Source organism: Lathamus discolor, chromosome 2 (genome assembly GCF_037157495.1).
Source record: "Lathamus discolor isolate bLatDis1 chromosome 2, bLatDis1.hap1, whole genome shotgun sequence".
NCBI lineage: Eukaryota > Metazoa > Chordata > Aves > Psittaciformes > Psittacidae > Lathamus > Lathamus discolor.
This window is the reverse complement of record NC_088885.1, coordinates 126,886,848-126,958,936: the sequence shown is the minus strand read 5'-3', so window position 1 is coordinate 126,958,936 and position 72,089 is coordinate 126,886,848. Positions and strand designations below refer to the sequence as shown.

Sequence of the window (72,089 nt, the reverse complement as noted above, 5' to 3'; positions counted from 1 at the left end):
GGAAATTTCCTTTCTTTTTTGTCTGTTAGAGAAAAGCACAACCTTCCCACATTAAAAAAGACAGACTTATTAATTCCTTAACATTTGAAGTCAATCCAAACGGTAAAGTGAAAAGAGATAAAACCCAGAAACTCCATATTTTATATTCATTCCTACTAATCTAGAAAATATATGGCTTTCCAAGGAAGGCAGTGAAAATGTCCTGGGAATACTAAACAGACAAACTGTGTAGTTTCAGAACAAATCCTTCCAAAAAGGGACTCTACCACAGCATCTTGAGGCCATCATGCAAAAGACCAACTTTTTAGGGTCATTCTGAAACTTGGGGTTGTTAACTGAATTTCACCTGCCGTATCTGTACTTCAGTATACAGTATATTTCTTACATGATACAGTATACTATATACATGGCAATTATGGTAAGAGAAAGGAGAGCAGTTTAAATCTAAAAAGTGCATGGCTCCTGTGGGATGAAATCTGTGAAAGGGATTGCAATCATTGATCCTTACATGTAGATCACCATCTGTTATTGCATACCCTTTTAACAGCAATCTTCCTAACAATCTGCATAAATTAAGCAGTCTGAAATGCCTAACCCTTCTGCATATGTAGAACAATTAGGAATTAACCGCTAGTTAAAAGGTAGTAGATAGAAATCAACGTATTTTTCTTAAAGGTGATTATACAGTCCAATAGAAAATTGCTCAATGGATGTGCTGAACAAACCATATTATTCAGGAGAGGACAAAGATGATGCAGATGTCTATATAAACTTGTGTAAGCCCAGGTAAGATAACCACTATAGGTGATATGAACTTTCTTGCCCCAGAGACCATTGATCAAACACTACCAAAGTTTGCAGAGCTCACAAAGCAAATATTGGGAACTGTGCTTAGTTGTGTTGATAGGTGTAGTACTGGCAAAAGTCAGAAATGGAAGCAGAAGGTAAACTCTGGAAGTGAATTTTAGAAATCAGCATGCAAACCATAAGCTTGGCTTTGGAAAAAGATGTGAACTTGCTAATACCGTCTTTCTCAAGGACAACATTATGCCAGGTCAAGAGAAATACTGTGCTAAGAATGGTGTAAAAATGTGGTTATGGGATGTTACATAGCAGCTGTATATGTGGGTGTAGCTCTGACGTGACATTGGAGCAATGAAGGCAGGGGCTGGTGGTGGTTTCACAGAATCACAGAATCACAGAATCCCAAGGGTTGGAAGGGACCTCAAAAGATCATCTAGTCCAACCCCCCCACAAGAGCAGGGTAACCTACAGTACATCACACAGGAACTTGTCCAGGCGGGCCTTGAATATCTCCAGTGTAGGAGACTCCACAACCCCCCTGGGCAACCTGTTCCAGTGCTCTGTCACTCTTACAGTAAAGAAGTTCTTCCTGATGTTAACGTGGAACTTCCTATGCTCCAGTTTACACCCATTGCCCCTTGTCCTATCACTGGATATCACTGAAAAAAGCCTAGCTCCATCATCCTGACACCCACCCTTTACATATTTGTAAACATTGATGAGGTCACCCCTCAGTCTCCTCTCCTCCAAGCTAAAGAGACCCAGCTCCCTCAGCCTCTCCTCATAAGGGAGATGTTCCACTCCCTTAATCATCTTTGTGGCTCTGCGCTGGACTCCTTCAAGCAATTCCCTGTCCTTCTTGAACAGAGGGGCCCAGAACTGGACGCAATATTCCAGATGCGGCCTCACCAAGGCTGAGTAGAGGGGGAGGAGAACCTCTCTTGACCTACTAACCACTCCCTTTCTAATGCACCCTAAGATGCCATTTGCCTTCTTGGCCACAAGAGCACATTGCTGGCTCATGGTCATCCTCCTATCCACCAGGACCCCCAGGTCCCTTTCCCCTTCACTACTTTCCAGCAGGTCAACCCCCAACCTGTACTGGTACATGGGGTTGTTCTTCCCCAGATGCAAGACTCTACACTTGCCCTTGTTAAATTTCATCAAGTTTCTCCCCGCCCAACTCTCCAGCCTGTCCAGGTCTCGCTGAATGGCAGCACAGTCCTCTGGTGTGTCAGCCACTCCTCCCAGTTTTGTGTCATCAGCAAACTTGCTGAGGGTGCACTCAGTTCCCTCATCCAGGTCATTGATGAAAATATTAAACAGCACCGGTCCCAGCACCGACCCCTGAGGAACTCCACTAGTCACAGACCTCCAGCTAGATTCTGCGCCATTGACCACAACTCTCTGCCTTCTTCCTTTCAACCAGTTCTCGATCCACCTCACTACTTGATCGTCAAGCCCACACTTCCTTAGCTTATCTATGAGGATGCTGTGGGAGACAGTATCAAATGCCTTACTGAAATCAAGAAAAACTACATCTACCGCTCTACCATCATCCCTCCACCTAGTCACTTCCTCATAGAAGGCTATAAGGTTGGTCATACATGACTTCCCCCTCATAAAACCATGTTGGCTGTTCTTAATGACCCCCTCATCCTTGATATGCCTAGTGATGGGTTTGGAAAAGAACAAACATCCCCTTTCTTTCTGTTAAAAACTGTAAACCAGGATTTTGTGCTCCTATATCCATAGAGGATTTTTTTTTTAATAGATTTATTTTTTGCAGTAAATATTTTTTTTTTGTGTTTCAAAAACCAGCTTTGTCGCTGTTTGGGGTACTTTAAGTATCTTCCCTGCTTCTGCTTTTTTCTTCTTGGCTATTTCGGCCAGTGGATTTGAGACACCCAAAGTATGGAGAAGAAGAGGGAGAGGCAAGGCAGACCTGGCTATTCTGCCAGACACCCCAGCAGGAGTGGCTGTCTTTGCCAGAAATAGAGAAGCTGCACAGTCTGGAGGGGTGAGTATTAACCAGGGTACCTCCAATACCTGTCTGGTGAGAAGGAAGGGTACTGCTGCTCCATCCATGAAGTGAATTCAGAGCACAAAGAATTTCTGTATCGTCAGAGAAACAAAATGGCCCTCAGCAGGGATCCAGGAAAGTAAATTGCATAAATGTTTTGTGTAAAAGTGAGGGTTTTCTAAAGGATTGCTGACACAAAACAACATTATCCCTAGCAGTTTGGGGTGTCCATCATTTCAACTATTAGTGGTTTAGAGAGAAAATGTACAAGTTATCTGAATAGTAATTAAAAGTTTTTATCATTCAAATCTGATATGAGCTGAATTTCTCCTCTTTCTCCACTGACAGTGTTTAGGGTTACTAAAGTTCCAGTAAATATGTCTCAATTAAAGTCTAATGGAACAAATTCAAGCCCCCATGTCATTTGATGTAGCCCACCCAGTAGTGGTTTTTTTCTATAGTACAAAATATTTTATACTAAAGTAACCAGCTTTTATTTGCATAATTTTATGTTCCATTAAAATTGCACCAAGTATGGGGAAATATGATTGATTACAGGCAAATAATCCTTAGTTTCAGCTACTGGTTCTTCACAGCACCTCTGTGTTTAACAGAGACGCACAATATAACAACTCATTTTAAAGGGACCTAAACAGAGATTTTTTGAGCTGTGTCTGTAGGTTGTATTCCTAGCTACAGGGAGTCTGAGCTATGCTCCTACATCTCTCATTTAAAGACAGAGCTGTTTGCTTGGTTAGAATCCCAAGTCTCTTAGTAACCTGTTAATACAGTTCAATGCAGTACTACAAACCTTTGATGATTTTGCATCTCAGGAAGAGGTATGTGCATTGAGGCACCCTGAAGTCAAAAATGGAGATTTTTCCAAATGTGTAAAAGATCTGCATAAGGGACAGAATGCTTTATTTTCCCTATAGCTCATCCATTTACTCACGATGTGATAGTTAAGAAACTGAACATCCAAAACACCCAGCTCTACTGTAAGCAAATACTGTCACTTTGGAAATAAAATTGACAAAAAAATTTCGGTGAAACAAGATTTATCAGGAAAAATCAATTCATTCACAAGGAAACACTTAAAGAAAATGTGCTATTACAGAATCACAGAATCACAGAATCCCAAGGGTTGGAAGGGACCTCAAAAGATCATCTAGTCCAACCCCCCCACAAGAGCAGGGTAACCTACAGTACATCACACAGGAACTTGTCCAGGCGGGCCTTGAATATCTCCAGTGTAGGAGACTCCACAACCCCCCTGGGCAACCTGTTCCAGTGCTCTGTCACTCTTACAGTAAAGAAGTTCTTCCTGATGTTAACGTGGAACTTCCTATGCTCCAGTTTACACCCATTGCCCCTTGTCCTATCACTGGATATCACTGAAAAAAGCCTAGCTCCATCATCCTGACACCCACCCTTTACATATTTGTAAACATTGATGAGGTCACCCCTCAGTCTCCTCTCCTCCAAGCTAAAGAGACCCAGCTCCCTCAGCCTCTCCTCATAAGGGAGATGTTCCACTCCCTTAATCATCTTTGTGGCTCTGCGCTGGACTCCTTCAAGCAATTCCCTGTCCTTCTTGAACAGAGGGGCCCAGAACTGGACGCAATATTCCAGATGCGGCCTCACCAAGGCTGAGTAGAGGGGGAGGAGAACCTCTCTTGACCTACTAACCACTCCCTTTCTAATGCACCCTAAGATGCCATTTGCCTTCTTGGCCACAAGAGCACATTGCTGGCTCATGGTCATCCTCCTATCCACCAGGACCCCCAGGTCCCTTTCCCCTTTGCTACTTTCCAGCAGGTCACCCCCCAACCTGTACTGGTACATGGGGTTGTTCTTCCCCAGATGCAAGACTCTACACTTGCCCTTGTTAAATTTCATCAAGTTTCTCCCCGCCCAACTCTCCAGCTTTCTTGAAAACTTCTTAACTGCTGGTTCCGGGCAGCCTTGCCTTGAAAACAGTATTGGTGGGAGGGACTTTGGTGCTGCCATTTGTCATTCTGCCCCATGGGCTGTTTACATGGGCTGGCCCACAGGCTCAGGGGGCAGTGTGTGTGATGCCCCTGGTACCTCGAGCTGGTGAGGACCCTTAAAACCCAGGAAGTGGGGCTTCTAAACTCAATTTTATTTTAAAAATATTCATAGAATCATAGAACCACAGAATACCAGGTAAGAGACCTCAAGGTTCATCTGGTCCAACCTTTTTAGGTAAAGCATGACCTAGACCAGGTGTCCCAGCACCCTGTCCAGCCATATCTTAGAAGTGTTCAGCATTGGGGAATCCATCATTTCCTGGGGAGATTATTCCAATGGCTGATTGCTCTCACTGTGAAAATCTTCATCTTGTGTCCAGCTGGAATCTCCCCAGGAGTAACTCATGTCCATTACCCCTTGTTTTTTCCATGTGACTCCTTGTAAAAAGGGAGTCTCCATCTTTGCAGCCACCCTTAAAGTACTGGAACACCATGGTAAGGTCTCCCCTGAGCCTTCTTGTAAAGTAATAATTTAAAACAATTTCTTTCTGCAGAAAATATCAACATTCTCTATCTCAGCTCATCACAGCTTCTTCTTTCCCTTTCATTTCCGAAACACTCCTTGCAGCTGAAAGCATTCAGCATCCATTCACCCATGTGGGCCACTGTGTCCCTCCCACACTGTCCCTCTAGCCTTCTTAGCTCCCATCCCACATTCCCTCCTATCCACCCTTCCAGCTCTTTCCCCATTCACCGGGATTGGCCAGACTCCTCTGTAGCAACACTCAGGCTGGATGGAAGGTATCAGGAAGTGCTGATACCAAGCTACATGGTACAGAACTATAAAGACAACTGAGAGAACTCTTGTTGTTTTGACAGAAGGAAAAGTAACTCTTACAATAATTATTTGAGTCAGTGTGCTGCTCCACTACTAAGGAGAAAAGAGGTACAACTGCGTTGCTGTATGAATATCTTGTTTGCAGTATTTTCTTACTTTTTATGGTTAACTAGGGTTCGAGGGAAATAAATAATGTAATACAGATGATTACAAGAATGATACATCTGCAGCAATCTACTCAAACTGCCGAACAGCATTACACATCTTCCCTGATATACTACTAGTTCTCATTTTTTAGTAAAGCCTGTATGCCCCTAATTAAAATTGTGGTTTTCTTTACAGGGAGAAAGAGGATCATTTCTTGGTGATTAACTGCTGCTTACTGAAACAGGATATTTCATATAAACTGTGGCTGACAGTTTTGAGCAACTGGCAATTCCAGGAATCAAACTCTGATCACAAGGAAAACATTCAGAAAAACATTCTCTCCTTTGGATTTGTTGCAGTATTGTGCATTCACAGGGAAGTTGTAAAGTTATTGTTCCACAGACAGAAATAAATCATCCTGGATGGTGTTTCATTGATGTTATAAATTTTAAAGTAGTCTTTAGGAAGTTTGAGTTCTGCCAAAGTGCAAGGATAAAATTGTTTCAAGTACTGATGCTGGAAAGGATGGCTTGTAAGGGGAGCACTTGAGCTTGTGAAAGAAGGAAAGCTAGAGGGAGATGGAAAAAGAGCAAGGATGCTTAAGGCATCCATGAGGAAGGGGAATTCTTACTTAGACTCCAGTTCAGTAGTACCCAGCAGTGCTTTCTGTTACTCCAAGAAGGTGCAGCAGAAGCAAGCTGCCTCTGAGAGCCTTCCTAAATATTGTCCTGTCTGTCTGAACCCACTTTGCTAGGCCTTATGAAAAAATAAGCTCAATGCATATTTTTATTTAATTAAAGTGTGCTTCCAATGCAGAGGAGTGGTTTGACTGTTCAGTGTACTGAATTGATGGGCAAAATTCATTTGAACACAGTGAGTGCATATTTTAGTGAACTTAATTAAAGCCTTTCTATGAAGGCAAAGTGATTTTATATCCCTTCTCTTTATAGTTCACTTAAAATATTCCAGCAAAGAAAAATCTGACTTTATGTGTCTGTATGTTTTTGTCTTGTCTTGCTAGACCCCCATAGCATCTCACTCCCTCAGCTCACTCCCAATGGACTAAAATTAATTTAGAAGTTAATGTACTGCTTTGAACAAAAGGAGCCTTGAAAGTACTTAAACCTGTATAGATTTATTTCTGATCCTATATAGAGTATGTGGGTATATTGATGAGTTTGCATGCTTGACTCTAAATCCCACAGCTGGAAAATGATACCCTTCAAATGGCACTTGCATATTTCGGCAGAAAGATGTATTGGTTAAACAACTAGATATCTGTTCTGAGGACTAGGAGTGAAACATAAAGAGACAGATTTCTTACATAAAATACTATTTGAACTGGTAGAGTTGTGTTGGTTCTTACCGGTAGTTAAGTAGGGCTTAACTGTCAGCCCTTGCTATGATACTAATTATTTGCAGAATAAGTATGTTTTGCCACTGAGAAAAGCAAGGATTATACCTACGAAGTTTTGTGGGGTTTTTTTGTTGTGTATGCCACATACTTCTTACACAGTGGAGGAAAAAAAACCACATTACACTCATAACTGTCCTTTAAATTCATATTTTTTGCCATAAGGATATTGCTGTTGCTTTTGGTAAGAATTACATTTCTAAGTGGTCAATAGTGTTTCTTCTTGTTGAGTAGCAGATTAGACATTTTTTATAAGCTTCATTTTAAAGCATTTTGAAATTGAAGCAAAGCTCTGTAGTACAGCAAGTAGTCTGCTTTATAAGGAGTTCACTGGCAATAAAAGCTTTAAGAGAGGCATTTCAACGTTGCACACTAAAAGCAACTAATTCCAGTATTGCCTTAGAGAACTGAGGTTTTGTTTAATAGCCTAGGTTGACGGTTCCAGCCACAATTGGAAGTGTTTTCCTGACTTTCATAACAATTGTAAAGTACTTCAGGAAATGGTTCATTTTTGAGTGGGTGATCAAAAATGTTTATAAAGAAATGTATTGCAGAGTCCACAAAATATTGTCTGTTGGCAAAATAGAAGGCGGTCAGTAAACCAAAGGATTTAGGCACTTTAGTGAATCCCGCGTCCAAGAGAAAGAGCCTCAAAATGTCTATCTCATGGGTTGGCACCTGGCAAGACTTATATACATGCCCGAAACAGCTGTCCCACGTCATGCTCTGAGGCACTTAAGCTTGTCTCTAACACAATTTTTCTTGGAAAATGCGATTTAAACATCTGTCTGCCTATCTGCTCTGTTGAGGAGCAGTTCAGGAGGTGAGCTTGGGCTATTCCCAATGATTGCTACCTTGGGTTAAACCACCACAGTTCCTTACAAAATCTTGCTGTCACATCCAATTTTATTTGAAGCAGTATCTCTGTAGCTTGTACTGTATTATACCACTTCTTAATTAGTAGCTTTCTTCATTAGTTCACCCACGCAGAAGTGCGGTCTCTCTTAGTGCAGAAGATGTCCAAAACCTTGTTCCACACTTCATGAAAGTGTCAACCTGTTAAACCAAAAGGCAGTTAGGATCCAAGTATTCTCTGGACAATTTGTTAAGCCCTTCCAGAGGAGAAAGCAAATTCTCCTAGCTATGCAGCTGAAGCACTTTAAAGACATTTTAAAAGGATAGAAGTTTTATATATATATATATATTTTATGTTTCTTCCATATTCAATTTCACTCTGAAGTTTTAAGTCCAAAGTGTGTCAATCTGTTAAAGGTCTAAATAATAAAATGTTAGTTTCAGCACCTCAGCCCAAAAAGTATATATTAAAACCCTTCTGTCTGATTCCGGAAAAGCCTGTGGCCTATAGTCAAGAATTATAGTAAAGAGGTCAGATGCTACTGAAGACTCTTTAAGCTAAACTTTATCCACCCAGCTTTTGCTACCTAGGCTTAATCTGGTATGTGTCCTTAGAGCATATTTACTACTGCCAGTCCTGCACAAAAAGTTGGTAGCTGCAGTTCCTGTGCCCTTTTTTCCATGACTCACTTTTAGGGCTTTTACCAGAATATGAGAGTTCTAAACCTGCAGTATTCTTGAGCACATCTGAACCAGTTCCTTCTCATTCTCTAAACGGAACTCACTTCATAGGTTGCAGGATATACTGGAAATAATCCAATTTCAAATGGTACTTGAACCATTAGTAGCAAATTTTCACAACAGCTTTGCCTTCTCTAGAAGCTGGTCTCTTCAGAAATTCTGATATACTTTTAGTGAACTTTTATAAGGGTCCTACTGCATTCTAATGAAGTGACAGCAGGCAGTTCATCCTGCAAAGTCTGACACTCTTGAGACCAAAAAAACTCAAAGTGTAAGGCACTTTCTCAACCTCTAAAATAACAAGCATGAAAAAATGAGCTGATACTGGAGTCACTCAGGTCAAAAGAAACTGGAAATTGGGAGGAAGTAACTGTTCTTCCCAGTTCCAAAGACGCATAAAGAAGTCTTTCTACTAGAAAATGTATCAGCACTGGGGAACTTTACTTCATCTACTGGTCTTCAGTTTTGGCATCTCCTTATCTTTGTGTATTTGGTACATTCTAAACTTTACTGTGATTAAATCCTACTGTGGGTAATCCATTGACATCAAATTACAGGAAATCATTCTGCTTAATTATTTTGAAAGTCAGGCATGTTTAATAAGGCAGACACTATGAAAACTGGAACATTAGAGACATAGAAGAGCTTTAGGTTGGAGATAATATCTGGTTTTTATTTAGATGTAACTGTAGACTAGCTCTGGTCCAAAATCTATTTTCTTCCTCAGCACATTTCATAAAATCAGACTGTCAGCCAATAAAACTGTACTGCAGTTTTGCAGAGCCTATGGAGGCAAGAGGAGGTTTGAAACAAATAAAAAAACCTGAGGTTTAATCTGCATTTCTGAGAAAGATTCTTCAGGGTGGAAGAAGAAAGTAGTTAATTGCACCAGCTTAGGGCTGATTTGCAGTGAGGATCAGCTACTGAAGTATGCACCTAGATCCACACAAGCATGTTGGCCTTCTGGTGGGATTTACTACCTGGGGCAATACATGCAACTCATGCAGGTTCATGGGGAGGTGATGACTTGCCTCTGGCTACCTCTGTGTGGGTTGAGCATGCACCTTAATAATAAAAAAGTATTAATAAATAATAAATTGTGCATAATTAATATTATGTATAAATAATCAGGTGGTCAGTCTTCCTCTCTACAATAAGTAGGAGGCGGGAAAGCAAAGTATGAACCACAGGGGACGTATTTCTGCTTTTCTGTTTTCACAGACAACAGTATAACTTGTGTCGAAAAGTTTGACAGATCTTATATGGATGTCCCATGTGGATGGAAATGTTCCATACTCTCATTTTACTGCCTGTGCACTTAATGTGGGTAAGAGTTTTGCTGCGTTGGAATGCATACATATGTTCGCAAAAATATGAGAGGGTTCAGAGGGTAGGCCTATGGAAGTAAAAACATGGAAGGAGATTTAACAACTAAATAGACAGCTAGATTAAAGGGTGGCATCTTTTCACTATGTTCCTACCTCTACTAATGCAAGCTCTGCCTCACTTCCACTGAAACGTGTATGCAGCAGTAGGTCAGTCTCCAGCAAATGGGCTGTGTCAACATATACTAAAAGGAAAACAGGAACATTTAGTGCCCTATTCCACCATTACTCATTAGTGCATCACACCTGGCACTAGTGTGAATATTATAGTCTCACAGTATTTAAACAGACATTTTGAAGTATAAATATGAGAAAACAGGCAACCAGATGTGTAGAGCAATGACTTATTCCCTTCATTTAGAGGCTGACTCTCAAACAACAGATGTTTTCTCTTGTTTTGTTTTTTTATAGATATGTAAAAAAAAAAAGTAAATTAAGTTGATAAAAGAATAGTTTGGTTGTCTGAGCGGTGGACTGAAATGCAATACTAAGGTGAAATACTCTTTTTCCTTCTATGGCTTTATGTAAGCTTTTTGACCTCTCTGCCCTCTGACAGTCAATCTGTGATGAAAATAACACCTCTTTAATTCACTGATATTTTAAATACTTGATGTTTGCAGATTATTTTGAATGTCAAACATGAATACGACTCCCCATGAGCAGCAAAAGATAGTAGCCTCCTGCTGCTGTAATTTCTGGGGTGAATCTGGGTCCTGCTTCAACCCATGCTTACAACAGAGACATCATTTTCTCTTTTCATTTGGTCACTCCTGGTCTCTTTGGTTTGGAAACAGTGACATTTCCTAAATTCTTTTGTGTCTCATCTACATCTGAATGATGAATTTGACTTTAGATGTGTTTTTCCAGTACAATAAGTATTTAGGTAAATTTCTCTTTTTATTTCAAATGTAGGAAAACAGTAATAACTGTTTTTGCAAACATGTAATTCAAACCCAATTTTAATCTTACAAGAGGTATTTTTTCCAATTTTGCCTTCTACATTCTTTGGGGTTTTGTTGTGTTTTTTTTTTTTTTTTTTAATAATAAATTCAGAAAGCTTGGTCTATAATCATAAAACTGTGGGGTTGGGGAGGGATAGATAAACCCAGGATATTTTCCATTTTGAAGTAGGAGTGATCTTTACACTCAGTTTGATTATTTCCCAGAGTTCACCCTGACAGGGTGGAGGTTCATGAAACTGAAGTATCTGAAGCATGTTTTACTTGCTCAATGAAAACCACAGGACCAAAGCATTCTTCCTTAACCTTATTGCTTTTTGGGTTTCCCAATGCAAATTTTCTCTGTGAGTGCTAACTTTTGAATACATGAATTCACATGATCATAGAACAAGTGGTTGTGCCAGACTGAGGCTTATCTTCAGAAGGCAGCTGTTAGAAAACCAGTGACTGTAAGTCATCTGTGGGGAACTCAAGCACCTGTAACTCCAATAATATAGTATCTTTCCCACAGTGGAGATGAAGGTTGGGTTGTGATGGTTTAGAGCTCCTTATACCTATGGAATTCACAGCCAGTTGATTATCTGCATGGTAGGGTTTTTGAACTACTAACAGTTGCAGAGGTAGCAAAATACAGGAGAAAGTCTGGCCTGTGGAATGCATCAAATACAGAAAGATCCATGTGCACTCAAAACCAGACCAACCACTCAGGAAATTCTAACAATACTGGAGAGAGCCTGTACCAGTGGCAGATTATTTTGTTTCCACAATATTATAAATCTACTTATCTGGCTAGTGCCATGTATTGAGTGCTTACATATTGCTAGACCAGTACATGTTTTTCATTCATTTTAATTGCTATTTTTACCCCAGTTATGCAAATTACCTGTGTTTATTTTTGTGCTTTGTTGAACCTGGGTCATAATGTTGAATAGCAAACTATCATTGGATAGACTTGTTACTTTTTGCTTCCCCTCAGTCAAACTGAGGGAAAAAAAAACCCAAAACACCTTTTCAGAACATATGGGAAAAAATGGCACTTACATAATATACATTATATTTATCATATGATCCCATGAGAAATACATGTAAGTATAGTCTTCCCAAATCTTAAGAAATGAGACAGTTTTGTGATGGTGGGTAACTGGAGAGCTGGTGACAGTGGGAAGCTTCATGATTTCATAGTCACTGCAGCTAAATAATTTTCAATTGCAGTAATAATCAGTTGATCACAACCATTATCTAAACATGCCAGCAGCTTGCACAAATACATGTTCATCTGAGTTGCAAATCATGTGTGGTATTTTTCCATCCAAAAGTCTGCATGATCTCAGTTTCTGTAATGCCAGGCTTGATAGCACTGAAAAAGGACATTCTCTTCTAAATCATAGAACATGCACAAACGATGACAAACTATGGTATCCTAGGCTGTATTCAGTTTTCAATAAAACAATATTTAATGGCCATAGCTACTTTCAAGTTACTGCAAGAAGTATAATGAATGTTACATTTGCCCATATCAATACCGCAGAATCAGCATGTAAATTACTAAAATTACTTAGACTACCTAGTGGAAAACATTGTAACATAAAACTAAATTCTCAACTACTTTGAAATGCAGAACGCAAAACCTGGAAGTAAGAATGTATTTTGAATCTCCTAATGCTGAATCTTCAAATGTTTTTCCAGGCAATACATAAAAGTGATGAAAAAAGTTAATAGCTAAAGTTCTGTGGCTTATTCTTTATTATGCTGACTGAATAATGTATGAGACAAAGACCAATATTTAGTACACCAAATATTAGGAACCTAAATCCACTCCTAACTCCGGTGACCTTACTTTGAAACCAGTGTGATGTTAGGTCTCCATAGATTTGGGCTTTGAACTTTTTACCATTTATGAGTCATGAGCCAAATTTAGCAAGGGATGCTAAGAATAATAAAGGCTTCTACAGATACATTGGCCTGAAAAGGAAGATTAAAGAAAATGATTTAAAAAAGCAGAACTGGTGACAGCCACCACAGAGAAGGCAGAGGAACGCAGCAAATTTCAACTGTAATTTTTCTTCCTACATCTTTCAAGACCCTGAACCTCAAGACAGGGACAGGGCAAAGGAGTCTCTCCCACTGTAAGAGAAGATCAGCTTCAAGACCACCTGATGAACCCCAGCATACAAAAGTCCATAGGACCTGATGAGATGCATCCCAGAGTCACAGAATCACAGAATCACAGAATCCCAAGGGTTGGAAGGGACCTCAAAAGATCATCTAGTCCAACCCCCCTGCAAGAGCAGGGTAACCTACAGTCCTGAAGGAATCAGCTGGTGTAGTAGCCAAGCCACTCTCAATCATATTTGAAAAGTCATGGCAGTCAGGCCAGGCCCCAGTGACTGGGAAAAGGGAAACGTCACACCCTTTTTTAAAAAGGGTGAAAGGGAAGACTCTGGGAACTACCATTCAGTCAGCCCTACCTCAGTGCCTGGCAAGATCAAGGATTCTCCTGGGAGACATGTCAAAATACATCAAAGACAGGGAGGAGACTAGAGACAGCCAAAGGCAAATCACACCTGACTAATCTAGTGGCCTTCTACAGTGGAGTGACAAATAAAGAGGTACGGATGTCATCTACATAGACTTCCGTGAGGCCATTGACACAGTTTTATAGAGGAGCTTTATTAGAAAGACAGAGACTTTTACCAAGGTCTGTTGGGACAGGAGAAGGAGCGAGGGTAGATTTAGGTAGGGTATAAGGAGGAAATTTGTTAAAATGAGGGTGGTGAGACACTGAAACAGGTTTCCCAAAGCAGCTGAAGATGCTCTATAATTGGAAGTGTTCAGAATCAGGTTGGACAGAGCTTTAAGTAACCTGATATAACCCACCATGGTGGGCGGTAGGACTAACTGATTTTTAAAGGTCCCTTCCAAGCCAAAACAAGTTACGATTCTATGAGTATGTAAAAGGGCATAAAGGGTACATGGGCCTCTGGAGAAGAACAGAAACTCAACATATTATGAGAATACCACAGGCAATGACTCAGATCCTATTTCAGCCAATCTATGACTGTTTTCATCACCTGAGGATCTGCTTATCGTATCTATATTACACCTTACATTTGCATGACTACATAATTATGATCCCCAATCTCACAGGCAGAATGGCCTAAATATAGAGCTGGTATTATTCTATTTTTATGCAAACAAATGTGTGATGTCCCCAGGTGTCCTTTCTGGCGTCAAATTCAGTTACACCAAGGCTTCCTAACCTTTTTTTGGGCATCACTGCCTGTGGTAGCAGCAACAAGCACCACCAGTGGTGGAAGAGCCAGCATTCTAAGCTCCACAATGTACTATGTGTAATTTTTGAGTGGCTGGGTGCTTCTAGTTCTACACATAACCACAATTTGTATTACATTATCTGACAACAGTACATCTCAAAGGCTACAACATGCACAGATTGTTGTGTGCTTAACTTAGGAGATGGGAACATACAGTGGCTGAATAAGTCTCTCAGGACATGTCGTGGATTTTAATGGATCCCTATGAGTTTCCCATTCAGGCAATGGTATTGACTTTCAGGCCAGCATGGCACGGTTAAAAGAGTGAGGAATGAAAGAAGCATTTGTAGACTTTTCTGAAAACAGCTATTTTTATTTATTTTTTTTTTTTTTGGTAAAACTAGCTCTTCATCTGTTTGATGGATTTATGTGCCTAAGAGAGACAATATCCCTGGTCCTAAGGGCTACCAACCATAATCACTGTGTAGTGAGGAGTCACGACCTGAACACTGAAAAAGTATGCAGAAAGATCAGCATGCTGGGGTCATCAGTCATAGGTGAGAGTTGTTTAGAACTCCCCTGAGGTTAAATATTTCAGGTCCAGGTGCCTTTGGGATCTTGTGATATGCCAGTGTCTTACTGTAGGATTAACCAGAAAAAACTATGACAGTCTTAAAAGCCTTCACACGTCAGAGGTGCTGAATGACTTGTGTTCATCACCCTAGAGAGTCTCTGGAAGAGCAGATGACTGAACTCAGATCATGTCAATGATAGGCATGTGTGCAAACCAACAGATGTGATATCTTAAGCCACCTCTTTAAAGTTCTGATGTATAGAAGGGTTCAGGTTTCAGTGTGATATTCAGAATAAAGCAACATTATGAACCCATGGAAAAGTTGTAAATGTGTACAAGACTTTCAGTTTTATAAACCTAAACCATAAGTCATATGTACGTAATGCACTGTGGAAAAATGTAATATGGTTTCAGCTTGAATACACAAATATAATAGATTTAGATACAAAAAGAAACCCAAACAAACCCCAAAACAAACAAAAAAAAAACCCCTACAACAGCTTTAGATCGAAGAAAAAGTTTTAGGTAGAATTGACCCAGTAAAACCTTGCTTATTTTCCACTGCTATGACACACACTGAATGAACTGGGTAAAGCACTGTGCGTTACTGAGGAGGTCTTTAATTAGTCAATTAACAAACTATATTAAAAAGATATATTATTATATTATTTTTTGTGTTTCTAAACTAGAAACTGAGAACACTTCTACGGCTCAGGACAGTAACAATCACTAACCTTAAAATGGATTTGGTTCTACCCACAACGACCCAGGTAGCTGCTCCTACTACCTATTACATCCTACTGTGACCTGGATTGTGAGGCACGTGAAGCAACATCTGTATTTTGCATAGGGCCAGGAAGCTGTGATTGCAACATCTGGATGCTACCTCTGAACAAAGAGCAATTGCTTGCTGAATCTGGTTACAGTAGAGTTGAATACTGCCAACACTGAACCTCATACTGTACTTGCATCATGAGGTCTCAGGTCCCCCTGTGCTCAAGCATCTACTCCTCAGTAGCCTGACCTGATTGATTCACAACTCAGCATATAATTACCCCACTTTATCTTGACTTTTTTTCTGGCAGAGTGTGTCACCATATTCCCTAGCATGCAGCAATGCAATTGATGGTGAAATTGCACAACACAGTCCTATTTGTAGCCGGAGGTTTTGGTTAGCTATTAATTTATCAAATCATGGTTTTTCAGCTACAGTTTTCTGCTGCTTTCTTCTTACAAAATTAATCTTGATTGTATATTACCCATCTCGAGAGTTTCTATTTCTGCCTTTACTGAGAATTTTAAGAATAGCCTTATTTATTTTCTTAGACGGTCTTATAATGCAGTTGTGGATGCCCCATCCTTGTAAGTGTTTAAGGTCAGGTTGGATGGGACTTGGAGCAACCTGGTCTAGTAGAAGGTGCCCCTGCACATTGCAGGGTGGTTGGAACTAGACGATTTTTAAGGTCCCTCCCAACCTGAACCATTCTATGATTCTATGAATTTGGAGCTGAATGCTGTCAGGTACATACAGCTGTATAACATACTATATATTTGGGACCTATTTTTAAACACAAAAATATGTAGCTTAATGTAAACTTATAAACGCATATATATAACTATATATAATTCTTGCTTTGGATGTTAAATCTTGAGCCATTTTAATCTCTGGTCAACACACATATGTCAATACATTTTTTTGTTAACCAACTATAACAAATATAGTTCTCATTATCTGGTGAGAATTTCAGCCACAGTTTCTCACAGACGCATCTTTGTTCTCTTCTGAAAAAGTAACAGCCACATAATGCATGTATTGGCATCATCTTGCACAAAATCAAGATGCTTAAAATGGATCTAAAATAGAACAACTGAGCCCATTTGCTAGGGCAAATGGTATTGAGAGAGAATTTATGAGATTCACTGTGGAGGTGGGCTGCCTGGACCTATTTTTAAGGAATTCTATGAGGATTCTGTCAGTTATATCATTCTTTCTAAGTGGTTATTTCACAATTTCAATATTTCACAGCCAAGGTTTTACTCTTGAAACTGGACTTGAAATTGAGGTAATTTTCTTCTATTACTCCTCCTATTATTTTCTAATTACCTCAGTCAATTTCCCCCTTTTCATTCAGTTTGTTGAACTCGTAAGCATCATCTATAATAACTATGCTGCTTTAACTAACTGATAAAACATTCCATTGAACTCAGGTGTGTAAGCTTTATTGCCCCAAAATCGATAATTGGTTTAGATCAGCTTAATGTTGTGGCATAAGCAGATTGACGGCTTTATGCAATTGCATGTCAGGTTTTCTCTTCTGTCATTAAAGAAGTGAAGAAACAAACTGTGTGTATATACTAAATCATTAATACTGTATATCATTAGCTGTGATCTGCTTCTTGTTGTATTGTTTCAAACAATATATTTTTTAATTTAGAATGAATAGGGAAGTAAAAAAAATGTCACAATGTACTATGCTTGCAAGAAAGCTATTAATATCCAAGCTGATATTTACAGTTCTAACACAATCCATGTAGTAAAGGTTCTACTAATACTATAAACACAAAAAAGTGACCCAATGTAAATATTTAAACTGCAGAGATCCTCATCCAGCTTAGGCTAGGGTATATGGAGCTGGCAGAGGCAGACAGGACTTCAAGTCTTTTAGCCAGCTTCTGAAACAGGCAAGGCATGACCTAGCTCTGATGGAGAAGTCATACAGCCCATTTTTCCATCATCTGATGTCTCAGTTACTCTGGGCCAGTTGAAAGGCTAGCAGCTTTTTCAGACTTTCATCTCGTATAGGCAAGACTCTTAGATAAAGCATCTTACAAATCTTTCTAACACATCCCTATTTTTCAGCAGCTCTCTGTTGCATTTTAATTTTTCATGGCAAGATGTTTTTGGCTGGAATGACTGATTATCTTGGTGTAGTTTAAACAGTACTTTTAGGGAAACAATTTTTTTTAATGGCTTATGACTCTAAATAAACAGAATGAGTCATATTAACGGATGTGGTATTGCGTGTTACCAGATGTAAGCATACTGCTATCATCTTGTGACTTCCTATGCAACCTAATTGATCAGCATATGGCTGTCATTCTATTTGTTGCTCTGTTTAAGTAATGCAATCACTATGGCTGTTCCAAACACACATTTGGAAGTTTAATGCAGTGGGCAAAGCTGACGAATGTTGTAAAAGGGTAAATAATTTCAGAGGGTCTGAAAGAGTTATGAACCACATTTTAATGGAGTATTTACTGCTGTGGGTATCTTTCAAATGTCCTAATAGGAAGTAAAGTAAATCAGCTACTGTCATGGATGCAAAAATACCACAAAAGGTCAATCCCGTTGGCTATAAAAAAGGATACGGACATACAAATCAATTTGTGTATTGCCAAAGCGTTACCGGCTGGCCTTAAACCACAACAACAATATAGAAGCAGTAATGGCCAAGAATTCCTCTTTCCTTCTCCCCTGATTGCTTCCCTCTCTTTCCTGCCTTTTGCCTGCTTCCATTTCCCTTGGCATGCCAGCCCTTCTTCCTTCCCTTTCTTCCCTCCCCTTTTCCCCTGGCATAAGATTTGGGCTATTTTTATTTCTCATTACAGAAACATCTGGAATTATACATATAAACTCAGGTTCTCTATGTGCTTGTGAAAGACAGAAACCATTAGGTTTCCATATTATGGCTGAACCATTAGGTCTTCCCTGCTAGTTTTGCGTAATTCACATGTCATTCCATAGAGTTTATAAATGAAAGGATTATTCATAGTTATTTCAGTAAACTTTTATCTAAAAATCCAGTGTTATTTTAAAGACAATGACTACTAGGATGAACTATAACAGGCCCTACTAGTTTTTCTAGCCACTAAAAAATTACTGTTGGCAAAATCTGCAGTTTTTTATTGTTAAATAATTACTTCATACATTTTTTCCATTATTAGGATTTCCATAAAATCTACAGGTTTTGATAGCAAATATAATGGCTTATTATATTGGAAACAGCACCTTTTTCTTATGATAAAGTATAACTGAAGCTTTTCTGAAGTTCTGCTTTCTCATCATATTTCATACAGATTAATGCACATTATTTTCTGTATGTTCTTACATAAAACAGAGAACATTTGTAAAGACCAGATAGAAATATGTTGATTGATTGCTGGTTTTAATTCCTGAATATAAATGCAGAATCTGTTTGACACTCAATGTAATATACTCAGGGAAAGCATATGAGCTGGTTAGACTTAAGAGGGAAACAAATTCTTAATAGCTCATACTTGTTTAGCACTGAATATAGGATATTAGACAAAATCAACTATTTTTCAGATACTGAGACAACTACAGAATTGAGAATAAGGCCTAGTTGCTTTAATCTCCTTAGTTTTGAAAACAAATGGACACATTTTCCATTGAAGGCCCCCCATTATGCTTTTCTGGGTTGGTGAAACTGCAAAAAATGCAGCAGATGTGGCTGTTAAGTACCCAGTATTTGACAATGCTGTGCTAGGAAAGGAGTGGCTCAATAATACCCCTCTTTCCCAGGGCAGTTGCAAAATGTGCTAATGTTCTTGGTGCTGAACTAGTAAGTCAAGCCAGTGAATACTGTACTAGTAAGTACAGCCAGTGAATTACTGGAACAATTTTGATACTCTTCTAATATATTTTTATTGAAGTAGTTATGTTAAAGTGTTAGAATTCTTAAAATTACATACTAATGACTTAAATATACTGGAGAATAGACTACACAGTGTCATCCCATTGAAGTTCAGCTGTATCTATAGCTATCAGAATTTTCACTAAGTAAAAATAGATATGTGTCCAAGAAGCAAGGGTGTAATGCATTGTTTGCAATGTGATAGTAACTTTTTATTTTAATTAAATGAAGTGATAATGAAGTTATATATATATAAAAAGTCTTTTCATGAAAGCCACACATTCATTCAGAAGACAGCACAGTGCAAACACTAAGCTTGAACTTAATACAGGCTTTATCTTTTGATACATATTCCCTGTTATTTTAGCAACATTAATCTTGCTTCTTGCCTTAAAATACAGTGCAGTATATCTGTTCCAAAGAACAGAAACAGGGTCATTAGAGAAAATGTTGAAGAGAAATTGACAAATTATACAGAGAATAATCAACTGTATATATTTGGAAAATATTTCTGATTAAAATCTTCTAATTGTGAACCTGCCAAATGGTTTCACCTTTTACTGCGCTGCATAGTTGGTATGTTTCCATATTATGGCTGAACTGTGCAAACTTTTTCCCATCTTCAGTCTATAGTTAAAGCACAATTTGCTTTTTTACATACATAAAACTTTCATTCTCTTTGATTTCTCTCCTGCTTTTGATACTGTAATACCATTTCATTTTTTTTCTCTGATACAGTGTACTTTGATGTGCTTTTCTGCTTTTCTTTGTATATGTTATCACCAGCTGCTGCATGACTTATGGAGAGCTGCTGGTTCCTACCCAGATTCTCTCTGACTTGTATCACTCCAAAAAGTAAACTTTGCACAAGTGGTCTTCCTAATCCCTTAGTATCAATTAAAAAAAATAAATCTTAAACCTTGATAAATAATTCAGGTTTGTGGTATTAAACACCTATTTCCCCTTTATTTGATCATGGCCTATCTTAACGTAGCACTTACTGACTTTTAAATGTTAAAGAATGCTTTTAATACGTTTATGACAAGGTCTATAAAAGATGATGCAAAGTTTATCCCACAGTGTATGCAGCCTCTGAGGTCTTCCTTCATCATGTTATACTGTCTTTTCTTTGCTGTTTCCTTAACAGAAATATCTAGGAAGCAGGGACTTCAATGTCCTCGAAGCATGGGTCCCAGTTATTCTCAGCCCTCACGTTTGATTTGTAAATCCCTGCCCCTGGAGTGGTATGAGAAAAAAATGCAACCTAGCCATCATGAAAAGAGAGAGGGAGATGTCCTTGGAACACTGTTAGTCTATGCCTGAGTAGTCAAAGGCATGACTTCACTCTCAGAGCAACAGAAATGGCTAAAATGGGTTCATTAGCCTCATTAAATGTTCTGAAATTAAGTCCCAATGTACACCTGGAATTCTTGTAAATGCTGTAACTTCTGCAGCTGCCTATTTTAATATTCACAGAAAATAAACCCTACAAATTGCCAATTTGGAAACAGTAAAAACAAACAAGAACAGTTCCCAAGAGGCCGTTAGAATCTGGGGAAGAAGATGAAAGAAAAGTTTGGTTTTGCTAAGTCTGACAAAATCATGGTGGCAAACAACCACCTTTGAGAGAACGTCCTTTTCAAAATAATTCCAAAGGATAGATACCATGGTGAGGAAATAATAGCTTAAAACAGAAGTGTTAACCTAGAGGAAATGGTTTATGAATAAATTTAGTTTGGAAATTGCAGGAACATTCCTAACTATGAAAGCAGTAAGGTATTGGAGAAGCCGTTAAGAAGGAGCAATAGGAGATAGAATCTTAACTGGCTTTTCACCTGCTCAATGGCATGGTGTGACCACTCTGGTTATCAGATGACTGAATTTGGGGATAAGCCCTTTTTAAAAAACATTCATTTCAAAGTTTCCCCACAGAATATGACATGGTGATTTGAAGGAAATTAGGTTTTATGACTGAGAACCACTATTCAATATGCACAAAATTCCACCCTGCTGTAACAAGAGTCTGTGAACACATTTTATGCTTCAAGCACTGCATGGCAGCACTGGAAATAACTCAAACTGCACTGGTAAGTCCACAGAATCTATCAAGACTACTCTTTCTCAGGTTCCATATTTTTTAAAGATACTCACGTTGTGCTATAAAGCTTCAACTATTTATCAAACTATTTTTGTGTATGTATCTGCTTTCTATTTACTGAGATAGAGACTCCATATCAAAAAAGACAGATAAATAGAATTACATAGTGATGTGAGACAGCTTCTGTAGGGAGAAATGTCTAAGTTGCTTGATTGTTGTGTGGTTTGAAAGCTGTTTTCTGCCTGTCTCCTTGAGTCACTAAGCTATCTGGTCAGGAACACTGCTAGCACGGCCGAGTTACAACGCTAGGTGTGTTTCAGCAGGTTAGGGAAAGATGAACTGCAGAATCACAAGCTCCATCCTTGTCAAATGTCAATATAGAAGCTTTAATCTATTTTTTTTTTTACTGAAAAAATCATTTAGATAAGACTTTATCTGAATTTAGAATAAGTATTTTATTCTAAATATTTTGGGTTTGTCCAGATTCTATGCGATAAAAATGATAGCAAAGCTTGAAAATACACCTCTCTGAACCACAAATTGAACCCCTAATTTGAAAATTAGAAAGGTTCACAGATTCTGAAAGAAGAAGATGAAATCAGACAGATCTTACATTTGTGATGCTGCTTGGAGAATATGAGCTACTTTCCCCAGATTATACAATTATGTATTTTAGTATATGTGGTAAGACAATTGGATTGCTACACGGTAACACAAGAAAACATTGTTCTGTACCAAAATGCTGGCCACAGTCTAATGCAGATGAGGCCACGGAGTCATTTGAGAATTCATCCAAATGAGCCAAGCAATTTTGTAGCACTTTGAAAATAAAGTTCACAAAACAAAGTATGATTTCTATTTCAAAAAGAATGCACATGCAACTCATGCTGCCCTGTATTGCATTAGGTATTGATCACAGTCAGCTACTTTTTATACGGCAATTCTAATTTTTGAAACATTTATTAGTAAAGTGAATCTTTATAAGTAGACAATATTCCTCTTCAGTGATGTTTAGATTTTCCATTAAAAGCAATTAGTTCACTGCAAATAGGTAAACAAGTACCCTCCAGTGACTACCTAGCAATCTGAAAATACTCTAAAATATTGCATTAGCAAAAAACTTATGGTACGGAAGGTACATTTGCAGGCAGAAATTAAAATGGATGGGGTTGGATTAGACGTATTAAAACCAGAAAGCTTCAAGGATCACTTGATGAATACCAATGCTCCTCCCACACTGAGCAATGCACACCTACCTCTTTTAAATAAGCATCTGCCTACATACAGCAAGCCACCAGATGACACAACTGGTGGCTTCACATGGTCAGCTTCACAAGAATTTACTGATATAAGCATCAGATAAGGATTTAAGTAGTCCTATCTTTGTGTTCTTTATATATGTGTTGCTTCAGAGAGAAATCACCTGCAAACTTCTTGAATGGTAAGTGTAATATAGTTTCCATGTAGCTCAGATTCTTCCGCTCAAATTTTTGTTTGTCCTATTTTTATTTTATTTTTATTTTTTTGCTTTTAGAGAGATTTCTACAAGGTAGAATGAATATTTGGGATTCACATTTAATGTACATTTGCCATAATTTCAGTTAATTGAAGAGCTGCATAATACATATAATAGTAAATTTTAATAAAATACTTTTTAAAAGTAGGGAAAAATAAGTAATATACAAATAATATGACATCCTTTCATGTTCAGTATTACTTTACATTTCTTTTTATTGCCAAAACTTTTTTACAATCTTGTTTTTCTTTTGGCCACCAGCTGTTGTCTTTTTTCCCCAGTAGATCCATATGAAAAAGCATTCTAAGTATTGCATCTACAGTATTGGTAGATATTAACTCTATTTCTAAGTAATGTTTGTAAAAATTAAATATTTCATTATATTTGCTTAAACTAAAATAGACTATTATTATGGAAGGTCTGGACATAGTTTCATATCTACTAAAAATTAAATAGAAAGTATATTTCCAACAAATACCTGTATCTATTGTATCTAATAAGCATACAGAACTTAGTGAAACATGTCTGGATGATTTTGATATGACCACCAGTCTTCAGTTAGGACAAGAATGTCCAGAACTTGAGGAAATCAAGTCAAAAGTCAACAAGTTTAACGACAAGCTAATATATGCAATATTGTACTTAAATTAACATTATTTTGACCTTTTTTTTCTTTCCTGAATTATATTTGTTTAATCTGACTAATTTAAAAAGAAACTATGTATTTCCATATTTTACAAATTCAGGTACATAAGCATCATGTTCACTCAATTACATACGTAACCATTTTCAAAATAAAGTTTTCTTTCACTTTAAAATAAATATATACTTGATTTGCCCTATACAACATAGATTTAAATATTTTTTTTTACAAGTCTTTTTTTCCCCTAACTTGACAGAAATATAGTTTATTATGCCAAAAGTTCTGTTTCTCAGTTTCAGTGCAATTCACTATGATGGTGGTCAGACATATGGAAAGGTTGCCCAGAGAATTTTTGGCTGCTCAGCCCCTGGAATTATTCAGGACCAGGCTGGACAGGGCTTTTGGCAACCTGTTCTAGAAGAAGGTGTCCCTGCCTGTGGTAGAGGTGTTGGAACTAGATGACCTTCAAAGTCCCTTCCAATCCAAACCATTCTATGGTTCTATGATAATAATGAATGCATGGAAACATTCAACAGCATGATAAATAAAGCAGTTAATGTAGCTGTAATAATGACTTATTCCTAGTTATTTTGCCTTTCTGTTGCTGTATATGGTAAACTCATTTATATTCCTAAAAAGTTTTATGAATTACTAAGACACATTCTGACAGGTTTTCCTTCATACAGTCATTTTTAAGAACTTCCACCTTTAAAGATGTCCATCAATAACAGGTCAACATCAATAACCACCAGTGAGGCTAGACTGTATCTCTGAAATAACAGAAGTCATTGAAGACTCTTTCCAACTTTTTAGAGAAGAATGAGCAGGAGGCTGTGATTAAGACATCTTTATAGAAGGCAGATTTTACAAGATAGGATGTCCAGAAATGAAAAAGGTTTCTAAGTAGGCAGAGGAATGAAAAACACTGTCTCAATGAGGGTGCTGACAGGCACAGCAGCGTATATACTGTGTAACGGAAATCTACAGATGTTTGTTAGGACAGCAATGGTGATGCAAAATACGCAGCTGTTGAGAAAAGACTAAGTAGCACTAAGAAATAATGATTTCTGAACTTACTCTTGTTCAGCAAGAAAGTGCAAAATTACACTGCAGGTAGGATTTAGGCTTTGAAATCTAAGTGCCTTGCCTAAAACAAGCCCTTGCCTAACCTTACATGTATAAATATCCCAATGCACCTGTATCTAGCTGAAGATGTCCATGCTTGTTGCAGGAGGGTTGGACTACATGTTCATTAGAGGTCCCTTCCAACTCTTCTATGCTTCTATGTATTTTGTTGATTCTCAAGGTTTTTAGAGTTGGTACAACTGGAGGTATAGCTTCACAATATCCAAACTGAAATAAACATATTTTTAAAAACACTGTCCATAATAAACAGTGCAATGCATATATACCAATCCTTAGTCCGATCGGACTTGATGGATGAGAAAGTTTCTGAAGCCTAATAATTCAGCTTTTCCTAAATTCCATAGTTAGGGGAAGCCCAGGATTGAGGTCCCTGCTTCACAGATGGTTTTGGGTTTGGTCAGTGGAAGCCAAGAGTAAAACCACAAAACCAGTCCTAGAAGCAGGAACAGAAAGGTAAGTTCTCCAGTGTGGCAGGGAACCAGATTTCAGCACTTTGACCCTGACAGTCTTTGGCTATACATTGGCACAGCTTCAACAGGAGGAGAAGAGAGCATCGCTGCCAGAAAAATAGCTACCATTTGATCGCCATGATTGTTTTTATTAAGTAGACAGAGTATGTTCTAATCTCTAGTTTGAGGGAGACGTATGATGCCTGGCATGTAAGAGTTCCTTCACTTCTTTAAAGGTAGTCTGCAAGAGATGGCTTAGCTCCCAGCTTTACAGGGAGATTTCTGTCTGAAATGGGGACCTAATGTACCTATGTCACCCTTACCGGTACAAACTCCACTCTGAAGCGTCCAGCTTTCACAGAGACAGGGATTTCATTCACTTTTGCTACCATTCACCTAAACATTTCTAGATCCAGCTTATATACTTGGATATACTTGACCCCTTAGTCTAGGAGTTACCTTGCAGCCAGTAGTAGCTGTAATTAATTGCTGGGCTGTACTGGAGACCTTTGGAAGCATCCTTACCAAGAATATGCTCATGGAGTGTCACCTCCCTTACTTACTACAATTGATATTAACCATAAGATCAATTTATACTTCCTTTCAAAGCATAGGTTGTAGTCTATAGGCCTCAATTTAAATTTCTTCTTTTCTAAAGCATTGAGGAGGACTAAAAAATCTATAAGCTATTGTTTCATATCTGATTATCATTTGAATAATAAAAAGACTCTGCAGTGTAGTGGAATGAAATATTGTTTTCTAAACTACTTTTATTGGGCATATAATATACCTGTCAACAACTTAAATCCTTTCGCTGAGCACAGCACCATGTTCCTTACTACAGCAAAATATCAAGAAAAAAAAGCAATAAAAAATCCATTCGATATAAGTATAAAATATCCGTTAAATTCACCTTGCTGGTTTGAAAAGGCAGTAGCAACTTTCTCCGTGGTAAGCACGTTTCCGAAAACATGTAGGAGACAATGCATTCTTGCTTGTATAGGCAGTAGCTCAGATTAATTTCCGGATGACTGTAATCAATACCTGAAGAAGCATCTGAATTAAACTGACAACCCCAAACCCTACATATCATTTTACACATCATAATTTGTAACACTGTTGCCAAATAAATCACTTCCAGAGCAAAGTACCATGCAGTACATCCTTTTCATTACTGACATTTGCTTGAATTTACAGTTCCTAGGCCTGGAAAATTAACAAAACTGCAGTACTGTATTACAAAGGCTACAGGACTGGAATAGTAATATGGCATATTTACCGTATATACAATTTAATTATTAAACAATCATATTTTTAATGAAATGCTGCTCTATGATTACCTTTAGTGAATTTTGCTTGTACTGATGTATCCATTATTCTACCATTAGCAAGATCATGTTTGAAATAAAATAGCAGAAATGTATTTTAACTCACTCTTGGGAAAAACAGCTATAACAAAGGTTACTCTTTGACTGCTTATGTGACTTATTTCCTTATGTCAGATCATTATGCAGAAATAAAAGCTGTGGTCAGCCCACTCAAAATTCCATTTGATTCCTCCTGGGAGTGGAAAACCTTTGTATTATGTTTTGTGCTCTGAACATTCTTCTGAACATTTACTAGAAGGCTGAAAACTAACAGTAATTTTAAAGGAAGGGAGTAGTGTTATCAGATTCAAGAAAATAGGTAAAACTATGGTTGATCAAGGACCATGACTTCTATTGTTTCACAGCATTGCTCTAACTGCAGTTTAAGGGATTTTAAGAAAAAATTGATGAGAGATTTACTGATGCTTACTGATGTTTCAGTGATACCTCTGTTTCCAGGTAAGGATTCTTGCAGAACAGAGGATTTATTTTCTTTAGATGATATCTAGACTGTTACTTTTTGAGTTTAATTTCTCAGAAAGAGATTAAGTGCAACAGAAAAGTCAAGGACAAACAGGAATTGAAAGGGACCTCGCCATGAACAATCTCACCAACTGGGGCTGCTTCTAATTGAAGTACTAAGAAAAGGGTTTAGAAATAGAGAGCTCCTCCAGTGACTTAATCCTAAGTCACGTAATTAGACTCTCTGCACTAATGTCTGCTTTCTTGCTATAGCAAAAATGACTCTGTTTCCTTTGGTCACAATTATGACATAAGAATAAAACTGTATCTTAATGTTGAATGCATGCCTATGAATACCTATGGCAGAATGTGGGCTGAAGAAACTTTTTTAGTTCCATGTTTTAATGTTGCCTGATAATTAATAGGATCAAAGCTCTACACCACAATCGCTCAAATCCACCCAGTTAGTCCAAGGACTATTTAGTCTTATGATCTCTAGACTTAAGGTTGTGTAACTTAAGCAACTTGCTATGAATTATTCTGGAGTTACAAGCTCTAGGATCAAAACAACAAACACAGTGTTCACATAGAGAAGTCTGGTGTTGCACACATTCCAGTGAAACTCTCTAAGGAACTGGCAAGCATAAAGGTATAAATGATGGCAATGATAAGTGGATTTGCTAAAGTTCTTCAACAAAGTCCCTCCTCATAGTCTCTTAAGGAAACTAAACTGGCATAAGACAGGCAGGAAGGATTCCCTGAATCTAGTTAGAGGATAGATATATGAAATAGGAATACATCTTGGCAAAGCGAGGATAGATATATGAAATAAGAATACATCTTGGCAAAGCAAGGACCCCTTAAAATCAGTGTTGCTATCAATGGTGCAAAGACATTCTAGTGATCTGGACGGTGCTATTGGTTTTTCAGAATGACCAAAAATGCAGATGATTGTGGGAGATCCCACAAGATTTGGTGATACAGTAATGAAAAGTCAGATGAAATTCAGTGTTGATAAAATGCTAGGTGGGTACACAGAGGAAGCATAACCCTAACTACCCTCACGAGTCAGCATGAGTGCTCTTTATTTATTCTATTACCACTCTGAAAAGGGATTGTGGTGGAGCAGCAAAAAAAATCTCAGGAAACATAGTTCAGTGACACTCAAAACATAAAACAAAACAAAAAGTAAGCAGATACATTTGTGTTTAAGAGAGGGATAAAGAAAAATTGAACAATTAGTACGATAGCTTGAATATATTTTGTCATCCCATTCCAAAAGTAAACAGAAAAGATGTAGAGTAGCAGGATGAGGATGTTCAGAAATAAAATTGGCATCCTTTGGGAGGAAAACCATATGGATGAAGACCCATCAGCAAGCAAAGAGCTGGAAGAACTTTGTGGAATTATGAGTACTAACAGAGATAAAAAATTGGGGAACAACTCTTCATTTCTCAAAATAAAAACACCAGGAAGCACTAACTGACATTAATGGTAAAAGAAAGCATTTTTCACAAACGTGATGAAATTATGGCATTTAGTGCCACAGGATGTTGTGGCATGGATAGTATAAACAAGTTCAAATTGGGCGTGAGTGAGGTAATGGAGAATTGCCAGCTGACAGCTAATAAACGGGCTGTACTGGATGCAACACCTGGTTCTGGTGGTTCTTAAACTGCTGATTACCATAAACCATGAAAACACAGACGGGAAGTCATCCTCTGTGCCTCCTGTTGCTTTTCGTAAGCATCTGCCCCGACTGCTACCTGACCTTTGGTAGGGCTGTTCTTATCACATTAAGTAAACTGTTAGTTCTCCCAGTCACAAATGTTTCCCTTAAAGACCCAGCAGGAATGACTCAGTTAAAGTCACTTTAGATATTAACCCTTTGAAACACTTTGTGCTGCTTCTTTCTATACTCTGGCTACAGCCCTCCTATGCTGCTCCAAACTGACAGCAAAACAAACTCTACAAGAAAACTTTATACTGTAAAGTAAACGTTGAGGAGTTCATTGTCGGTAACTCAGATAGCTGTCTTCAAGCTCTGCGGCCGGAGGCCAGCCCTGCTGCCGGGGCAGTACAGCTTTTCTCCTAGGGCACTAGGAAGAGCCTGACTTCGCCGCTCCGGTTTTGCATCGCATTTACTGATTCCAATTTGTCGCACGGTGGGCAACATCTCCAGGGACCGCTGCTTCTGCCAGGCACCCTCGAAAACCCTGCCAGCGGCCGCCGCAGCCCCCCGCCGGCCCCCCCGCCAGGGTCTAGCCTCTGAGGGGACCGGCAGGGACCTGCCCTTCGTGGGGTGCCCGCCCCGGCGGCAAGCGGCTCCCCCTCCGGACGCTTTGCCCGCCTTCTGCCGCCTCGGCCGTTGCGGCGGGGTGGCGAGGCGCGGCCTCGGCACCGGCAGTCACTCGGTCTCTCGCCTCGCAGGTCTCCGGAGCGGGCGGGGCGGACGCTGCTCGGAGCCGGGCGGGCGGGCGCCATGAAGCGCTCTCTGCTGCGGCTCTGCCAGTCGCGGGAGAAGGCGGCTGTGTCCAGCTCCTACCAGGGCGTCGTCTGCGAGGCGGATGCTGCCTCCGTCGCCTCGCAGGATGTCTTCAAGGTGCGTGCGGAGGGGCGCGGGGCTGGTGTGAGGGGGCAGGCTCGAGGAGCCGAGCTCCTGAGGCACCCAGGCAGGCGTGGGACGAGGTGATGCCTAACACCGGGGTTCGTGTGAGGGCGGTGGGACAGGGAGGGTTGAAGGTGGAGTGAGATGTGCGAGGGTGAGGTGGGGCTCTGGGGGTAGCTGCGCAGGTTGTGTCCCAGACGCCCTTTCCTCCAGGAGACCCTTTCCCCTCGCTCAACAGCGGAGCACTGGGGGAAGAGCTGTGAGGCGTGGGAGACAGGCTGGGAGCCACCCTGGCCGTGGGGCATGAAGGCACGGGAGCTCTGGCTTTGTGTGGAAGAGTCAGGACCGGGGGTATCCAGAACACGGGAGGGGAGCAGGAAAACGAGGGTGTGGAGTGGTGAGCGGAGGTGGCTGCTGTGGGGCTCACATCCCCCTGGGTACAGCTCCCCAGAAAGAGCCCTTAGAGGATGGTCCGGAAGTCATGATGGGAATGAATAGTCTATCTAGCAAAAACGTCCCGAAAGGAAAGTTTAGAAGCACTGGAACAGTTATGAAGGAAAAGAGAACCAGCAGCACAACCTGCAAATGAGAAATTGTTGCCAGGAAGGATATAACATCTTTCCTTTTCCATAGAGAACAGGCTAAGAAGTGATGTATTTATATTGCAGATAGGGCGACCGAGACCAAACATTAAGGAAACCTTTTTTATGGGTAAGAATAATAAAGCAAAAGAAGAGGTTGCTTATTGGATGGATGACTTGGGTAACTTTGGAGATTTTTTTAAAGCAAACTAAACAAATTTGACAAAGTATGTGGATGGGTTTAAAGACCTCTCAGGGACGTTTTCAGTCATAATGTTTGTTAGCTGTAGCCCTGAGGAACACCTCTTGTCACGCCAGTGGATGATTTGCTGCTACAGAGCTTTTCAGATGAAAGCCAAAGCCAAAGAAGCTGTTGCTGTTTAAAGTAGCTTGCTTTGGTGCTTTGAACCAACCAAAGTACTGGGAACACCTAACTGATTTCTTTCTTTCCTATTTTGTTAATGAAGCACTGCAATATTGGCTGAAAAATCTTATTTTTGTTGATAGAAATTATCAGTGTGCCCTATTTCAGCCACACTGTGTCTTACATTGACAAAAAATTCCGATGTAAAGAGTGGTGAAATGCGGTCAAAATCAATAGAAAGATTTGGAATTTGTTACCATTAAACTTAAGTTAGGAAGTTAGAAGGAATGAAAGATAGTAGGCTCTGTAATATGGTTTTCTTAAGTAGCTTTTTGATGTGTATAAAATGTATAGGTATTTGTGTATGTAATTGACATCTTATTTTTATGACAGTTGAGTCATCTTAAGTACCCTTTCCACAATGATATTGCCTGTTTTCTATTAGCTTTCTCTGATTGCCCTTCTGAAGGAGATGCTACCCCTGTATTTGGCCCCAGTGTTCTAAATCTTTAACACATTTGTAACATTATTGACATTACTGAGTTTAATGGGACTATCAAACTGAAGGAAGTTAAACATGTGCTAAATGTATGAATGAGCTGCTCCATAATGTATGCTTGTTTAATGACAGCAAAAACTGTTGAGTCTTTGTGGTTCAGGGGAGCAAAGTTTTCCTTTTCTTTTGCAGATGAGGAGGGAACAGTGATTTTAAGGGATTTCCTTTTTTTTACCCTTTGCTTGCTTACCTATCTTTGAGAAGTTTTACAGTACTTTTGATACCTGTTTTTATCTTTTTTCCCCCTCCCAAGTTTGTTGAATTGTTTTTCCTTTTTATTCCCTCTTAACTTTTTAATACTTGTTTTTATATTCCTGCCCATTCTACTGCAGTCACTTCCCCCCCCCCCACTTCTTTTCATATACAAGTATAGATTTTGAAACACTAACAAAAATATTCAGAGATCTTCATAAAGTAAGAATCAGCGGCGTTCTATAGTTGGTTTAGGTTGCAAAGCACACTACCCAGGGAGGTATTAGGGTATCAGTGAGCTGAGCTGTCAGAGGGCGTTTTATTGTATTATATTGTGAAGACTCGGGGTTGTTTCAGACTGAGATAATAGCCCATGGGATGCCCTTAGGATACTGCAGAAATTGAAGAATTTAGTGGTTACCCTGTCATAAAGAACAACAAAGAAACCCAGTGGCTGAACTTGACAGTCCAGGACATAATATTAGCCTCTGTAGAAAAACCTAGACAAAGAATTTATCAAGTTTATTATTTTTTCCTCTCTGTTGAATTCATTTGATGTGGTCATACCTGGAGAGAGTATAAAACAGTAAGTTATACATTTGCTTGTTTGAGATTTATTGTAGTGGAGGCAGAATCTTGAACTCACCACAGAAGATAAAATTATGTATTCAAGAGAATTTCAATCTTTTGTTTATTTTGTGCTGTTTCTCATCTGGGCCAGGCTTTGCAGTCAGTTAAGTCAGTCTGAGTTTCACTGTTGGTTCAGTGTGATCAGGATTTGTATACTTCTGTATGAAACTAAACACCTGGGAGAGAATTATTGATGGTAACATGCATACTGTAACACCTTATAGCATTGCTAACATCTTGCCTATTAGAAGAATGTGAAAATTAGACTATTTTTGTCCAATATAGGTTATTTCAGATGGAAGTGCCTGTAGGCTACGGAGCTTCATTAAGAAGAATCGTTCTGGGCTTACCAAAGTGGATGAATTAAATGCCACCCCACTGCATCATGCTGCAGAAGGAGGACAAATAGAATTAATGCAGTTGATCATAGATGATTCTTCCTGTGAAGGTAACACATGTTTTATGAATTGTTTTATTTAGCAGAATAAAAAAGTTCAACAATCAAAATGTTAAACCAACTGAAGCAGAACTAAAATTAGGTGTTTCACCCCTCCCATCTCTCTAACCAATACTATGTATTCAGAACAGTATTTAATCCATTTAATGCAATGCACTGTGTGACGTGCAATCTTTCCCTTTTTCTCTTCAAAGAGATATAGTAGTAACACAGAGCTAAACCTCCATTGAAGACACTACTATTTTTGTTTTCAGTGCAATTGGAACATTTGATGGTTTTGCTTTGGTTTTGTTTTATTTTTCTCTCCTTTGACCTAGTATTAAATGTGATGGATTCGTCCGGAAATACCCCACTGCACTGGGCCACAAAGAAAAACCAGGTTGAAAGTGTTAGTTTGCTTCTGAGCAGAGGAGCCAATCCAAACATTCTCAACTCCAATATGATGGCACCTCTGCATATGGCTGTACAGTCCCTGCATAATGAAATTGTTAAGGTAAGTCCAAAGTCCACATAGACTTGATAAGTGGCTCGACACTGGCTGCGTGCAGACTTGAAGACCTTGTTTATATATGCTGTATCTCCTCATATGCTTTGTTTAGAAAGCAGGATGTGTAACATATGATGCTTATTGAAATGTTAGTATCTTTAGCACAGCAAATAAAAAGTGACTTACTGATCTATATAAATACTGATATTTGCACTGTGATAGTAGTTGTTATATTTTATGGAGAATTCTTTTCAAGTTTTCCAGTTTGTCCTTTTAATTTACCAAAGACAAGGAATGTTCTTTAAATAGGTTCTTTTAGCATCAGAATTTTGTGTAGGCATGTGTCATTTCAAATATTTATGTTCTGATTTATTTTATTTTTTTACAATTGAGTAGGGAGTCATACAAGTATCAATATTTACTTGAAAGTAGTATACTCTTTTAATGAAAAACAGATTAAAATTAGTCAGAAAACACACTTCTTAAAAACAACATTTCAATAATAATTTGAATAATAGCAGAACTCAAGCTGCAATTAAAAATCACAAAAATATTTTGTGAAGACATTACTAAGGTGTCCGTTTTGAACCTTCTAAAATAGCAACAGCATTGAGATTTTAAGCAGCATATCTTTATCACCATTTGTCCAAGTGCAATGAGAATATTTTTACTCCATATGCAGCATTTGGATAGAATTTTAGAATTTGTAAAGCTCTTGTATTTAATAGGCGAATACAACTTTAACACTACATCACTTGCTTTTCCCTTTAAAGTTGTATCTTTTTCTAGTTCGTTCAAACAAAAGAAAGAAAAACATATCCCTGTATTCAAGACTTAAAATCCTTCAGAAATTTTCAGTGCTAAAATATGTCACTGTCTTCACATCCTTTACAAAATCTGTATTTATTATGAGTTAAGAACAAGAAAATCTGAAATACAATGACATTTTTAAGATAAGCTTTATATCAAGGTCTGGGTTTAGGTTATTTTTAGCTCTGCTTTTGACTGAATATGTACTCTCATTTTTTCCCCACTCTGTTGTTTATTCAGGCTAATTCTCCTTTGGTTTCTATTGTTAAATGGACTGAGAATGATTAAAATGTGCCAGTTCCTCCTGTACAGAAAAATTAATTGGAATTACTGAAAGACGATTAAGTAAATATGTAGGCAGAGGAATAAATATGTATGGTCATTATCATTTTCAGATCCTTTGCTTCTCAAAAAATGCTAGAAGCAGTCACAGAGGTACTTGGTGATGCTCATAGCTTAGTGACAGCTGTTAATGTAGGGACTGAAGCAGGGTTCCTGTCTTCAAGCCCTGTCTCCCTTGATCTTACATAACTGTCCAACAGATGAATAAGGGAACAGCATCCACAACATTGCCACTTTCCAGAGAATGCAGAATATTACAAGACATTGTAATGAACTTGGGTTGAAAATCCCTACCTGCAATTTGCTACAGAAAATACTTTCTCCCAGCACTGGGGAAGTTGTTAAATAAAACTTTGAGAAACTCTGCAACATTGCTGCTGGTCTATCTGCTGTAAAGAATTTTACTTTGCTTTGTCTGTTCTCACCTGCATTTTTCACCTGTGTATTTTTTCATTCTCCTGCATTTTGTCTCTCTTTTGTGTCTATGTGCTGTGGGCTGTTGCCATGAAAAAAACAAACCCAAGTTGCAAGAGTGCTATGGGTGATAAACAACAAAAATAATGAAGTAGGCATTTGTTGTTGTGATTGGCTTATGTTTGACTGAATGTTTTCTTAAACATTTAGATTTTAGTCCAGCATAGCAGTACAGATGTTAATTTGGAAGGTGAAGCAGGGAACACACCTATAACTGTAGCATGTTACAAGGATAATCCTGAAGCACTGACACTCCTGGTAGGTATAACTATACATCATCTTTTATTGTGAGTCTATTTCCCTTGATGCAGTGTTACTCTGCTTATACAGTGATCTGTCTGTTCAGTGGAGGAAGGTTAATCATGGACCTAGTATTCAACTTACCTTGCACAGGATACTAAGAGACTTTACTCTTTAGCAGCTTATATATCTGCATATATATATCATAGAAATCTATCTGAATGACAAACTTAAGAAAAACTTAACTGATTTTGAAGGTCATGAGAACACAAAATGAATCACATATATGTACAGATGTATGGATATAACATGCAAAAGATGTTTGTATATAAGCTTCACAATGCTTATACAACGTAAAAAAAGGAGACAGCTACCCAGGAGAATATATCTGTAATAATATGTTCATTAGTCAGAATCTTCTGTATGTCATTAAGCTATATCCAAGCATTATTTTTCAGATTGAAAATGGAGGGAAAATATGTAAACCGAACAAAACAGGATGCATGCCTATCCACGCAGCTGCATTTTCAGGTGCAAAAACGTGTATGGAAATTCTCTTAAAAAAAGGTAAATTATGTTGCTCCCAAGCAGTCAGTAAGGGCCATAATTTATAGTAGCATTACCAATTGACTGCTTTAATTCTCAAAGAACTATGAAAACAAACACTTATAACTGTGATTAAACTCAGAAAAAATTAAGGCAATTATTCCTATGGGCTTGTGACTTTTGTAGCATTGCAGCAGCAGCTTAGCTGCTTTCCTAAATGCATGTCCATCCATTGTTTAATGATAGATGTGAAAGGTTCATATTTTGAGGGGGAAGAACATTATTCTACAGTTAATGTGCTTTTTTTGAAAGCCTTTATTATCTTCTGTTATCTCATTCTTGCTTAAAAAAAATCCATTTATTTTCATCTCTCAGGTGAAGAATTGGGTCACTCTGCTAAAACCCACATCAATTTTACCAATAATGGAAAGTGCAGTCCACTTCATTTGGCAGTTCAAAGTGGGGACCTTGAAATGATTAAAATGTGCATTGAATTTGGAGCCCAAATTGATCTAAAACAGGTAAAACCTGGAGTGGAGAAAAATATAAATTTGGTAAACCCTAGGAATTTCTAAATCTCTGAGTGGTATGAAAAAAAGATTAAAAGATAATCATTGCTCGTTGTCTCCTTCAATGCAAAACCTAGGGAGCAGCAAAGGAAAACAAGCCCCCGGTGCAAATCATGCAAAATGCCAGATTTCATTACACAGATTGCATAGGATGTTGTGAGTATGAAAAGTTTTTATAGGTTCAAAGTGCATTTGTTCAGATCCATAAAACAAAAGTCAGTCCTCAGCTACAAGCTCAGGTGTGCTGCATCCCAACTAGAAGGAAGTGCAGCAGGAGGGCCAGGAGACGACCTTGGATGGATAAGGAGCGGCAGAGGAAAATTTGAAGGAAAAAAGAGGCTTATAAAAGGTGAAAGCAAGAACAGGCGGCCTGGGAAGAATACAGGGATGTTGTCCGGGAAGCTAGGGACCAGTTAGGAAAGCTAAGGCCCAGTTAGAATTAAACTTAGCGAGGGATGTGAAAGACAACAGGAAGGGATTCTATAGGTACGTAGTAAATAAAAGACAGACTAGGAACAATGTAGGCCCCTTCTGGAAGCTCTCAGGAGAACTGGCTACCCTGCATTTGGAGAACGCTGAGGTTCTCAATGACTTCTTTGCCTCGGTCTTCGCTGGCGAAGGCTCTGACCAGAGCACCCAAGTCTTGGAAGGCAGACACAGGGACTGTGAGAATGAAGACCCCAGGCCCACTATAGGAGAGGATCTGATTCGAGACCATCTTAAGAACCTGAATGTACCCAAGTCCATGGGACCTGATGAAATCCATCCGCGGGTCCTGAAGGAGCTGGCGAATGAAGTTGCTAAGCCACTGGCCATCATGTTTGAAAAATCATGGCAGTAGGGTGAAGTTCCCAACGACTGGTAAAAGGGAAATATAACCCCCATTTTCAAGAAGGGGAAAATGGATGACCCAGGGAATTACAGACCAGTCAGTCTCACCTCTGTGTCTGGCAAAATCTTGGAGCAGATTCTCCTGGAAGGCATGCTAAGGCGCCTGAGAAACAAGAAGGTGCTTGGTGACAGCCAGCGTGGCTTCACTAAGGGAAAATCCTGCCTGACCAATTTGGTGGCCTTCTATAATGGGGCTACGGAACCGATGGACAGGGGTAGAGCATTTGATGTCATCTACCTGGACTTGTGCAAAGTGTTCAACGCTGTCCCATGTGACATCCTTGTCTCTAAATTGGAGAGACATCAATTTGATGGATGGACCATTTGGTGGATAAAGAATTGGCTGGATGGCCACGTGCAAAGAGTTGTGGTCAGTGGCTCCACGTCCGGCTGGAGACCAGTAACGAGTGGCGTCCTTCAGGGATTGGTGTTGGTACCGGTCTTTTTCAACATCTTCATTGATGACATGGACAGTGGGATTGAGTGCGCCCTCAGCAAGTTTGCCAATGACACCAAGCTGTGTGGTTCGGTTGATACGCTGGAGGGAAGGAATGCCATCCAGAGGGACCTTGACATGCTTGGAAGGTGGGTTGATGCCAACCTTATGAAGTTCAGCCATGCCAAGTGCAAGGTCCTACACCTGGGTTGGAGCAATCCCAGGCACAGCTACAGGTTGGGCAGAGAAGAGATTCAGAGCAGCCCTGCGGAGGACTTGGGAGTGTTGGTCAGTGAGAAAATGAACATGAGCTGGCTTCAGTGTGTGCTCGCAGCCCAGAAAGCCAACCATATCCAGGGCTGTATCAACCAGCAGGTTGAATGAGGTGATCCTGCCCCTCTACTCTGCTCTCGTGAGACCTCACTTGGAGTATTGTGTGCAGTTCTGGTGTCCTCAACATAAAATGGACATGGAACTGTTCAACAAGTCCAGAGGAGGGCCATGAGGATGATCAGGGGACTGGAGCACCTTCCGTATGAAGACAGGCTGAGAAAGTTGGGGCTGTTCAGCCTGGAGAAGAGAAGGCTGCCTTGGAAGGCAGCCTTCCAGTACCTGAAGGGGGCCTACAAGGATGCTGGAGAGGGGCTCTTCACTAGGGACTGTAGTGATAGGACAAGGGGTAATGGGTTAAAGCTTAAACAGGGCAAGTTTAGATTGGATATAAGGAAGAAATTCTTTCCTGTTAGGGTGGTGAGGCACTGGAATGGGTTGCCCAGGGCATTTATGAATGCTCCATCCCTGGCAGTGTTCAAGGCCAGGTTGAACATACCTGTGAGTAGCATGGTTTAGTGTGAGGTGTCCCTGCCCATGGCAGGGGGGTTGGAACTAGATGATCTTAAGGTCCTTTCCAACCCTAACTGTTCTATGATTCTGTGATTCATACACAGAGTCTGGGAGAGCACTCTGGAGAATGATACATACTTCTTCAGAAACTCTTCTTTACTTTGAAACTGCTATTATTCCTTCCCAGAAATGAGATCCTCAGTCTGATTCTTTCTCATCATTCTTGTTCACCCTCGCCCTTTCCCTGGCCTTTACATTTTCTTCTTTGTAAGGAAGCACAAATTCATGTTAATACTGCTGCTACTGTTGTACTGTTGGTGTAATAGCCTGTGCCCAGATTTAGGATAAATAGACATTTTGAAAATGTCTGTCATTAGTCAAATTGTTTTCAGGGCCAAAAGCAAAAGCAGCTCATGACAGTGAGGATGGCTAAACATGGTTTTGCCGCCTTCTATTGGTTTGATTCAGTGAACACACAGATTTTGAGAAGGTAATTTATGCTGCTGATTTTGTGATGGGTAAAACTGTTTTGAGAATGCTCATTCTACAATGCTGGCATTATAGAAAAGCCAGTTCCAATGCATTCACTGAAATGTTGCTGTTTTAAAAAGGAGAAAGTCAAAACCCTCAGGCGTGTATCAAAGCTAGTCTGTATCATTTAGTATTGAAATCATGTTTTGGCAAATATGGCTCTAATAATTTATTTATTGCGTAATTTTGTGACTGTCTAGCTTTTAATAGTTTAGTATCATATTAGACCAAGTTATTTTTAACCTGAAAAATAATTATTTAAGAATGACTTCTAAGAAAGATTCCATTTAAGGAAGTCAATAACATTTTAAAATAACACATTTTCTGTATTACATTCTTTTTTTTTTGGTTATTCATTTGTACTGATCTACCTGTGTTTTGCTGTAGTTTTCCTTTCCACCTAAAGGTCGTGGTATGTCTGTTTATTAATTCAACTACAAAAGATTGCTAGGAGTGTAATTATCTCATATCTTAAAATCTTTTCAGAGTTCCACTACTTCAGTTACAGACTAAAGTTTCATTACTTGCATAGAAATTTAGGCATTTGCAAATTATGACTCCTGGGCTAGATCACTAGAGTGTTTAATAGATTGGAGGTTAGGTGTTTGGGGTTTGAATATTCAAGTGTTATTTTCCCATTTACAGAATGAAAAATGCACAGCACTTCATTTTGCTGCCACTCAAGGAGCAACTGAGATTGTAAAGTTAATGATGTCATCCTATGCTGGTGAGGAATCCATTATTGACGCTGTGGATGGGAATAAGGAAACTCTGCTGCACAGGTAGGAGGCTACCAATCTGCCAGACTTCACTATAAATTGTGACCCATGATATTACTATTCTCAGCATCCGATTATATGTTACGTAGTATACTTTGAAACATCCTCTCACATGGGGGATAGGTTTAATACAATATGAAAGAGTCAGTAATTTGGTCAGAATCTTAATGATTTTGATGCTGATATCAAAATCAGAACAGTTCAAGTTACTTTGGAACCATGTCAAGGAATGGTCACTAACAGTTTGTATTAAAAATTTACTCCACTAAAATAGTAGGTGAACAAGTTAATGGAATTTTTAACAGCTTCTGAGGTACTGGAGCAAATGCCCTCATGTAACAGGGTTATATTCTCCAGAAAATAAATAAAGAATAATATAAACAGTTTAAAAATATATATATTTTTTGTTAATTTTTTTACCCCTGAATATATGACTATTATACCAGTAGTAGTTGTAGTCTGGTATATGTATATAGTACATATGTACATATGTACATAGTCATATACCCTAGGACTATTAAGTTGCAGATGACATTTGAATATGTAATAATTCTTTAGACTTCTAGTTTTTCACAGTCCCTTTGAAACCAGAGCACTAGACTGTGGAGAAATGCCCTCAGTCTTCTGCAGTGGAAAGGCGCTTAGTTAAATGTGCTGGCTACCAGCTCTTTGGAAGATAGTATATTTCCCCTATTTCTTTTTGCAAGAAAGGTATGTCTCACTGCATTTAAGTGTAATAATTTTACAATGTTATTCTATGTGTCGTTTTACAATATGAAATAATTGGTATAGAGACAGTTGAGATAATTGTTCTTTGGACACAGTATATGGTGGAATGATTTGAAGATAATTGAAGAAATTACACGGGGAGTGTGTTGTAAAGTTTTGGGTACAGTTGGAAATGCTACTGTGATAGAACATGACTGAAGACAAAGTGATAACAGAATGCCAAAGAAAATTGTATAGACACAACACTACTTAATAGATAACTGGCTGTCATATCCATGAAAATGATTGTCCTTGGAAAAAGCTTGAAAAGAGAATAACATTCTTTTAATCTCTATATCTGTGAAACAGGGGGGGAAAATTATCAAGAATAATCATAAAGGTAGAAAGTCACCCAAATTTCTCAGAATATAAATAAATTGAGTAGGAATATTAACTTGTTGAGAAGTGAGGGAGCAGTGCATCATAGGCAGAACTTAATCGTTTCACAGACTTACTGTTACGTTTCCATCTAAATATTTTATAAAATTATTTTGCTTTTTCTTCAGTCGCCTTGGAATTTATTTTAAGAGTGTGTGAAGCATTCAGTATTTATGCCTGGCTGGTAGAGGGGTCTGCTACAGATAATGGAGGCATCTCTACTTGTTTGGAACCACGACATGGTTTTCAAAATGCATTTTTTGAGTAATCAGTTCGAACTATAGTGCACCTAGGGTTATTACCTCTTATAGTGCTAAGGGAACTGTTATCTTTGAGATACAGCACAACCTTGGAAATGTCCTTCTATGTTGCTTGTTGAATCAAAATATTTAATAGAGATCTGACTTCTGAAAACAGTTAGACTGTTATACCTGAGCTATACTTCCTGCTTTCACCATTTTTTTGCTGTAATATATTATTCAGTGTCTTATTGTAGAATAAAATCTGAGAATTTTTTATGTGTATAGACAGCTTTAAAATCTTTTAGTAAATAATTGTCACCATGATTTATATCAATATATTATATTTTTGCATATTTTTTCAGGTAAACTTGCCCTCCACAGTCAGAATGTTTAGACATTGCCATTTTAACCCGACTCTAGCATTATTACACAAAATGCACAGGAAGTCTTTTTTGAAGACTGGGTCAGTGGAATGGATTGAGGCTGTAGATCTGCCTGGAACAAACTGAGTCTGAAGTTTATAGAATTTCATATTGACATTGTGTGGTACAGCAAAAGACCTGACATATGAAATGGCTGGATTTGTTAAAAAACTGGTAAAATACCTGTTGACCCACCAATGAGGTCTTTGTTTCCCACAGTGACTTTTCATTGTGTTAGCTGAACAGAACTTAGTTTAAAAATGAGCTGCATGATAAAAAGCAAATCAACTTAGTAAAATGAATTAGGTAATAAAGGATCTCACTGTCTTTTAGTTTGAAATGTATTTCTTTGAAAATATTAGAAAATGCACGAATGGAGAATAATGCTGCCTTTTGGCTTGAAACTTCATTGTCCCTTCTAATGTTACCATATTTTTGCATTTTTCCCTACAGGACAGCATTGTTTGATCATTATGAACTGGCAGAGTATTTGATTTCAATGGTAAATATTTAATCAATTAACATATTTATAGAGATTATTGCTAGCTATTACTACAGGTCTGGATAGAGAAATTCATAAAGGAAAATGTGTTCTCAGGTGTAGGTTATTTAGATATATGTAATTTCATAATGCATAATTGACAGTTGCAATACAATGGTAGTTGTGACTCATTAACATTCTACAGCTAAAGAGGATTAAAAACTTGTGTCTTTTATTGCCATTTTACTTATTCAGAAAGGTTTCATAAACATCTTTTATCAAATATGACAATCTGGTTTAGTCATCCTCACTTTTAGAATGTGAAATGTGGAATATATGCTAAATATTTCATCTGATTTTCCCAGCAAGAAATCCTTTATTAAAGTATGCAAAAAGATTAAAAGATTAATATATAGAAAGATTTAAAGGTTGTCCCGGAATCATATAGCCATCTATTGAAGTTTGTGCATGATCTAGAAGTAATTTTTACTCTGTGTAGTTTGGTTATATTTCTCCACTGAATAATTATGAGGGAGAAAGAAGAAATGTAACTAGGAATACTACTGGCTATGATCTAAGTGTCCATTTGTAGCAATTAAACAAAGACTCATAATCATTATATACCCCACTCTGCTAAGGAAATTTTCAGAAATTATTAGACTTTCATTTTATTTATATTTAGGTATTTTTACTTTATTTCATGACAATTGTATAAAGACAAATTCTCTTCTACATGCAGTTCTGTTTTTCTCAGAAGCTCCATTGTAGGGATTGTATTTAGTCAGAACTAGATATTATGCTTATTTTTAATTCAAATGTGAAATGGTGAGGTTTGATGGCTTAAACTTGTCTGACAAAACAACCTCTCTGAAGAAGTTATTACCTGAGAAATACAGGCAAAAGCATAAGGTATCACCTATGCTGTGGTGTACATGAGAGTGATAAAGAAAAGGTGGAGCAATGTTACTACTGAAAAGGAATAGCAAATTTCAGTTCAGAATAGCTTTCTGGTTTTAATAAAGAACAGCATTCATTTATTTTCTACATTAAATATCCACTTTTTGTGCACATTAGCTTTAAATGATTACTTCCTTTATCTTACCTTTGGTACTTGTCATGTCTGAAAATAAAAGCCATTGTAAACAGATACAGTGTTACATCTAGCTCTTCTAGACAGAAAAGATTATCTATGGTAAGCAGAATTGTCCAGGCACACTATGTATGCTATTTACATTTAAATTACACCAGTTCTTTGTAAGTTACAGGTCAGTGTGCTACACAAGAAAAAGCAGAGAATCAAACTACAGATAATATTTTGCAAAACCTTATAGCTTTAAAGAAATGCTACTTACAAATTGGTTTGCACATTGAGCATTTTAAGCTCAATGACTTCGGCAATAATGTCAAAAGTGGCCATTGTCACATTTGACAGATGCACAGTATCTGATTTGTGCATGCAAAGGTGATTAAAGACTATGTTGTTAACTGGTAGTTGCAGCCCTGTATTCACTGAAATGAATGAGACCCTTGGCTAAAAAAGGTCCTTGTTTCTTTGATGAATAAGAACATTTTTAAGAGGTTGTCTGACCCTGTAGAAAGGTAACTGGGGAAAGGGTCCTCCGTGTGTTACTCTCAAACATTTCATCAGCATACATTGGAAGCTTCCTGTTCTCTGTGGTAATCACTGTACATTTATTAAATGTTTCTTATTAGTACATTACAGGTTTTACCATGCTAGAAAGTAAATATTGCTCTTGATTATGATTAATTTTCCAATTATGATTGGACCCAAAGGTGATTCAAGTTAATGGAAAAACTCCCATTGATTTTTATTTTTTTTTTCTTTTAATGATCTTTGGATACTATCTGAAACAAAATATGGGGATTTGTGTACTTTTGTCAATTCATTGAGTTTGACTTGCAGCTCAATACCTAGAAATATGTATCTAAGTCATCATAAAATAGGCATATCTCATTCGTGCATTTACTTGTATATTCATACTGCCTTGTTGGTGTGATTTTTTAGATAGATATATTTATGTTCATAGTATTTTACTATTATGATCATAATGATATTGTGACCATAGTGACAATCCTCTCCTGACAGTATGCACCTTGTGCAAAAACAGACAAAACAGCAAAACTGACTTTTGCCAAAATATCACATTCCAGTCCTTGTGCTTTCTCTAATGAGAGAGGTCACATCAAAAAAACTTGAGTTTGGAGAATAAAAATGTGTCTTCTGTTGATACAGCTACTTTGTAGTCAAAATTAATTTGACTTATACAGTTTATGATGAAGAATAGAAAAGAAAGATAGATCAAGCTATACAGATTAAGATATACTAACCTCTGAATGCATTACTTGTTGAACAGTATTCATAAAGCGTAGAGGTTCAGAAGGGTCTTGTTCTGGTAATTAATAGGTAGACCACATCATTCAAAATGACTGCAATTTTTGTATTTTTCCAGAGCTTCAATCCCAGTATTTTCAAGTTAGAATTATATATTTTGAGTGTTTAAATGTATGGAAAGGCATCCTAACAACAGATCATGAGTTGCGATAAACTTGAAATTTTTTATTGCAGGGGGCTAATATTGATAGTGTTGACATAGAAGGTCGGTCCCCACTTCTGTTGGCCACTTCCTGTGCGTCATGGAAAATTGTGAATTTACTGCTCTCAAAAGGTAAAAGGGAATATACACATACAATACACTTCCTTTGAGCGGGGTTCATACATGTTAAAACTGTGTCTAACTTTCCTCTCAATTTCAGTTCAGTACTTCAGCATACAGTCCAGGAGCAGCTGAGCTAAACAGCTGCACAGTGCTGGTATCCGCTGAGATAAAGGAAGAATTAGTGTGATGATTTCACCTTTTTTTAATACAGAGTGTACAGGCTGTAGAAAAATATGTATGCCATATGTCATGCTTCTCCATATGTCAAGGTAGAGATGGCACTGGCACTCCATCTCTGCATTCCTTAGCAGTTCACAAAGTAAGCAGAACTGTGGAATAAATACACCATATATAGTCATGTTTTATAGCAACAATCAATCTTTAAATGTTAAAGTGCATATTTCAAGCATTACCTATGGTTTTATATAATCACAGTCACCTTGAGAATGCTTGAGCTGTCTTTCAATGACTATACTTCTGGTGGAAGCTAGTTGTTGTTCCTATATTTTTCTCTTGTTAATAGTGATAAAACTGATTTGTTTATAAGCCTTGTAATGAGTTTTGAAGCTGTAACAGGATTACAACTTTAAAAGATTAGAAAACGTGGTCATCTGCATCTTTAAATTGCCTTGTGGTTTGTGGGTGCTCAATATCTCTGAATGCAAGGGCCGCACATAAATCTTAGTTCTACAGTAAAATACAAAATGTATATACACATGAGATAACTATGAAATCTCGTGTCAGTGTGGGGTGTGTTTAAATGAAATTATATGTTATAATGTTGGCTTGAATAATTGTTACTTCATAGATTTATAAACACATTTGCTCAACATTTGTTCCTTTGTCTTAAATGTCATCAGTTAGTGTCAGAAGCCAGCAGTTTTGAAGTTGCTGGTATTGATTTCCATATTTATCTAGGAGCAAATGTATCATTAAAAGATCATCTTGGTCGGAATTTCTTGCATTTGACGGTATTGCAGCCTGGAGGATTACAGCATCTAAATGAGAAATTTCTGCAGGTACAGTAAGCATCATTTTATCTCTTTCTGCTACCTTTACTAGAAAATGTAAAGACAAAAAGCAACTACGGTTTCTTTTGGAGTGTTTGTAAAAGTTTGTGGTGTTTTTTAAGTTGCCCAGTGTCACAGAAAATAGTTTGCAGAGGTACGTATCTCTCATGAAAACATTTCAAAGCCAATAATACAGTTTTCTTATTGCCAGGCAAAGGAATAACAATCCTATAGATTATTTTGCTGTTGGGGATTGAATAGCTCAAGAGGTAGGCAATAAAATATAGAACTTCTCACTTGTATTTTCCCAGCTTGCATGCAGTAAAGCTGGGGGATGTGCTCACTAGTATTCAGTCAAGCTCTAGGACTGAAATAGTTTACAGCATGTTCTGCAGGAGCTTTCTGTAGACTGGGCTGTAATGAAATCTTGGATTTAGTTTTAGAAAGGATTTCAAACATGGATTTGTATTTGGCTGTGCTGAGGTAAAACACTCACATTGCTAGAGCTGAACCTCACTTGAAAGAATAAATTTGCTAGCCTCCAGATCTCCAGAAACAACCTTTTAAATATGGATCAAGTATAACTGATCGTACAACATCTGCTGAAATCTGTAAACAACTTTGATTAGTAATGCAGAAAAGATTTAACCTCCCCTTTCAGCAGATGTAGAGAATTAGTTTTAAACCAGAGTGACAATTCTGTTGTCTGCATTGACTTTCCAATTATTGATCATACTAAAAATTCAGACAAAGGAGTGGAGCAAACTTGCGGCAGAGATTCTTAGTTGCTTTAAGAAAGGCTATACATAGGATAGTGTTATACAAGGTATGGAGCAAAACCAAGGAAATTAGGATAAGAGAAATGTGGGAAATAAAATTACACTGTAAACCAATGAACTGATGGTTTTTGACAGCCAGAAGTTTTGCTACTGAACACACACTACAGACTACCCTTGCATTCTGTACAAGACTTTTGCTGACAGCATTGAGTATTATGGTTGAATGGCAGTAAAGAAGAATCTCCTGCATTACACTTGTCCTGTGGATGGGTTGCAGTGAGGGCTGCAAAGTGGCAAACTGCTGTGTTCTTCAAAGAGTAGTTGTTTGAAAAAATGGTGACCCACAAATCACAGACATTAAATGCTCATTGTTGCTAAATCTACTTTTCCTAAAGTTTATTTCTGTTTTTTTAGATACCACTTTTAAGTATTGCTGCTATTGTTACAAGCTATTAGAAGCTGTGCAGCATAAGTTATATAATTCTGTGCTTTTGGGGTTTTTGGGGGGTTAACAGATGGAACACATTAAAAATCTTGTAGTGGATGAAGATAACGAAGGATGCACTCCATTGCATTATGCATGCAGACAAGGTGTGGCTCTCTCTGTAAATAATTTACTCAGCCTCAACGTTTCCATCTACTCTAAGAGCAGAGACAAGAAGTCACCATTACACTTTGCTGCCAGGTTAGTACTGCAGTCTAGGCAATGGAATCAATGCCATTTTTTCCTCTATATTTTTTTACATTAATTTCTCTGTTTATCTTTCAAAGCTATGGGCGCATCAATACATGTCAGCGACTTATAAGAGATATGAAAGACACAAGACTTTTGAATGAAGGTGATAAGAAAGGGATGACTCCTCTTCATTTGGCAGCCCAGAATGGTCATGAGAAGGTAGTTCAGTTTCTTCTGAAGAGAGGGGCCCTTTTTCTCTGGTAAGTATACTAATTTCTATTCATTAAGGCAAAAAAGAATCATGACCCTATATTTTATGTCCATTTGCTGGGAAGTTATATAAATATAAATGCAATATATAGAAATATTTAATATATTAGTACACAGAAATATAAATATACAATATAAGAGCATATTTATAAAATAATTTATAAAACTAAGCTTATTGTGCCTTGCTTAAGCCTGACACACAGAATCATGGCTAGCTATAAAGCGAGGCTTCTACTGCTAGGGAAACTGAGGTTTCTTTAAATCAAACTGAGAAGAATATTGAACCTTTTGATGGAAAAAATACTAGTTTGGAAATATTATCACATCAGCTTCACTTACAGGCCTGAATAGGGGTATCACAAGTAACTTGTCTTGCACTCCAAGTCCTGATTTCAGATCAGTGGTCCTCAGATCATTGGCAGCTCCGCAAAAGCTTCCAGGGTCATACCTGTAAAGCCAGGTACCAAAAATTTAGAGTCCTGTTTCAAAGGTACAGTCTAGAACTTCAGCTTGTAAGTCCTGTGCTTCCAGGTACACTGCAGCTCCAACTTGGATCTAGGGGCCTAAGCATTCTGAGAAAATACTTTATCTAACAGGCCTGTCATATATGCATTGCATGCATTGCTTGTGACTGCAGAGGTCTCACTAGATGGACTACTGTCAAACCCTTTATTTGCCCAGTGTTCTTAGCTGGACTTGTACACCTTAGAAGGGAAGAGATGATTGTGTGTATATGTACTTATGTACATATGTATATATGTATGTATTTAGGCTTCATTTAGGAAGCATTTACATTTACTTAAAATTGATAAAAAGTTTTCCTTTTATAATTTATAATTTTATACTGCCACATATAAGTGATTATAAAGGCTGGACAGCCCTGCACCATGCTGCCTTCGGAGGATACACTCGCACAATGCAGATCATTTTGGATACTAATGTGAAGTGTACTGACAGAGTGGATGAGGAAGGGGTATGTTTTCACATGGAATTATTTGTTTCTTGTCTGCTGTTACTTCTAGAGCAAACGTCAGTGGTGTGCTCTTAGTAGTTTTCCACTGTGCATTGCATGTGTAATATTTCCTCTGACATATTTGAAGTCTATCTGTTTCACTACTGTTAAAGCTTATTGCTTAGATTAATATATAATTGCTGAAATTGTTATTCAGTTGTTAGAAATGGGAGTCAAAAGACAAAGCAGATAGCCTAATGGAAAACGTAAGATACTGAGAATGCTAGACACATCCCTCTTGCCTGCTTTACAATACAAGAGTATTTTAACAATCTAGTACAAATGTTGGTAACATAAATTTGAAGAGCTTATACAGATTTAGAAAAAAAAGTCCAGTATCAGCTATAGCTTGTTTGAACAGATTGCTTGAAATCCATCTGTTCTGCACAGTGATGTCCAACAGATACAGCTCTTGGAAAGTCTAGACAAATGCAGTGTCTTTGGGTCGACAGAATCCATTTCCTGGATTGGAGACCTCTTCTATGGACCTGCCTGACAGTTCTATATCAGAAAACATAGGGGGATCATTTTAAGGAACTGTTCAGTTTCCAACATAGAAAGTGCTGTTAATTTCTCTGGGAATCAGTGTTGGAAACATTTAGACTTATTAGATTAGGAACAACTCTCGCTAGGAAGTTAATGAGAAGCCAATGCTTAGTTCTTAAATTCCTTCAGAAAAATCTGGGAATGCTTTCAAAAGTCAGCTTCAGTGGGACTTGATTCCTAAAACACTCATTGCCTTACTTTTATAAAAATACCAAAGGAAAAAAAAAAATGTTGCCCTTATAAAACTGTGCTTGCAGATTTGATTGTATGAGCACATCTGGATATAGCTGGATGCTTCTCTTCTTGATTTTCAAATGTTGGTGTTCTCTATCTGTAGATGACATGATTTTTTACCTATGACTTGCAGTTTGTTAGTTATAGAACTAAAAGATATTAATGAATTGGCTTTTCTTACCCACAGCTGAGTTTCTTCTTCAGATTTAGCAGTGCTGTATATGTAGATGTAGCATAAAGAACTTGTCTATAATCTCTGTCAGAATTTCTGTAACGATATTCTACTTTTTAATGTTGCTAGTAAAGGTATTCAGAACTCGCAACTGAGAACATTATGTGGCTTTTCAGTGTGGGAAAGGACTGAAATACATACTTTATTTTTTTAAATGATTCTCATTGATGCATTACTGTACTACTTTCCTGTGCAGAACACAGCTTTGCACCTGGCTGCAAGAGAAGGACACGCAAAAGCAGTAAGGTTACTTCTGGACTATGGTGCAAAAATTCTGTTCAACAAAGCACTAGCTTCTTTTTTCCATGAAGCAATACACAACAGGAGAAAAGATGTAGTGTCTGCTGTAATTTTGCACAAAAGGTAAGATACCCAGAAAATGCTTTCTGAATTTCCGTTGTTTTATTTTGTTTTTAACAGAGATTAATTTCTGAAGACCTGTAGTTTAATAAGTACATATTTTGAAACTCCAGAGACTATATAGTGTTCTAGTGAGAGCAAATAAAAAATGGCGTAATTGTAATGGACATCAGATATGTGGCATGTTGTTTTTCATATTAGACTGAGTATTCATAATCTGTTAAAAAAAAAAACAAACAAACCCAATATATAGAAGTTGTAAATAAATAAATAATCTTTCCTGTGTCTTCTCTCTTACATACATAAATTCGGCCCTTCACAAAATGCTTCAATACATAAAATTTTAATGAAAATGTGAGTACATGTGATACCAAAATTGTTGGTTTAAATGTTGCAAATACTTTTAAAAATAGCCCCACTTCAGGAATAAAAGTGTTGCACCATTGCCTAATGATCACATCTCTTGGTAACAGTTGCAGGAACACTGCCAGTATTTTACTTTATTTGTTATTACTCACCTAATTTTATAATCCAAGATTCCAGCTTTAGTTCAAGTTTCATATATTTAGAAGGTCTTAGCATAGTTGAAACATCTCTGTTTAACTAATAACAGAATTAAATATTAATCATTCTTAGAGAAGCATCCAGAATGTTACACAATTACTCCCCAAACGACTGATTTTTCAACTAATGGTACGCAAACTTGTTATGTATTGTGATTTGCAAGATAATGTCATAAATAAAAGTCAAATACTCTAGAAGTAAATGAATTGAAAGAGAAGCAACTAATTCATTTTCCATTATCTTAACTCATTTTTGCAGATGGGAAGAAGCTGTTGTGACATTCTCTCACTATTCTAGTGCCAATAAGTGTCCTTTGCTAGAAATGGTTGAGTATCTTCCTGATTCATTTAAAGTAAGTTTTCTGCACATATTGGAGTACTACACAAAACCCCCTTAGTTACATTGCATCACTTGCCATTGTTTTTTAATGCTGTCCTCACTCATAAGTATTATTGTAAAATAGAAACACTATAAATTCACAAGTTGATTTAACTCTATTTTACTGACAATTTCAGTTTGTTCAGTTTAATTTCTTTAATATTAGGAAAGTTCTCAGTTTCCTGAGGTCCGTAGAGTTATAAGAATGTGAAAGTAGTATAGAACTAATGAAAGTCAGAAGATAACTGGGTTCAAAATGATTTGAGATATTTTTACTTTCTGAGCTGTTACATGATGCTACAGAAATACTTTTTATTAAAATAGCAAGTGACTTGGTATGTATATATTAATAAAAACTTCACATTTGACACTTGTAAAGTAGCATGTAGTCTTGTAAACGTCATAGTTTCATTATTTAACTCCTACATGGACATTTATGTCTTCAAAACATACACCATAAAATCTGACTGAATCATCACTTCTGTGTATTTGATTGCTGTATTTGAAGGTCATTTTCTTCAGGTAGAAATATATTCTTTCTTACGAACATTATCTATATCACCTTAATTCACTTTTCTGTTCATCTGCAAAGCTGGTTTTGGACAACTGCATAATTGAGTCTTCAGAGGAAAAGACAAGTCGAGACTTCTATGTAAGTGGATGACAAAAATTCATGAAGACAGTATGTTTTATGGTCTTAGGTTGGAATATGCCACAGTATGCCTGGCTGCATGTTAGCAGTGGTGAATTATCTGAATGATAATAATAAAGTTTGAAAATCATCAGCTTGGCTTTTAGCTACTAATACTGGACTAGATTAAAAGTCCGGTTAAACCAATATTTTCTGTTGTTGCAGCTATAGTTCTGTACTTGGTAAGTTGAAATCAGTCCATTTTTTAACTTGATTTATGAATAATTCAGAAGTTATTCACCAATAACTGTATTTGAATCTGTGCTTTTAATATATATTTGGCAAAAAACCTCCTCAGTATTAGGATAACTTTTAAAAATAACTTCCTTGGGTATTAGCAATCTTCAGCTATGAGTCTCTTTTTGATTCTCAGCAAGCCACTGATTTAATTCTCTTTATTGCCTCTGTGACACTGAAATTAACACATTTTTTACTTGAAAGTTTGGGAAGCAAGTTCATATGAAGAGGCACACTTGTACATTAACAGATCTTAACAGAAAACACATGTGACTGATCTAAATTTGTCTTCTAGTCTGTAAACGGCTTTGAAGTTCAATTTCTGTAATCTTCATGCTTATGCATTTTAGCAAGTACAACATTAAGCTTGAGCAGTCTGTAGTCTTTATCTTTGCTGTGTTAATTTTTGCAGTCAAGCTGAGTATCAGAGGTTGTGGATACTTCAAAATAACAGTGATTGGTAGAAGACATAAGATTTATTTATGCATATCAAAAGCATGTCTATCATAAGTAGTACAATTGTCATCAACAATTCAGTCATGTTTCTCTTTTTTGTAAATTTTTGATTAAAATCCTTAGTAGATTGCTTTCACTCTACAGCTATGTTACCTTTGAAACCATATTGTCAGCCTTATCAATGATTATATTGAATTGTGTCTGCATTAGTAACAGAAAACATGCAAATTTTCTACTACTCTTCATATTCTTTATATTGTGTTATCAAAGTCATAATTTTAAAATACAAGCTTTTCTTCAAAGTCGGCATTAAAACAAATTGCAGTTATGAGAATGACCTTTTTAAACTAATAATTTAAGGAGAACTTGTTATTTTACAATTCAAAATGGGTGTTTCATCATCTTACAGTCACAGATGTGTATCTTGATGGCATGTGCTCACTGGCAAACTAACTAGCAATCAGTATACATCAATGTTCTAATTACTTTGACTCAATATGACTTTTTTGTTTCTCAAGGATAACCTTTCTAAAATTAAACATATTAGCTCCGTCTGAGATGATCAGTTTCATTTAAATGCTGGTGTGTTTATTATTCAGATTGAATATAACTTCCGATATCTTCAGTGTCCCTTGACACTTAACAAGAAACTAAAGGATGATGAAGACATTTTCTATGAACCACTTACCACTTTAAATGTAAGTTCTGTATTTTACTCTGACATAATTCCATGATTTCATGCTCTAGATAAAATCAAGAGGTTTGAGTTTTTCATAATAATATTTCTTCTCTAAAGCTCATAACTCTGTATGTTTAAAGTATATTGGAATGAAATATGGGCAAAAGTTCATACAGTCTAAGTTAAAAATAACATTTCTTTTAGGTTTAGATAAAAATTCCTAGTTTATTTAAACAACTGTGAATGTTTCAAGAGAACATGCTGTACATGCAGGTAATAATACATCAAACAAAACCATACTCCAGTCATTGTAGTGAACATCTACTGGAATGTAAGCACTGAAAAACCTGATAATACTTGTTTTTTCACATGCTAATTGCAAAATACTTTCTGTGCTTAAAACAAACATAGCCAGTCTGTCCTCTCATGCTTTGTCAGAGAATGTTTACAGTACATAATTTCTGGCTTAATTTGATTACTTTTTGGGCTTCCTGTTAGCAATTAGACTTGGTATACTGTCTAATAATAAATAGATATTTTCTCATTAAATGTAACTAGAAAACCTGGGTAATCTCAGAGTTATAGTTGGCAATAGTCTGTACAACTTTTTGAAGCTCTAAATAAACTAACAGAGCAGCAGGAAAGAAGCTGGATGCCTCAGCAGACAGAGAAGGCAAAATAGTAATAGCTTGGAGCCAGTGTGCATAAACAAACAAACTTTGCAATATCTTACAGACATTTTAATTTTCATTAGGCTAATATTCAAGGAAAGAAGGTGACTTACCCAGTTTTGTAAGGACTTTTACTTAGCTAGCTAGATGAGATAAGCTTGATCCCTCTGCTTTCTTCTTTTGTAGGCCATGGTGCGTCACAATCGCATGGAGCTGCTCAGTCATCCTGTGTGTAAAGAATATTTGCTTATGAAATGGTAGGTGTATTTTAATGTATGTAAATATCATGTTGCATGTCAGAATGAAAGTCATTGTGCCTGGAAGTTGTTTACTAAGATGCACATATCTGTAGCGTTAACTGAAATGAATTATCTTTTCCCTATCAACTCTCATGAGCATAATTAGAATATGCTGATGACTATAATATAAAATGTAGCTTAACATTTAGGAATGATTCTTTCATATTTACAGCAAAGATAACGACTATTGGTGTTTCCACTTTATTACAAAAATATATAGGAGAATTGATGACTTAAAAAGAAAGGAACAGTATTTCAGGAAGGCAAATACAGTTCTGTCCACGTAAAGCTCAATAAACACATTCATCACAAAAGGACGTTATTTCTTCATCTTGAAAACATTGTTGGCTGTTACATTTGAATGCATGGTCTTCTAAACTTATAAAGTGTTGTAACTTTAATGTTCTCACTTTCAAGGATGGCCTATGGGTTTCGAGCACATCTAATGAATTTAGGCATATATTCTCTCGGTCTCATCCCACTGACTCTTCTGGTCACTCACATACAGCCAGGAAGACCTTTGAATGGAACAGATATCTATGAAGCAAGACCATTAGAATACGAGGTACTGAGTTTCCTTGCTAGCTACAATATGGTTAGAACTTTTGTTGCAAAAAGGTATGATTATTTAAATAATTTCTAGAATTATGATTTAGCAACTCTAAGGAATAGAACTGATGTCTTTATAAGTGGCAACTTCTGTGGGTAATTTTCAATTCTTATTTCTTATTTTTAGTCTTTTCTGAAAATTTTTCATCTGGTACATGGTTACTTCAGTGTCTTCCCTAACATGAATCTTTCTGTAATGTGGAAGAAAAGGGATTAACATGTGCTCTAATTTTGAAATGACAGAATCCAGTGGATTTTTTAGTTTCCTATGTCCATTTAATTTTCAACCCAAATAACTGGATATTGCACATTTAAAATTTGACCTAGAAAGAGCAGTCATTAGTAAAGTGCTTTTGAGTATTCAAATGTATCTTTCTTTGCCCATATTATGTATTACTTTCCCTTGCAGGCCCACTATTTTTCTTCACTAAGCTCATAAAGTATGAGGCTAAGACAGAACAATTTCTGCTAGTCTGTATATAGGTACCTCATGTACAACAGTAGTGACAAATGTGACAGCAGAAATCAGTCATACATGGATGGAAAACTCTCTGAAAGGCTTTTAAGTATAATGGTTGTTTTCTATCATCCCTGTTCATAAATGTAAAAGAATAAAAATAGAAAAAATTGTGTTATGCCAGAAAGTCAGTGGTATACCCACATTTTGGAATTACAGTATCTCAAAGTGAAAAACTTGCTTAAGTAGCAAAGTCGCACTGTGGTAAGTGTGGCTCTAGTAATTTATGAATATTGATCTTGTTCATGATATGCATAGGGCGGAAATGACGCTTTAGTTGGGGTCTTAAGGAAAGCAAACAAGGATGAACCCTGTCTCAGGATAAAACTGCCCTCCATATATACTTTGGGGCTGCTGAGAGACAAAGCTCAAACTTTTTTTCAGAAGCTGGAACTGGAATAACTGGGACAGCATAGTGAACCAAAAAAGGTCGACTTGTCAGTTCCACCACTACAGGAGAATGGGCTTTGAGAAAAGAAATGTATGGTATGACTAGTGGATGTCCTTTTTTCATAAGGTTTCCTTCCTGCAGTTAAACTAAGCAGTATTCTCTTTTTTAAGAAGACTGTATTGTCCCAAAGCTGAACATTTTACTAGACTTCCAGAGAAGGAACTGCAAGTTCTGCTGTTTATTGAACCTGTGAGTAAAACTCATACATAGCATTACACTCCTGTGTTCATCTGAAGCACAGGAGAGTCAGAGCTCTATCTCCGTGGCATGAAGTATGTATTCTGAGAAGAGGCACCTGTGTCATTAGCCCTGAAATGGTAACATGCTGGTCTTAATGGAGACAAGGTCTTGTGTGGCAAACTCTTCAAAGGATTAATTTCAAAATCGTGATTTTTATTACTAAATGCAGTTCTTTTGGGAGATAAAAGACATAGAAGTGAAATAAGAACTCAAAAAGGATATGCTAGTAGAAATATGAAATAAAATAAACTCAAGGGATATAGAAGATTCATGAGGATACCCTGATATCTGAAAAAAATCACACGCCCATCCCAGTACCTGTGGAATTCTCAAATATTTGTAAACCAGAACTAGTAAAATTGAAAGAATTCGTCTCCAATATATCATCTTCCTGGTGGATGACGGGAGAATGACAGCAGCTGCCTACAGAATACAGAGGAATGACTCAGACAGACCCAGGTCCTCAAATCATCCAAGACTGAATGCAAGAATAGTTAGAATCATAGTATAGTTAGCGTTGGAAAGGGCCTTAAGATCATCTAGTTCCAACCCCCCTGCCATGGGCAGGGACACCTCACACTAAACCATCCCACACAAGGCTCTGTCCAAACTGGCCTTGAACACTGCCAGGGATGGAGCATTCACAACTGCCCTGGGCAACCCATTCCAGTGCCTCACCACCCTGGCAGTAAAGAACTTCTTCCTTATATCCAATCTAAACTTGCCCTATTTAAGTTTTAACCCATTACCCCTTATCCTATTACTATAGTCCCTAGTGAAGAGTCCCTCTCTAGCATCCCTGTAGCCCCCCTTAGATTCTGGAAGGCTGCTATGAGGTCTCCACGCAGCCTTCTCTTCTCCAGGCTGAACAGTCCCAACTTTCTCAGCCTATCTTCATACGGAAGGTGGTCCAGTCCCCTGATCATCCTCGTGGCCCTCCTCTGGACTTGTTCCAACAGTTCCATGTCCATTTTATGTTGAGGACACCAGAACTGCACACAATACTCCAAGTGAGGTCTCACGAGAGCCGAGTAGAGGGACAGAATCACCTCCTTCGACCTGCTGGTCACGCTCCTTTTGATACAGCTCGGTATGGTTGGCTTTCAGGGCTGCGAGCACACGCTGAAGCCAGCTTATGTTCATTTTCTCATCGACTGACACTCCCAAGTCCTTCTCTGCAGGGCTGCTCTGAAGCTCTTCTCTGCCCAACCTGTAGCTGTGCCTGGGATTGCTCCGACCCAGGTGTAGGACCTTGCACTTGTCATGGTTAAACTTCATAAGGTTGGCATCAACCCACTTTACAAGCATGTCAAGGTCCCTCTGGATGGCATCCCTTCCCTCCAGCTTATCAACCGAACCACACAGCTTGGTGTCATCGGCAAACTTGCTCAATCCCACTGTCCATGTCAGTGATGAAGATGTTGAACAAGACCGGTCCCAACACCAATCCCTGAGGGACACCACTCGTTACCGGTCTCCAGCCGGACACTGAGCCATTGACCACAACTCTTTGCGTGCGGCCATCCAGCCAGTTCTTTATCCACCGAGTGGTCCATCCACCAAATTGATGTCTCTCCAATTTAGAGATAAGGATGTCACGTGGGACAGTGTCGAACGCTTTGCACAAGTCCAGGTAGTCCATCAACTGCTCTACCTCTGTCTATCAGTTCTGTAGCCCCATCATAGAAGGCCACCAAATTGGTCAGGCAGGATTTCCCCTTAATGAAGTCATGCTGGCTGTCACCAAGCACCTTCTTGTTTTTCATGCGCCTTAGCATGCCTTCCAGGAGAATCTGCTCCAAGATTTTGCCAGGCACAGAGGTGAGACTGACTGGTCTGTAATTCCCTGGGTCATCCATTTTCCCCTTCTTGAAAATGGGGGTTATATTTCCCTTTTTCCAGTCGTTGGGAACTTCACCCTACTGCCATGATTTTTCAAACATGATGGCCAGTGGCTTAGCAACTTCATTCGCCAGCTCCTTCAGGACCCGCGGATGGATTTCATCAGGTCCCATGGACTTGTGTTCATGCAGGTTCTTAAGATGGTCTTGAATCAGATCCTCTCCTACAGTGGGCCTAGGGTCTGCCTTCCAAGACTTGGGTGGTGTGGTCAGAGCCCTTGCCAGTGAAGCCCGAGGCAAAGAAGTCATTGAGAACCTCAGTGTTATCCAAATCCAGGGTAGCCAGTTCTCCCAGTAGCTTCCAGAAGGGGCCTATGTTGTCCCTAGTCTGTCTAGTTGGAAGTGAGTGTCCTGTCTCTCACTGAGTAATGGTGCCAGCTGGTAGAGAAGTGGTGAACTGAACAGGATCCATGAAGGTGCTGGCTGAGCGACTACAGCAACAGCAGTTTATATGAAATGTCATGTACAGCAGTGTTTATGAAATGTCATGCACTGGAGGAGACAATGTCCTAATGACCTAGCAATTGTAATGGAATGTGCAGAAGCTATTTATCATGGAAATGCTGAAACTTTCATACTTAGTTTGAATTATTTAAATACAATATACATGGATTTCACAATAACTATTAGTAAAACCAACTTTAGGTAGTAATAAGTTTATATGAAGTAACCTAAGAAATGTAATGTTTATGTAGTAGGTAGATCTGAAAAAAGCATTAATTTAATAATTTCTAATTTGTTTTGTTCTCTGATTTTTGTTTCAGAACTCATACTTCACACGGGTGTGTATGTGTTTAGTTTTAATTATGAGTTTACTGGGAATATGCAAAGAAATATTTCAGCTGATTCAGCAGGTAAATACATAGAGAAATAGCATTAATCAGACAGTTTGTGTGCATAGCAGTTTGTGTGATATTGAAATCCTTTTTTTTCCCTTTTAAAAAGGGAAATACCAATTTATAAAAGATTAAAATGGAGACGAGGATTTGAATAGTGTAGTGATTTCAGTTGTTTAATGGTGCATGACTTGTAAATATGTATCTGTCTATCTCTCTTAAATCCTAGAAATTAAAATATTTGTTGGATTACTCCAATCTACTGGACTGGACAATTTATACGACAAGCATAATTTTTGTGTCATCTTTATTTATTAATACACCAGCTCATTTGCAGTGGGAATGTGGAGCAATTGCTGTATATTTGTCCTGGATGAACTTCTTGCTTTACCTTCAACGGTAAAAGTTACTAACACTTTACAATAAAATACTTCAAATATTTTCAGATATTTTGCATACCCTAAACAATGAATGATTGAGTGTGATAGCCATATATTTTATGGGGTTTTTTTCAACCTTTACAAGTTTCCAGGTTAGGAATTTTTTAATTACCATAGGAAATTTTTTAATCTACAACACTGTAAAGTAGTTTTCAGTGGTTTACATATAGAGAATAATAGCATGTATTTTGGCAACTGAAGGAACAAGAAGAATTATTTTAATTATTTAAGCAAAGCCACCACATATGTCTTTTTAAAAAAAAGGAAGTGAATAACAAGAGGCCAAAGGAAGTCTGTTTTTGTAATACCTGGGGGAAGGTAAATTCCTTTATCATTTCATGGATTAAATGGCACACCCTAATTTTCTACACCATATTGTCCATTAAAAGAATTACAAAGGAGGAAATTATTTCTTTAGTTGACACAAGGTCTATTTATTGCTAAAGATCTTGACGCTGTCACTGGTACAATAGTGTCCAAGAGTTATAGACCACAGGAGAGCTGGGTGGAGAGAAAAATTGTGTGTGGGGCTTAAGACTAATAAATTAAATGTCTTTGTTCCTGAGCATAACTGCCTTGCACAAAGATGAGGTGTGACTGATCAGCAAAAAACCGCTGATTTAGAGCTGTTCAGAAAATAAGGATGACAGTATGTGACAACAGTGCATATACGCTCTTCTGATTCTTAGTGTATGTATGTACTAATCACCCCCGTGAGGTCTGGCAGACAAACATGACATTTGCTGATAAATTTCAGGATCATTTTACTGTAGTTGGAATGTTTAAGGACAAGTTTTGTAAACGGTTAATGTCAGAGTGAGAATCTTCATGATACTGCCTCAGCTGGCAAACCTTGTCCTACACATGCCTGACCTTAGATGACTAATGAATGGGCATGTCCTCCCTGCTGTGTGCTGTGGGCAAAAAGGGTGTTGAACCTAAATAGTAAAAAATAAATTCATGATTGACCAACAACCCTTCTTCTGCTAGGTGAAATGGTTCCCTGGCCTGCTTGTTCTTCGTTCGTATAGCAGTAATACACATCATTTTTCTAACTCATTCAGGCCATCTCTTCTCAAAGCAGCCTGTAGCTCCATTGACTTCAATGGCTTTTGCCTAATAAGTACCTGATAAATAGGACAATATTAGGTTTGCTTTACTTCCAGATTGATCTTTCTAGCCTTGCACATAATATTTCAGGGGGAAAATCCTGTGGGGTTATTTTCTCAGTGGCTACTGTTGTAGAAAAACCAATCATCTGGTCCCAAAATCTAGCAGAGGACATAAATTCCCAAGTTCAGGTTTGGGGGAAAAAGTAGCTTAATCTGCTTTATGAAAATTCATGTTCTGAGATACAGTTTTCGTGTAAGCCAAGAGTGGGAGAGTTTGCCAGATGACAGACTGTTGTTGGAAACACCGATGTCTTAAAATTATACTGCTCCCCCCTCTCTTCCTGAGAAATATGTTTCTTTTTGTTTGCTCATTTTCCATACTTAGTAGTGCCATAAAAAAAATAATCTTTTTATATCAGGCATGTGGCTGGTAGATAGGTCATGGTGACAATTGTCCTTTGTTCTGGTTGCTAATTTGCTTCAAAAAGCAGCAGAAAAAAATGGGATAATTTTCTAATGTTGGTATTCCAAGTGCAACAGTTGTAGAATATTGCACTGTCTGTGGCTATAGAGAGAGTACATGTTGCCCACAAAAAATATTATCTTGAAGAACTACTGCTCTGGTGCATTAAAATATAAGATTATGTGGTTTAGGCTTACTGTAAATAAGACCACTTGCATTGTTTTGCATATGAAAGTGCAAGACATTTGTACCATCTCAGACTGTCTCAGAGAGGCAAAATGTCTCTTTTAACACATGAAAAATGGCATTTCTTATTGCTTTAAGTAACTGTAAGGGATTCTACCTGCAGTATTTAATGGTTTAGTGGTGGACTAAACTATCTGGAATGCCAGATTAATGGTTGGACTCAATGGTATTAAAGGTCTTGTCCAACCTAAACAATTCTATGATTCTGTATCTTTTCTGTTTACTTATCATCTAGATTTGAAAACTATGGCATCTATGTTGTGATGTTCTGGGAAATTTTGAGGACGTTGATACGGATTGCTGTCGTTTTCTTTTTCCTGATATTGGCCTTTGGACTAAGTTTCTTTGTCCTTTTGGGTTCACAGGTTAGTTAAATGGCATAATTAATTTTTTATTATTATAAATACTATTTTTTACTAAAGAATCTCAAGAGGTTATTTACAGATTTCATCAGTCCATGTTTTTTCTTGATTTTGGTATTTCTTTTTGCAGCAAACATATAGCACACCTCTGCTTTCTGTAATGAAGACATTTGCAATGATGCTGGGAGACATTAATTACCATGATGCATTCCTCGATCCATTACTAAGCAGTGAATTGCCATATCCTTTCCTGAGTTACACAGTTCTCATTATATTTACCTTGCTTATTCCAATCCTTCTTATGAACTTGCTAGTAAGTAAACTATTTATTAATATATAGAAGTGGTTAAACGCAGGTTTATACACAGTTTTAGCATATAGAATTAGTTTAGTGCTGATTGGTGACATTCATTTACAATGTAACAAATTGATATTTTCAGTAACATATTAAAAAGTTGCCTTTCCCTGGACTCCTTTTCCCTCCAGTTTACTGTTCTATTTTCCCACAGTTAATCGTTGCAGGGTTATGTTGCATATCTTTAGGTAGTAACCATGATGGAATTCGAATTGGAGCAGCAATGTATTATTATGAGGTCTTGATAAAATTAGGGAACAGTGATTTTTGTTCAGTCTCTTGCTGAATTATAACCTAGAACTAACAATATATCTTTTATTAAGAAGCCAAACTCTAGATCTTTACTGAACACAAAACAATAGTCAGCAGTAGTATTAAAGCTAACTAAGAAGCTTGACCTGGACAAAAAGAATCAGAAAACCTGGTAATGGAGATGAAGGGGGAAAATATGTAATACATTTTCAGCCATGTTCCATTCAACATCAGTTTTGGGGGGGTTTTTTAGGCAATCAAGTTTATATATGAGCTCAGCAACAAAAATCAAACAATTCAATTTTTTAAGTTAAGTTGTTTATTGCTGCCACAATTCTATCCAATGAAGAGGTCAACAAATTTTTTATGTAACAGCAATAGTGAAGAATCAAAAAAAGAGATGTTATTCTAAACAAATCTTTGAAGTAGCTCCTTAGTGCCTTACTGGAAGATGGATAGTTGGCATTAAAAAGCTTTCTACGTTTCTCGATATGGATTTCCTAAATAAGCACATAAGGGTTGTGTTTCCAAATTCAAGTGAAACAAAATAAATTTAACTTTAGAGTCATTTTGGATTTAAATATGAATAAGAAATACAATTGAAATCACAGACTACAATAAAAATAGATAATTACAATTGAAATCACAGACTACAATAAAAATAGATAATTGTATCTTTCTTGGCATTTTTAGATTGGTTTGGCTGTTGGGGACATAGCTGAAGTACAGAAATATGCTGCACTCAAAAGGATTGCAATGCAGGTAAGCAGCATACCACAGAAGTACTAACTATGAGAAGTAGATATCATTGTTAGAACACCACTTATTTAATTAATTGATTTATATTCCTTTGCCATCAGAGTGCTCAGGAAGGATGTTGTCTTGCAATTTCAGATAGGACTATGAAATCATTACTATTAATGTTCTGTATGTTTGACAGAATTATGGTTGTCTGCAATAGGCTTCTACTATACAGCCTGTTCTTGTAAATGCATATGATCCATATTTCTGTACCAAATTGGTGGCATCTCCTAAACAAGCACTCATGTGTAACATACTTGTTTCTACCCAAGGGAGGACTTTTCTCGCAGACATTCCACTGGCATCTTAATCTATACTGACTCTGTCCTAATCTAGTAAAAGGATATAGCACAATTAAAGAGAGAAAGATTACTCTCCCATTATGATTTGGTCTTAAAACCTGTGACTATAATAGGCATTTTGTCTTGACTGTTACTGCCCTGTAATTCTATACTGTGACCCACAGTGTACTAAGGAGCTATTTGGGCCATTGCACTGAAGTTAGGTCAGTTTTGAAACCAGTTTAGTTATAAGAGTGCACATCTATGTATAATAATCAATTCTGTTAAGATAATCAGTACTGCTATGACTAGATGATTTTAGTGTCTGAGCTGGACTGTTGCAGTATTATGCAGCAGCATAGATACTCTTGAGACTTGACATCTAATAATAGTGATTTGAATATAATGGCGTGATGGTTATTTTCACGTGATAATATGTCTTTATCTTAAGAGAACATATTTTAAATGCAAAAATACGTTTAGGTTAATCTTCACACCAACTTAGAGAAGAAGCTGCCATTCTGGTTCTTAAGTCGGGTGGACCAGGAATCAATTACTGTATATCCTAACAGACCAAGATACTGTGGATTTATGGTAAGGTGGTGAATTTTAGAATAAAGAATTCTTACTAAAATGTGATCAAATTGACTTAACTTTGTGCACAGATTGCTAGGAACTTCGCCTTAATAAGTCTCAATCATTAACTGACATCAGTGAAATCATGATAAGGCCTTAACTATCGTCAGTGAAAATGACAAATCAGTTTTAGAGCATCCTAACTTATTCAGATATAATTAGTGTTTGAATTCTCAGTGATATGTGACTTTATTAAGCAAGAAAAGCTACCGAAGTTATTGAGACAAAAACCAGAGTTACTTCCTTTGGGCATTTCTTCTTTTATTTGCTTACTTTTGATTTCAGCTGTTGGTAGACAAATTTTCTGATTAAACAAATTTTGTAAAACAAATGTTTAATATACAAAAAATAACTTCATAACTGAAACTCTTTTTGACTTTAACACTGTGTGGAGACTGTTAACCATTCACTTATTTGGGATTTTTCATTTATTGTCAGACTACATTGTCTGATTTCAGTTTGGTTCCATGTTTTGTTTAGAGTGTGTTCCAGTATTGCTTTGGGTGTGAGGACTCTACCACAGATGCACAGAGCACTGATACAACATTAGAACTGGAAGTTCTGAAGCAGAAATACAGGTATTCATTGTATTATTCTACTGCTGTAAAAATAAACAAGATTACAAATATAGTGCTATTTTTAAAAGTGTTCTAAAGGAACCATACTGTACCTAAAAAGTAACATTCAGTGTATCTGGTGTCCTTAAGTAAGCTTTCTCACTATGGTAACTTAGTATTTTGTATTCTGCAATGTATTTACCTTCAAAATACTTGTGTGGTAGAGAAATATTTTTATCCCATGGCAGAGAAAGATGACAGGCTTGTTTGTTCATTAAAGTAAATGAAGTAATGTGGAAAATGCATTTTCATTTCAGAATTAAGAGTTTGTGTATGGAGGTTTTCAAGGGTTGTTTTAAACTCACAATTGATGTAATTCCAATTGGTTTGCAATTACGCACAATCTTTCCACTGGTCCGATGGTAAATCTGCCTCAGATTGTTTCCCCAAAAATGGATTGGTGTCCTGGTTCATCTTTGCACAGATCATCTGTTTTGAAGGGGAAGGAATTCTCTGTACTTACTTTTCTTATTCATCTTACCAGTATATCCATTAAGAATAGCTTCAGAAAAGCTGGGGAAATCTATTCTTTCTCACTCTGTCTCATTCTCTCCTGTTCTTTTTTCTCTCTCTTTTTATCCCCCCCCCTTTTTTTTTCCTTTAATCTATTAAATATTTCTTGCTGCATAGATTCTGATTAAGTATTTTTTTGGATTAAGTACTCAACAAGAATTGAAGGGGAGTGAAAATACACTCTACAGATGTAGGCAAACCATGGAATTCAGCAAGTCTTTTGCATCAGTAATTTTAATGATTTAAATGTCTTTTGGAACCAAATGACAAAGCCTGTTGTAAGCTATATGCTTTTTTATTTATTTATTTATTTATTTATTATTTTTTTTAGGCTCAAAGATATATCAACACTGTTGGAAAAGCAACATGACCTCATTAAATTAATTATCCAAAAAATGGAGATAGTGTCAGAGGCTGAGGATGAAGACAGCAATGATTTGTTTCAGCACAAGTTTAGGAAAAGGCAGTTAGAACACAAGAATAGTAAATGGGATACAGTGTTAAAAGCTGTTAAAACAAATGTGCCCAACCCAAGCACAGAAAAGAACAATAGCTTCTTCTAGACATGGCTGTGATATCACGTTGTATTATCATTCTGGTTTACTTTAGGGTCACTTTTTTTCTCTTATTGTCTGTGCATAACGTTAATGTGATACATCATGTATTCAAATATAAAGAAAAGGCCAGATCCAAAAAAAAGGATGCAGGTGCTTAAAACAGTATTTAAGGAGACTTAAGATGTCTACATCCAAAACTGTGATCCTAAAAGTGGCTGGCTAATCAGGAAAGTGCCTAACTCACCAGATGCCAACCTTGCTGTCCTGACAGTTCCCAAGGCTTCTGCCTAGATCTGTTTCTGGATTTGGTCCTAATACTCTTAGGTCTGTACTTAATTACAGTATTTTCTGTTACAAATATTTTTAGAATTTCTGAATTTTTAGAAATATAAACTCTAATAATTTACTATTCAGATGTTTTGAGAAAGCCAATGGGCTTTACATAGCTTAAAGAAAGAAGTAAGTAACAAGTAAGAAACTAACCTGACAGATTGCCTTGGAAGTTTTGCTGAGTAAGGACTGCAGGATCAGGCCTGAAAGGTAAGAAATAAAAAGGTCATGGAATTGTAATGGAAGGGAAGGACAGTCGCCTGTAGATAACTATACACAGTTCTCAGAGGGATCATTTATACTAGCATGCATACAGCAGCGATAAGATGACATGTTAAATATTAGTCCTTTATAACTTGCTGCCCTTATACTGCTAATGTAATTTTGGCATTCCTTATAACCTAAAACTGACCTTGCTACTTTAATCTGCACTTTGGTTTTATTATTTATTTACTGGATATTCAGTGCATTATGTAATATACAGTAATATGTCAAATAAACATGAATTAAGCTGTGTTTAAGTACCTGAGTATAATTGTTTCAAACCCAGTGCTAATAAACTAGTTATGACTATATGTGGTTGTAACAGTCTGTGGTCTGCTTTTGAATTCAGACATTCTTTAATTCCTCATGTAAAGAACAATTATGATTCCTATTTATTTAAAAGGTAGCCACAAGAAGGTAATGCACATTGAAAAGAATTTGTGCAGTATTCAGAAAACACAGGAAGATGTACTGTGTGTTAGTGAGACTTGTGCCTTAAAAGTGTGACTGTAATAGGTGAGTTAAGTAAGTTTGAGGCAGAAAATAAAGAGTTGGCTACTCCATTCAAATGGCAAACTGGGGGCATGGACATAATGCACCACTGCATGACTGTGCCCACAGATATGCTCCTGTGTGCCCCAGAGGCCCCATCCTGAAGTCTGCCTCTGGACCACATCTGCTGTTGAGGTCTGGTGTGTAACACCGCTTTCATATAACCAGGTGGAAAGAACTGCTTTGCACAGAGAGTGAAGCATAATGGTGTCTCGTTTTCTCTTGACAACGAGGGGATAGGGAATGTGTGCTGCAAAGCATGCTGTATCTGCCCCTCATGCTGCAGGAGGAAAAGCTGTAGATTCAGCTTCAGTGCTAAGCCTAGCATGACGCAGTGAGTCAGGGAGAGAACCAGTAAGGAGAGTCAGGATCAAGAAAGTGAAATTGAAGGTAAGTGTAGTCATTGAAATTGCACTGTAGCCTCTAACCTCACATCTATTCCTGTGAATAAACTGGATGGACTTCTGACATACTGTGCATCTGCAGCTCCCTCTGTCAATGGAAACAAGAATGTCCACGTTCTGGGGATAAGGCCGAGCTTGAAAAAGGTAGACTTTCTTTTTTTAATTTTAATGGCAGGAAAGTAATTTTAAATTCCTGACAATCTGTACCATTAACACTAGATGGCAGTGAGCGATAACATTTTTTAGTAAGTAAATTGAGCCTAAATGCATAGTTTTAATTGACAAGGAACAGCAGTACAGTTACAGCAGAAGCAAAGCAGTCAGCATTCAAGTTTTGAAGATTGAGCCTTTCAAGCCCCATTAGACAGAACTCTAAGCCATTTATACACGGCAACTCTTCAGCCTTTCTGAACATTTAACTCACAATTTGAGAAACATTTTCCTTCCTCCTCTCCCTCCACTGCCCCCCTTGTGCTTTGCTTCTTTCATTCATTTAGCAGCTGTCATTATGGTGGAAAATACAGATGACCATATCCACCCTTCCCACTACACATCTGAAGCTGACCCTAATGCTGTTGCATAGCTTGCCTGCATGGTTTTGGTTTATTTTCTTTTCTGTGGCTTAGCTGTAGCAGGTTCACGGCCTATCAAAATTCTTAGCAACTGCTCTTCCACAGATTAGTGTGACTGGACAGCTTGGATGTCCAATGTGGGTCTAAATTCAGTGTAGGATCAGGTTTAAGAAGGCAATGCACATCATCACATACAGAAGTGAATTTGGCAGTACTAGCACTTCTGCCAAACTCCACGGTGTGTTATAACACCATTTGAAAGGTAAATGCACTTAGAGATTTAATGAAAAATTGCCAAATATACATTGTTTATTGGGTAGTTTGCACACAAGTAGGTAGTTTAATAGATGTGGTTCTGGGCAACCTGATCTAGTTAATGGTGTCCCTGTTAATCGCAGAGATGTTAGACTAGATGACGTTTGAAAGTCCCTTCCAACCCAAGCTATTCTATGGTTCTACGCTAGAACCTACCAATGCATTGGCTTAGGTAGTCGCTCCTAGGTTTGGTATGTGTTATCAGGCTACTGCATCAGGATGGATTGGCAGAGAACTGGTCATTTCCATTGTGGTGGCAGCAGGACTATACAAATTGAGGGTAGAAGAAAATTTTATGGTGGTTGGGAGGTAGATAGCACCTGTTCATTCAGCCACCCTTGGGTGCCTACAGAGCAGGACTCTCATGGTGCTGTGCAGAAAGAAAATTGGCCCATTCCTGGAAGAAAGCACAGAAGTTTAGAAGAGGTGTTTCCTGCAGTTTAAAGTAAAGATTAGGTTAGAACCCAGCCTTTCGGCTTCACGAGGGGGCAGTTCTCAGCAAATGCAGAAAGAACAGTAGATAGAAAAGATAAGCCACCTTTATGTTGATTAATATGCAAAGAAAACCCAGTTTTGGTCAACCATTTTTATTTGGAAAGAAGGTATTTTATCATTAGTAAATTATTACAACTAAATTATTTATTTAACTTTCTATGGAAATCATCAGAGTAAGATTATTTAGTTGCCATGTGATAGAAATATCTGCTAGATTCTGAGAAATATAGAGCATAAGAAACTTAATGCAAGTAGCCAGATTTTTCTTTAGGTTAATGCCCTTTTACCCCACTCTGTCAGTAAAAGGAACCAAAGGAACCACTCAGGCTGCAGTGTAGTACTCATTGGTTATATCTTTACATTGACTGCCCAATTGAAGGGGTCTCACTGTGGGCAGGAGTTAGGCCCATGTTACCAGTAATGAATGGATAAAATAAAGGAGTGTAGGAAACGTTGCTCAGGACTTCTGAACAGTGGGAGACTTTTGTGGGCTTTCCCTTTGAAATTGTAAGAGAAGCTATAATGGCTGGCAAGTGTAAATCAGTTCTGGCACATGAAGAGCAAGAGAGCTACAGCGAGACTGTGTATGAGCTGATCTGTGCCCAGGCCACTCAAGCATAACTGAACCTGTTAGTTAAAGATGTTGGCATCCGTATAGAAATGCAACATGACCATGTCACAGTAACCATGAGAGAAGGTGTTTCAGCACTTTAACAAGTAGCTCAGGCAGGGAGAAGTCTCAGCAATTGTAGGACTTGGTTTAGAAGTTAAGATGGGAAGTACTGTAAGTGATGAGAAGCAATGCATTTTATGTCATTTCATGATTGGGAATCACATCTTAGGAAGGAGAGCAAAGTGTAAAGCTATTAATTTCAGAAATGAGTAATAATATTATTAATATTTATTTATCCAGATATGTGACTGCAGTCTGAAACAATCATCAGCAGCAAACAGGGGATTGACAAAATCAGAAGGTTCAAACAGGGCAGTAACTTGGAGAAAAATGAAGAGAGAGAAACTGGGAGTAGCATTGACATTCATGTGATCAAACTAAAAAGGTCCAAAAGCCCCAAGACACCACTGTCGCAGTCTGAATACAGCAGTGGTGCTCACAAGAATGTCTAATTCAGATGCATTCAGCCACGTCCTCAGATCAAGGACACTGTTAAGGTTGTTTTAAAACCAGAAAGCAAGCTTCTCAGCTCAGCCCTGATGATAATCCCTGGAGCTGGCAATGCCCATGGGAATGATTCAGCAAGACAGCAAGGAAGCGATGCAATGATAGATAGCCATAATGGACTTCAGGAGTTATTTCTCATTACTTAAAATTACTCACTTCCTGCAGATTTGAATTTTAACATTTGTTGGCATATTCTCCTAATCTGTAGGATAATTACAGTTGAATTAAATGTCTGAAAGTAATCATGGTTAAAAGTTACCACTGTGACTGTTATTGTGTTGTGAGGAAAGGAGCATTTCACAGGATCTGGTCTGCCTCATTTCAGTTTGAAGATTGTGTCCAGATCTTGCATGCATGAAGAGTTGAAATACGCTGGCTTCACCCTAATGAGGGAAAGGGATTCTCAAGGCAAGGGACAGCTGCACTTTCCTAGGCTTGACATAGTTTGTTAAAAGTGCACTGGGCATTTGAGAATCAGAGAGACCAGTTTCAGTTAGCAACAGTCAGTCTGCAAGCACAGTTTTGACACTGTGGCAGTGCTCCCTCAGAAGCACTTGTTGCTCTGAGCCCTGCGCCATGTGTTAAGCTTCTTCCTCCGCTGCATCTGCAACCCCTTCCAGCTGTCTTTTATGCCCACCAGGCCTCTGAAAGCCACCAGAACAAAAATGCTAAACACAGCTGGGTAAGTCCTTCGAGCACCCAAATTGAAAGGAAAATGAAGCAGGAAAAGATTACAAAAAACGTTCCAACAAGTAATAAAAAATTAAGGAATTCAAAGATAGAGGGAAAAGGCAGAGATGGATTCATGTGTTCAGCTTGTGTAACATCCTCAGTGAAGGCACCACCACCTTTATTTTGTTGTCCTGAGAGCAAGGTATCTGTAGTAACAGGTTTTTACATATGTATATTTATATATAAATTTTATTTTCGATAAAAGCTGGGAAGAAGAGAGTTCTTATCATCTAGAACATCATTTTTCTCCAGCGAGATCTTGCTTTCACATATCCATGGTGATGACAGGTATTTCAGATTCTTCATATGACTGCTCCACCATGCAGGAGCAGGAGGAAATCACTCTACTCCTGGGAAATGTCAGCAACTCCTCTGGTCCATGCTGCTGAGGAAGTACAGCATCCAGGGTGTTACAGGCAGAATCTATGTACGCAATTCCATCTGTAAAAATAACTTTATTTTTACCTATATATATATATATATATATATACTACATATGTATTTTATTAAGTCTATGTATCATATATATAATATATAGTTACAAATATTATATATATAAAAATAGATGGCAGGTATTTCATACTTGTGAGAATGGCAGTCAGTACCCAGGGCCATGGTATACCCCCAAGAAATTCTTTACTGTGATGGTGGTGAGGCAGAGGTTGCTTAGAGAAGCTGTGACTGCCCCATCCCTGGAAATGTTCAAGGCCAGGTTGCACAGGTTGCCAGCTTGAATCTCAGATGTCTCTAGTAAGTTTGTAGGATGCTCTGATCTTGTTTACCTTTGGCTTTGCGAAGACCCAGGATTAGTGTTTCAAATCCATATCTGGTCTAAGCTTAGGCACTATTTCTCCCTTAAGAGAGCTACCTGATAGTCGTGTAAAACATGTACTGTTTTGTGAATAAGGTTCACACACAAAGGAAAAACTAGGGAGTTCTGCATTACTTCAGCCCTTAACCTGAACCCAATAAACACTGATAATTAATAGAGCCAGACTGATTTCATTTCATTGCAATTTGTTCCCTTGCTAGTTACAGTAATACTTTCTCAGCATGTCAAAACCTCAGTTATTTCATGTTTCTTCATTAACATTATAAAACTAGCCAAAAGATTTCACTACTCTCTTCCTTCATATGACTCAAATGATATTTTGCTTTGGAAAGGTCTCAGTTATTCTGTAACATAAGCAAATAAGTACTGGGGAGTGTAAAAATATATGTTACAATTACATCAGATGAAACAGAGACAGATGACCACAATCGGATGCCTGCACCTCAGCCTGCTGATGACCAGACAGGATGGGTCTTATGGAAGGACTGAGGGCGATCCAAAAGTCAGGCTGCTATAGTCAAGGAAAAACAACTGGAGCAGTGAAAGAGTTTCCCACAAAAAATCATTACAGGAATGTAAGGCAGAAATAAGCACTGCTTAATACTAAAGATCTTAGAAAGTGAAGGTGACTGACAGAATATACCTCTTCTGCTTCCAAGCCACAGTATCTTTCGTGGCCTGAGTCTGGGAACCCTCCCATTATGTGGTGGTTCCTGATATCTATTCCTCCCTTATACGAAACCCAATTGTCACTTTCCCATCTGCCTTCACAGCAGCTGAGGTGGATCTATGATGCCTTCTCTGCCTGAAAGCAGTTATATGATGGATGTCACCACAGGGAGAGGTCAGGCACAGGGTGGCCTAGAGGATGCAACCCCTGAGTACCTCTTCCTGGACAGCACACAGTTAATGCTTCCCTTGAGGTGCACAAGCTGGGTTTCTGTGGAAAGCCTTAGGAAGTGACAATACACTGTTAAAATAACTATTTTCTTAGCTGCATAACCTATAGACATGGTCAAAGAAGTCAAGAAAGATCCACGTGGAGTGGTGAGTGCAAGCTGGGGAGGAGGAGGTGCAAATCTAAACCATACTTGACCCAACCTGGGGGCTGTAGGCAATTATGGGTAGCTTTGAAAGGAGGGAAGACAACATGAAAGGTGCTAGAGAGAAGCTAGCTTAGAGGGCATTTGTGATATCTTTGGGACAGCAAAGTTATCAATGCTATAAGGTTTCTTGAGTTTGACTGGTGAAAGCAAAGGGTGCAGGGGGAATTCAGGATGGAGCCAATAGTCCATCACAAGGACTGTGAGTCACCAGGGAGCTTTGTTTGTTTTCCAGAAGAGTCATAAAAACATTTTCCACTTATCTGAATAAACACAACAATGCACAAATTATTCCTGAGAAACTCATTAAACATGTATTAATGACGCTGGAGATAAACAATAGAATCCTAGCTCCAGCATGCACATTTGCTGATGTAGAAGTC

At 37.8% G+C, this 72,089-nt stretch overlaps 1 protein-coding gene across 1 annotated transcript; it reads left to right on the top strand.

The window, feature by feature from the left end:
* Nucleotides 1-29,795: 29,795 nt before the first annotated feature.
* Nucleotides 29,796-65,797, top strand: TRPA1 (transient receptor potential cation channel subfamily A member 1). Its single transcript, XM_065669398.1, has 27 exons — nt 29,796-29,941; nt 32,556-32,718; nt 33,045-33,220; nt 34,991-35,098; nt 35,539-35,647; nt 36,002-36,147; nt 39,542-39,678; nt 41,939-41,987; nt 44,554-44,653; nt 45,563-45,663; nt 46,949-47,118; nt 47,205-47,369; nt 48,238-48,352; nt 49,600-49,766; nt 50,586-50,679; nt 51,298-51,357; nt 52,689-52,787; nt 53,626-53,696; nt 54,156-54,303; nt 58,221-58,310; nt 58,522-58,691; nt 60,789-60,918; nt 61,046-61,228; nt 62,216-62,284; nt 63,088-63,198; nt 63,721-63,818; nt 64,702-65,797. The coding sequence occupies exons 1-27, from the start codon at nt 29,822-29,824 to the stop codon at nt 64,931-64,933; spliced, it is 3,381 nt and encodes a 1,126-aa protein (XP_065525470.1). The 5' UTR covers nt 29,796-29,821; the 3' UTR covers nt 64,934-65,797.
* Nucleotides 65,798-72,089: the final 6,292 nt, after the last annotated feature.

Excerpts from the sequence above, each read along its gene's own strand:
- TRPA1 (XM_065669398.1), top strand. The coding sequence starts at position 29,822 with ATGAAGCGCTCTCTGCTGCGGCTCTGCCAGTCGCGGGAGAAGGCGGCT. Across the intron at positions 35,099-35,538 it reads CTGAAGCACTGACACTCCTG|ATTGAAAATGGAGGGAAAAT; the intron begins GTAGGTATAACT and ends ATTATTTTTCAG. Across the intron at positions 36,148-39,541 it reads CCCAAATTGATCTAAAACAG|AATGAAAAATGCACAGCACT; the intron begins GTAAAACCTGGA and ends TCCCATTTACAG.